The sequence below is a fragment of the Physella acuta genome, unplaced genomic scaffold (assembly GCF_028476545.2).
Source record: "Physella acuta isolate Inbredline_101_S28 unplaced genomic scaffold, ASM2847654v3 ptg001973l, whole genome shotgun sequence".
NCBI classification, from domain to species: domain Eukaryota; kingdom Metazoa; phylum Mollusca; class Gastropoda; family Physidae; genus Physella; species Physella acuta.
Window position 1 is genome coordinate 30,147 of NW_026733478.1, and position 54,854 is coordinate 85,000.

General features: G+C 35.9%; 3 protein-coding genes and 1 long non-coding RNA gene across 4 annotated transcripts in view; all 4 read right to left on the bottom strand.

Annotated features, from left to right (window-relative positions):
- Window positions 1-8,340: 8,340 nt before the first annotated feature.
- Window positions 8,341-10,980, bottom strand: LOC131931454 (uncharacterized). The gene is made up of 3 exons (XR_009384297.1): window positions 10,841-10,980; window positions 8,937-8,998; window positions 8,341-8,498 (listed from the first exon to the last, which is right to left on the bottom strand). It is a non-coding gene; the product is annotated as an uncharacterized LOC131931454 (long non-coding RNA).
- A 1,805-nt stretch (window positions 10,981-12,785) lies between these two features.
- Window positions 12,786-21,246, bottom strand: LOC131931452 (interferon-related developmental regulator 2-like). The gene is made up of 8 exons (XM_059288250.1): window positions 21,230-21,246; window positions 18,499-18,568; window positions 18,180-18,245; window positions 17,420-17,681; window positions 16,608-16,783; window positions 13,771-13,879; window positions 13,539-13,676; window positions 12,786-13,103 (listed from the first exon to the last, which is right to left on the bottom strand). Exons 2-8 carry the CDS (start codon window positions 18,531-18,533, stop codon window positions 12,978-12,980), a joined length of 912 nt encoding a protein of 303 aa, XP_059144233.1. The 5' UTR covers window positions 18,534-18,568; window positions 21,230-21,246; the 3' UTR covers window positions 12,786-12,977.
- A 2,631-nt stretch (window positions 21,247-23,877) lies between these two features.
- Window positions 23,878-35,055, bottom strand: LOC131931450 (interferon-related developmental regulator 2-like). The gene is made up of 8 exons (XM_059288248.1): window positions 34,825-35,055; window positions 30,974-31,049; window positions 30,590-30,655; window positions 29,932-30,196; window positions 28,321-28,586; window positions 25,958-26,066; window positions 25,732-25,869; window positions 23,878-24,389 (listed from the first exon to the last, which is right to left on the bottom strand). Exons 1-8 carry the CDS (start codon window positions 35,036-35,038, stop codon window positions 24,300-24,302), a joined length of 1,224 nt encoding a protein of 407 aa, XP_059144231.1. The 5' UTR covers window positions 35,039-35,055; the 3' UTR covers window positions 23,878-24,299.
- A 9,565-nt stretch (window positions 35,056-44,620) lies between these two features.
- LOC131931449 (interferon-related developmental regulator 2-like) overlaps window positions 44,621-54,854 on the bottom strand; it is a 21,072-nt gene continuing 10,838 nt past the window's right edge. The window contains exons 6-8 of the mRNA XM_059288246.1: window positions 46,420-46,528; window positions 46,195-46,332; window positions 44,621-45,197 (exon numbers count right to left, since the gene is read on the bottom strand). Of these exons, the coding sequence (XP_059144229.1) occupies window positions 45,072-45,197; window positions 46,195-46,332; window positions 46,420-46,528 (373 nt within the window). The 3' untranslated portion in view covers window positions 44,621-45,071. The remainder of the gene's footprint in view (window positions 45,198-46,194; window positions 46,333-46,419; window positions 46,529-54,854) is intronic.

Sequence of the window (54,854 nt, forward strand, 5' to 3'; positions counted from 1 at the left end):
TCTTATACGAGAAAGTAAAAATCGCACCAAAATATGACATGGCCAGAAATAATAGTTTTTAAAAAAACATCTTGATCTCGTTTATACTAGCTTAAAACTGTTAAAAGAGGATCGTGATATCGGCATGCCGATCAAAAGTATTTCAACACGGAGGTTTTGTATGTTTCCGGGGTTTTGTTTTATTATTATGTGTTATTGTTTTGCAATAATAAAAATAATTTCTTAATTCACTCCTTTTTATATCTGTGTTGTACAGTAGTATGTCTTATTTGACTGATGAGTGAAAGGAGTGTAACACATACCAGTGGCGTAGCGAGGTCGGGTGTCACCCGGTGCGGCACTTAATGGTGTCACCCCCCAGAGGCGTAGCGACCCTTCCCGGGGACAAACTTTCAAGTTTTCGATTTGCCCCCCCCCCCCTTCGAGTTTTCGATTTGCACCCCCCCCCCTCCCCTCAAACTTTCGATTTGCTACCCCCCCCCCCCACTCAAGTTTATCTCTATATATTTTGCTATTTTTTGCCTTGGTGTCACCCCCCTAAATGGTGTCACCCGGTGCGGTCTGCACCCCCCGCCCCCCCCCCCTCGCTACGCCCCTGACACATACCATGGTTACCAATCAGGGGGGATAACTTTTAATTTATTTGGATGTGGGACCGCAACAGTTGATGTATTTTTTTATACTCTTCTGTGGGCGATGTTCCCCGTGTTCCCATGTCATGTGACCTCTGGGACTCTGGGCGGTTGTAACTGTGTGTGTCAGCGGCATTCACACCCCAGGCTGCTAATGACCAGGGACGGTGCCGTTGCTTAGGTTAACTTGGTTATGTAGACCTAATGAAGGTAATGCACATTATATTTTAGATTACTTTTTATATTTTATCATACTAGTGCCGCAGGTTGCGGACTAGGTATGTGAAGTATTTTATTTATATTAAACTTGTGTATTATTCCTACTAGTGCTGCATGTTGAGGACTAGTTAGGTGAAGTATTTATAAATGCTAATACTTGTTGGCAGTATTGTATACTGGCTGTGAACCTTCTATTTTATGACACCAGTGTATTCATGTTATAGCCTAAACGTAGTGGTGTATTTTGAAATGTAACCTATTGTTGTTTACATTTGTTTGAGGGCTATATGCCGTTTATGGCTTTGATGTTCAGGAACTAGCCTTATACGGATTTGCAAATAAAGCCAGCATCTAACAATAAAAGCGTCATTTCATCATGTGTTATCTCTCAGGGTCAGCCCTTTTAAACACAGCACCTCAGTGGGTGACATAATCCCTACTGTGGCAGTGTTACAATACAAATTGATTAGTAAAACAGTATTTTTTTAACATGAACTTTCTGTATTCAAAATAAAATATGGCGCCAAATAAAGTATGGTTTACAGTACTCCCGGTGGATTCCGGAACGGCATGATAGACTACGTCGTTATTTTACTGGGGTTTTTTAATAACCGACGCTATACTGGGGGGATTTCCAACACTTTTAAATTTATACCAAACGTTCTTGTTAATCTTTGCACTGATTGTAAATAAAAACGAAGAAATGTCTTAAGATTAACTCCAACCTTTCAACTAACTCTGTTGCGACTTTTTTTTCCCTTTGACACTCAGCGTATTATTAACATGTTAAAAATAAATCTTATCTACTCGATAATTTAAAGGTAAATATTTTGGATGTAACTAAATCTAATTATAACACATATAGAAACGAAATGTAATCAGAAAATAATACTAATAAAGTAATTAGTCAATGCCGAAACAAATAATACGGTAGTGAAAATTACTATACAAAGAACTTATGAATAAAAGTAACGAATAAAGTAATAAAACTATCATTAATGAATGCATTTTATTTTTTCCCACGCTAACCAATATTTCCGATGACTACCTTAATATGACACAACCACGCGCGCACACACACACACACACACGAACACACACACACACGCACACACACACACACACACACAAATGTAATTTGCTTTTTACAATAAAACATCGGTTGTATATACTCTATGTTGGATCAATACAGGAGTGATAATTTATCAAACCAACATAACTAAGAATAGACTAAAATAAATAATTTATTCTATTCTGTTTCAATGTTATATATTTTTTTTCAAAACAAAATTGGCATGCTAGATGTAAAAATATATAAATAAATAAACTGATTAGTGCTCATAACATATAGCATTTAATTATTCTTAACAAATATATATATATATTGTAATAAAGAATGAAGATGATAAAAATGATATCAAATCCCCATAAAAACCATCATATTCAAGCAGGCTACAAACATAGACGGAAGAAACGCACATCAAAAACATTCGGTGAAAGCATAATCATTACTTTTATTTATTTATTTTTTTGATGACGAGAATCAAGATGGAGAATTAAGATGGACATCTCCAAAACTTTACCAGTGGCCAGCTAAATGTTAGGCCAAACGTCTAAATATTTTCACCAGAGACCGGTTCACACGTCTCTACATCAGTTGAGGCAAGTGGGCTGTCAATTTCCTTGGTGGCGCAAGGTTTTTTCATGGCTTTGCCGATAGTAATCTCCATATAGCCTGCCTACAATTTGTGGAAACTTATCGTTAAAAGTCTTACCCGGATCACAGAGTAGTGATATATATTTTAAAGTTAAGAATACTCTTTAAATTGGGCAGGTGAAGTAGATTTCTTGACTCGCCATAATATGATGGGGAAGTTCAACACTTTCCCAAGCGGCTTTACTTTCCCTAACATAAGTTAGGTACCCATTAGAGCTGGGTGGACACGGGAACGTTCTATTGACGTGAACTCGGATTCGAACTTGCTCTACCGCTTAGGCCACGCCGTCCCATTCTAGGGTCAGTAGTTAAAGGATATATATATATATATATATATATATATATATATATATATATATATATATATATATATATATATATATATATATATAGTAACTCACTGAGAATAAAGGAATACATGTATTAGCTTTAGATTCAGTAGTTAAAGGAAAAAGATGTAGTAACTAAGTAAAGTCAATAGTTAAAGGAATAGATGTAGTCACTTACTACAATAGTGCGATGAACATCTCTAAAACTTGTTTTCCAGTGTCCTCTGCCTTTCTTGGCCCGATATTTCACAGAATCTGTTGCTAGCCCATCTAACATTGCTCGAAGACTTTCACCCTTCTCTTTACATTCCTACAACAAAAACAAATAACATAAAGCAATGATTAAAAAAATTACTAAAGCCCTACAACTCTCTAGTTGGCCAGAATAAAAAACTACCTTAACAGAACCTCCAGCCAGCTGATAAAGCATGACGATCGTCTCCCCAGCTGTGATGCGCAGCTCTTCGTCTGAACTCTTCAGTAACTCCTTCAGAGAACCCACGTATTTTAGCGTCATCATCTTTTCCCGTTCGTGCACACAACACAAGGAGTAGATGAAGTAGAGTTTGTCTCTACCATTTTTGCAGATACTTCGGCATATGAAGGGATAGTGTGGTCAGCACTATACCCAGCCGCCTTTGCTTTCCCTAACGGAGCTGTAGTGGACTCAGTGTCAATCTATTGACTTGAACCCTGAGACTTTCCGGATGGCAGTATAGCTCTCTACGGCTTCGCCAGGGCCCGCGCTACCTATAAGGCAAACTAGGCGGTCGCCTAGGGCGCCATTCCTAGGGGGGGGGGGGCGCAAAACGTTTAATCGCTATTATCAAAAAAGTACCTAATAATTAATAACTTTTATAAAGGAGTAGCGATATATTCGTAGAACCCAGGACGAACTATCAATTTTGCATCCCCACCCCAAAATTAGGTCTATATAGGCCTATAGTTATTCCCGATGGTGAAAATGCAACCCTACATCCCTAATTTGGAAAAGTCGGGGCGCTTTTTACCAGTCACTTTGCCTTTTTAATTTGGTGTCGCATAATTGATGTAGAAAACGATTAAATAAGTTCGTTATTTAAATTTCGAACATTTCAAACGGTTATTAAATTTTAATATGGCTTGTAAGTCTCGTTTTCTCTGACTTTGAATTAGAAATCTGTCTTGGTGTACAGAGTTTTGTAATGATGGGGTGTTCAAAGTATTGTACTTGTTTGGTAAGTTTTGATGAATCGTTTAGATTTGGGAGTAACGGCGGAAGGCTGTTGCTGATATGGTTTCGTAGGTATAACGTATCGAAGAGTTAAAGTGTCATAATTTTTATTCGGCTGTTTTATAGTTTAAGATCTAGTGGAATCTGATTGGTAATAGAGAAATGAGAATGCAGGCGATGTAGTATCGTAGTTCTGGGGTTAGGGAGTATTGATTCTTGTGGTATTAAGGTATCGAATTATATTGAGTTTTAAAGTGTAGTAGTAGGTCCAGTGAAATCGTTGTTGATTGGGAGTACCGTTTGTAGAGCTTGGTTAAGTTAAACGAGTTGGTGTCGTAATTCTGGAGCATGGAGTCTAGTTATGTTTAGGTATCGAAGTTTGATATGTGTAGTGAATGTAGTAGAGTATATCGAGTAGTCGAGTTTATCGTACGTAAGATGATTTCAATTCAGTACGGAACACACTACAAAGAAAGGTAGGCGTTCTCTAGTTGAAAAATCTTTAGTTTTATAGGAATCTATATTACCACTCTAAAAGTATTAATATAAAATACGAGCCGACCCGCTGCGTATCATACGCCGCTATTTAGTTGTTTTTTTTTTCTACTTTTCAGTAATTTATAATTTGTGAATTCGACAGTACCAATGCTGCCACTGAAAATATTTGCTTTAAAACACTAAACCCCCCTTCCCCCCCCTCCCCCCACGTGAAAGCAGCCTCCTCTTAGTTACCTCCTCTAAGTTTAAAATCGTTTCAAACTAAATTATCTGCCCCTAATAGCCGTCACCAAACCCGTCTCTGTGATTGTAAAATGTAAACAGAGTGAACACCGCTCGCCAGATCATGTGGGGGTGGGGGTGGTAATGATAGTGATAGAGAGGAAGAGAGGGGACTGCAAAGGCGCGCTTGCAGCTTGTTTTCTAACTGATCCCAGAAGAGAATTATATATATAGATTAAATAGGATGGAAATTTATAACTAGCCGTAAACGTTGTTTTTAGCAAATTCTATTTGTTTTATATTTAATCAATAATTCTAGCAATGTCTAAAACAGTTACCCGTGTTTGCCATTTTGAAAGTCGTCCCTTTATTTAAGGGATCCAAAATTTTAATTGATAGTTGTGTACAGGTCATGCATATTAGAGAATGTCATCAAAATTGAATGGAAGTATGTTGTAATAAAGCTATTGCTTTTAGACTTTCAAATAAAAAGTATAGTTAAGTACTCAAAGAGTAAAATATATTGCTTTTACAAAATTACATAGCTAATATAAAAATAATTTAATATATATATTACGTAATGAAATTTACAGCGTTTTATTGTGCTTTTCAAACATGTCTTTGTTACACTTGTTTAATTTAGCTATTCTAAAGTTATTTCCCTTGATTAAAATTTTGGTATTTGGATTTTCGTATGGGAGATAATTCATTGCTTTACTATACATTCATTTCAAATTCCTGCATCTTAGGTTGACCGCTTACTTATAAATACACCTTTAAGTTATTTTTTGCTATTGTAAAAATTATTTAGAGCTGAAGTTCTAAACAAAATAGTTTGGTAGTTTTTTTTAGCATTATCAAGTTAAAAAATATACATCAGTAGCCATTATAGAATTATAGATTACAATATTTAATATTAGTAGAGATACAGTCGTAGAGTAAATTAAACATCTAATTAATTGTTTTTTATATTTTTTTCACCCTCTCCTAAAGTATTCATATATAACAATTTTAGGCTGGAATCTATATTATTTATAACCTTTTATTTTTCATAAACCAAAAAATCGTAACTTAATCACACAATATAGACATTTAACAATTATAACTAAAGGCAGTCAAGCTTATAACAGGTAAGTTCCGTTTTAAAATTTACCTTGGGAGGACTGCAGTGAGCACAATACTACAAGAACAATTTTTTTCAGTGGTTTTTTTTCCAGACTTTTTTTCTCCCGGGAGGGGGGAGCACTTAAAATGTTCTAAGGGGGGGGGGGGGTTATGTCGTAAAGTACAAAGTAGACGCGTGCACTTGGCAACAATTTCAATAAAATGTGATTACGTTTGCAAACTGGAATCGAAGGAATTAGAACAAACTTTTGAGACGAAGGAGGCAAGTAAAACAAGCTTTCGATGTCTACTTATTGGGCTTGTAAGTTGTCAAAGTAGCTTACCAAGTTCTCGCTCCGGTAGTTGCCAGCTGGCGTTTTTTTGTTTTTTCAAACCAAATGTGAATATTTTTTATTTATTTTTTTTAAGTTATGAAATCTACTTTCGTTTTTGGAATAAAAAAAACTCCGACAATAAATTGTTTTTAGTAAATTAAGTTTAAAATAACACACACACACACAAATATATTATATTTTATATAGATCTAGAATACAACCTGTATAATAATAATACATCTATAATCTATATAAAATATGATATTTATAGGCCTAAAAGATTTCAATCGTAAATCTGAAATCAAGCCTAATTTAATTAATAAATATATATAGCCTAGATCTAGAGTCTAGATCTAGAATTCTATATCTAGATCTATGACTTTAAAAAAAAAGCCGTCTTGAAAATTCCGACTTAGACAGTAACATACGACATACAGGATTTATTTTTAATTTAGAGACACAAGAGTAGTCTAGAGATCTAGATTCTAGATCTAGTTTCTTTTATTTTACACCAGTGTAGTTGAGTGGAATTAATTACTAAATTACTAAAATTAGGCCTAATAAATAGGCTATTTCTTTAAGACAGGTAGACTAGAATATGTTCAATATCAATTTATATAGAGAATCTAGATTATTCTAGATCTAGTAAAGTTTAGTGTAGTCTTGTTGTAGAACTTAAGAACTAAATCTAGAATGTAGGCAACTGTAGTAATTTAGATCTAGAATCTAGTACTGTGTGACGTCATTTTAGGGGGTGGAGGTCTGGCTTTTTGTGACGATGTGTAGGGGGAAGGGAGGGTGTAAAAATCGTCAAAAAAATGCGTGACGTCATTTATGGATGACCCCCATGGAGAAGATCCACACAGAAACAGTTGAAGGAAAGAGGCCTAACATTCAAACAGGTAGAGGTACCAACATGATTTTAGAGATTATATAGATATACATATATATAGGGGGAGGGGTAGAGAGAGAGAGGTTCATCTGTAAATTGCATCACACATTTTATGATGATTTTTACCCCCCCCCCCCCCTCATAAAGGAGGGCAGTAAAAAGAAGAATGCATGATAGCTGGGTAATCCTAATGTAATGTTGTTAATTTATATAATCAGATTATTGTGGTAAATAAAAGCCAACATATTTAGCCTATCAAAATGCCATGAATTTAAAATATATATTATGACTTAGAGAAAGTTTGGTGAAATGGAAATATCTGCACATTTGATTTATTGATGATGTGTAACTTGTTTATATTATTCCTTTGGAGCTGATATTAATAAAAAGTTAATCAAATTATAGTTTTATTAAATTGATGTTTCTAAAGCCTTGCATGAACTTAATTTAAATATATTTAGCTGCCTAGGCAAAGAACCCAATGAATTTTCCAGAATTGGCTTGTCGTTTGACCGATGGTAACAAAGAGAATCACCCAGGATCTTCGCTGATAAGAAAATCTGAAGACGTACCTTATTCTTCTATACCTAAATGTGATTTGTCTAATGAAAATATTTATTCAGTGACAATTGCTAAAGATATTTTACCATTATTTCAAACATCATCTTCTGAAATGTTGTTTTCTATCTCTAAACCTTCCACAATTTCTTCAAGTTTCAAGAGATATTTTAACATCATTGCCTACTTCCCACAGTTCTTATGTTCAAAATTAGCAATTTTCTGAGAAACAAAGTAATAATAAATTTGTACCCAGTGTTTTAGTTTCAGCTACATTAAAATTTAATAAACCAATCAATTTCAAAATTAAATGTTTCTTATCCCATATGAAAGTAGTCTGTTTTATTTAAGAAAAATCACCTTTAAAAAAATTTAATGTTTGGATGTCAATAAATTGTTGACATGGACTGGTTTGCGGGTAAGCTTTTATACTTAGTGTACAATAAAGATTCAGTTTTGATGTCAATATAGTTGCTTCTGAAAGAATTAAACTATAAACAATAGCATTTATATTAATATCTCAATGGCAGTTCAGTATACTTTCATCTTTGTTTTCAAATAACAAAACAGAACTAGTTTTAAAATTGAAAAAAAAAATTAAAAGAATTTCATAAATGGATGGTTTTTTAATTACTTAAAACAGAAGATGCATCAATACAGCATTACAATGTATATGATTAATATTTCTTTTCATGGACAATCATCATTTAAATTCTTCATTAAAAGTTAAATTCAGCTTCCTTGTGTCTAAAAATCCACATCCATGCTGTTCCATTTACCTAGAAATTAAATAAATAATATTTTTAACAACTTTCTGTAATATGAAAAAATTAATCATTGATTAAAACAGACAGCCAATATAGCAGTTGAATTAAAATTCACCTGTTTCTGTGACATTTGCATGTAAAATTAGTGTTCAGAGGTATATACCCAGCCACCTTTAATTTCCCTATCTTGAGCCAGGTACTCATGAGAGCTGGTACTCATGAGACTTAGGACATCATACCAGGACTAAAACCAGGGATCTGAACTCTTATCTTTTAGGATAGAAATGTGAAAGCTACTGTCTGACAGTGCCACTATCAAGCCATACATATTAATACTTACAGTAAATAATCTTAGTAGCAACATATTCTTTAAGAATTAGAAAACTGAATAGGTTTCAAACTTGGGCTTAAGCTGAAAAATGGCTTATTATAAAAAAAAATTCAGCTCACCTTTAGTTCAAGATCAGCACCAATAGCCACAGTAAAGTGTGAGAAAATTGCTTGCCAAGTACCTAGAGAATTTAAATATAATAAAGTATTAAGTTTATCCATATATTATATTAAAATAATTATTTAACTAATATGTGATAATATATATATATATATATATATATATATATATATAGCCTATATATATATGTATATGTATATATATATATATATATATATATATATATATATATATATATATATATATATAAGGTTTAATTTATTGTAAAGGTTCGGTTTTCTATCTAGATTCTACTTAGCTTGTCTTAAAAACTAAAATATCTGGTTTACAGTTAACCATATCTTAACTATTACAAAACTATTAGTTTCATTTTCATTACTTGTAACTAAAAATTGGTGTCAATAGATCTAAAACTTAATTCTATTAACAGCTAACTGTAACCGTACTGACTCTGACCAATTTATTAATTTTTATACCATGTAATTCATTTATAATTAGGCCTATACTAAAAGGCCAAAAGTTATCAATTGTAGATTTTATAGTCCCTGGTCTAGACTAACAAGACTAGCCGACAAGTCTAATAGTACTAATACACATGATCTAGTTTCTAAGTTTACTACTAGGCAACTTGCTAGAAGACTAGTACTTAACCAAACTTTAACTTGCTAAAAATAAAAGGGCCTAATACAATAGTAGATGGCCTAGTAATACTTTTTTTACTGTGCTACTTACACTGCTTTTGGTACTATTACTACGGCTAACTAACTACTAACTAAACTCTATTGTAGCTTGATGGAGATCTATCATCTTGCTTTTCTAGTAGTCTACACTACTGTAACAATTTCAAACTAAATTTAATCTATATATTACTAGATCTACTAATTGCAACACTGTAGTCTGACTGATAAGTCTGTAAGCCCTAAATGTATCTAGATTCTAGTCTAATTTGTTTAAGTCTAGTTATTAGTACCTACCCTCTACAATAGTTTACAGTACTCTACACTACACTCTACTACTACTCTACTCACTATACTGGCTACTGATCTAGTAAATAGTAAAATAGCTAGAGTAGATCTAGTCTAGAAATCTAGATTCTAGATCTAAAAAAATCGATTTAAAATTAAAAACAGGTTAGCCTTACCTAGATCTAGCTCTTACTAAACTTAACGGTAGGTTTTACCTAAACTAGATCTAATCTAGATCTAGAATCTATCTAGATCTACTAGATTCTCTAGATCTACATTTTTAGATCTAGGGCCTACCATACTACCATCTGCATCTAGATCTAGTATCTCTATCTTAGTATCTAGCCATCTATCTACAAGTCAAAGCTACTTCTTATAGGCTTTATAGGCCTACTTCTAAAATATTAAACAGTAATCACTGAGTAATCAGCACTAGTCTAGAGTCTAGTTCAGTAATCTAGCTAGATCTAGAATCTAGATCTAGATCTAGGTCTATTAACATTAACATTGTTGTCAAAGTTCTAGATATCTAGATCTAGTATCTAGATCTCTAGATTCGATTAAGTATTAGATTCTAGATCTAGATCTATCTAGTATTAGTTGTAGTTGTAGGCTGAGTGAGACTGAAAGTGAAAGTCATCCTGTTTACCGTCATCCTTTTCTTAATATTTTTAATATTTTATCTAGATCTAGATCACTAAAATACTAGATCTAGATCTAATATATTCTAATTCATGAACTTATACTCTTAGAACTACATTAAAGCAATGTAGATCTTAGTTGGTAGATTCTAGAATCCAGATCTAGACTAGATTCTAGATCTAGGTCTGGGAATCTTGAGTCTCGTAGCAAAGACTGAGTAGAGTCAGACCAGAGTAATGTCCCCTAGCCATGGACAAACTAACTATCAACAAAAGAAATAAAATCAATATACTTACCGCCACAAAACTTTTATATTCAAAAATGCATACACATGTGTTTGTTCCCATCCATATGAACAAAACAGCGTTGAAAGTTTTTACAATTGTTGCATTTCTGGAACGTTTGATGATTTTGAAATCTAGAAGCGGGACCTACTAACAAATAGCCGCCATGTTTTTTGTTATCAATGGGAATCCCGTTCACAACAATTGATTTAGTTCGAAAACTTTTATCTCTCCCTGGCTAACCAGACATGAATTAACGCGAGAAAGAACGATAAACTTACAAGTTCTATAACGTGTATGCAATTGATAATAAATAAATATGTCACTTTTAATTGATTGATTTCTTAAACATATGTTTTAGTTAATTTGTGCGAAAGGGGGCGTTTTAATAAGTTTTGTCTTGGGCGCCAAATAACCGGGCGCCGGCACTAGGCTGGTTGTCCCGTACCTGGCTTAGAAACACATCCATTAAATAAACTTATCCATCACAGAAATTTATCCATTAAATAAACTTATCCATCACAGAAATTTATCCAATAAATAAACTTATCCATCACAGAAATTTATCCATCAAATAAACTTATCCATCACAGAAACTTATCCATCAAATAAACTTATCCATCAAATAAACCTATCCATCAAATAAACTTATCCATTAAATAAACTTATCCATCACAGAAACTTATCCATCAAATAAACTTATCCATCAAATAAACCTATCCATCAAATAAACTTATCCATTAAATAAACTTATCCATCAAATAAACTTATCCATCAAATAAACTTATCCATCAAATAAACTTATCCATCAAATAAACTTATCCATCAAATAAACTTATCCATTAAATAAACTTATCCATCAAATAAACTTATCCATCAAATAAACTTATCCATTAAATAAACGTATCCATCAAATAAACTTATCCATTAAATAAACGTATCCATCACAGAAACATATCCATCAAATAAACTTAGCCATTAAATAAACTTATCCATCACAGAAATGTATCCATCACATAAACGTATCACATAAAATTATCAAACGTAGAAAGTTATCCCTCACAGAAACTTATCCATCAAATAAACTTATCCATCACAGAAACTTATCCATCACAGAAACTTATCCATCACAGAAACTTATCCATCACAGAAACATCATCCCTACTGAGGCCGTGTTACAATACAAATTGATTAGTAAAACAGTATTTTTTAACATGAACGTTCGGTATTCAAAATAAAAGATGGCGCCAAATAAAGTATGCTTTACAGTACTCCCTGTGGATTCCGGAACGGCGTGATAGACTACGTCGTTATTTTACTGGCATTTTAATAACCGACGCTATACTGGGGGATTACCAACACTTTAAAATGTATACCCAACTTTCTTTTAATCTTTGCACTGATTGTAATTAAAAACAAATCCAATGTCTTAAGATTAACTCCAATCTTACACATATGTTACGATGCCCCCACCCCCCGACACTTAGCGTATTAATAACAGTTACAATAATACTTATTTACTCGATAATTTAATTTAAATCTAATTATAACACATACAGAAACGAAATCAAATCGAAATATAATACTAATAAAGTAATTAGTTAATGCCGAAACAAATAATACGGTAGTGGAAATTACAAAACAAAGAACTTAAGAATAAAAGTAACGAATTATTAATAAAAGAATTTTAATTTTCCCACACAACCAAAGGTTCATATGACTACCTTAATATGACACACATACACACACATATGTAATTAGCTTTAAACGATAAAACATCGGTTGTGTATACTCTATTTTGGATCAATGCAGGAGCGATCTTTGACCAAACCAACATAACTAAAAATAGACAAAAATAAATAATGTATTCTATTCTGTTTCAATGTTATATATTTTTTCTAAACATATATATTGTAATAAAGATTGACGATGATAAAAATAATATCAAATCCCCATAAAAACCATCATATTCAAGCAGGCTACAAACATAGACGGAAGAAACGCACCAAAAAAACATTCGGTGAAAGCATAATCATTACTTTTGTTTATTTTTTTGATGACGAGAATTAAGATGGAGAATCAAGATAGATAATCAAGATGGAGATCTCCAAAACTTTACCAGTGGCCAGATAAATGTTAGGCCAAACGTCTAAATATTTTCCCCAGAGACCGTTTCACACGTCTTTACATCAGTTGAGGCAAGTTGGCGGTCGACTTCCTTAGTGGCGCAAGGTTTTTTCATGGCTTTGCCGACAACAGTCTCCATACAACCTGCCTACAATTTGTGGAAACTTATCGTTAAAAACCCGGATCACAGAGTAGTGATAGATATATTAAAATAAAAAAAATACTCTTTAAATTGGGCAGGTGAAGTAGATTTCTTGACTCGCCATAATATGATGGGAAGTTCAACACTTTCCCAAGCGACTTTACTTTCCCTAACATAGGTTAGGTACCCATCAGATCTGGGTGGACTCAGGGACGTTCTACTGACGTGAACTCGGATTTTGAACTCGCTCTACCGCTTAGGCCACGCCTTTATATACTAGGGCCAGTAGTTGAAGGATATATATACATATATATATATATATGTATGTATGTATATGTATGTATATATATATATATATATATATATATATATATATATATACATGTATGTATGTATGTATAGTAACTCATTTAGAATAAGGGAATACATGTATTCACTTACTACAATACTGCGATGAACATCTCTAAAACTTGCTTTCCAATGTCCTCTGCCTTTCTTGGCCCGATACTTCACAGAATCTGTTGCCAGCCCATCTAACATTTCACGAAGACTTTCTTTATCCCCCATCTCTTTCCATTCCTACAACAACACCAATAAACGTAAAGCAATAGTTTAAAATAAATATGTACACCACAGCCCCTAAACACTCTATTTGGACAGAAAAAAACACTACCTTGTCAGAACCTCCAGCCAGCTCATCAAGCATGACCATGGTCTCCCCGGCTGTGATGCGCAGTTCTTCGTCAGAACTGCTCAGCAACCCCTTCAGAGAACCCATGTGGCTACATAAAAGAAAACAAATGAGAATGGTTACAGCAAGTGTACAAATAGCAAAATTTTACAACATGGCACACGTTTTATAAAACACATCAAGCTAAAACTGATCCGAGACATTTTTAAACCCAACAACATTGCTAGTCCAGAAGCTTATCTGGCCATGAATCTTATTTAGCTTAGATACCAGAAAACTTGTCTGGCCAATAGCCGTTCTTTAGCTTCATCATCTTTTCCCGTTCGTGCCAAAGAAAACATGCGGCAGATGAAGTAGAGTTCATCTGTTGCAGATACGTCGGCATATGAAGGGAGAGTGAGGACGTTCCACTGACTTGATCCTGGATTTGAACTCCAGACTTTTGGGTTAGCAGTCTAGCTCTCTACCACTAGGCCGTTCCGTCCGTTCCCTGGCCATTATATTGGTAATATATATTTTAAATATATTTTTTATGTTATATACATTTTTAATATTGTGGCTTTCACTTTAATATATTTCTTGCCCCGATTCATGTCTAGCTCTTGATTTTTAGCAACCCAGAAAATTGCTCATCATAAAACTTACCCATTACACACACTTATTCATCACAGAAACTTATCCATCACATAAACTTATCCATCACAGAAACTTATCCATCACATAAACTTATCCATCACAGAAACTTATCCATCACAGAAACTTATACATCACAGAAACTTATCCATCACAGAAACTTATCCATCACATAAACTTATCCATCACATAAAATTATCCATCACATAAACTTATCCATCACAGAAACTTATCCATCACAGAAACTTATCCATCACATAAACTTATCCATCACAGAAACTTATCCATCACAGAAACTTATCCATCACATAAACTTATCCATCACAGAAACTTATCCATCACAGAAACTTATCCATCATAGAAACTTATCCATCACAGAAGCTAATTGTTTTTAGCAACCTAGAAAATTGCTCATCACCAAAACTTACCCATTATATACACTTATCCATCACAGGAACTTATCCATTACAGAACCTTATTCATCACAGAAACTTATCCATCACAGAAACTTATCCATCACAGAAACTTATTCATCACAGAAACTTATCCATCACAGGAACTTATCCATTACAGAACCTTACTCATCACAGAAACTTATCCATCACAGAAACTTATCCATCACAGAAACTTATTCATCACAGAAACTTATCCATCACAGAAATTAATTGTTCTTCACAGAAACGTATCCATCACAGAAACTTATCCATCACAGAAGTTAATTGTTCTTCACAGAAACTTATCCATCACAGAAACTTATCCATCAGAGAAGTTAATTGTTCTTCACAGAAACTTATCCATCACAGAAACGTATTAATCACTGAAACTTATCTATCACAAAAACTTATCCATCACAGAAACTTATCCATAGGCCTATATAAGCCTACTTTGTTGATTTTTGAAAGAGAAGTAACATTGTTTCTTCCATTATAAAATAAATTATATGAATTTATAATAAATTATTATTAAAAATTATTAACGTGTTCACTATTTTTGGTATATTTAAAATAAAAATGTTTTGTTTAAAAAAATAATGTGAAGAGATTTCTTATATTAGCCATGTCTTGTTCTTGTGTGTCCATTAATATACGTTGTTGCAACAGATAGGTCTACATCTCTTTTGTGAGCTCAGACTGAAGGAATGTCTGTAGCTTAGTCTCTCAAGTTCCTCAAGTCCCTAGATGAATTGTTCATTTTGTTCTCTTATAGTTTTAAGTATTTAACTTCGAAATATTCTGAGCTGTTTGGACAAGCTTTTGCTGTTGTTTGAACAGAGTATTTTTTTGTTCCTTTAAATTTTCTATGTCAGAATCCCACTGTTGGTATTTCGATTTAATCTGTTTACCAAAGTCTTCTTCTATGTCAGAATCCCACTGTTGGTATTTCGATTTAATCTGTTTACCAAAGTCTTCTTCTATGTCAGAATCCCACTGTTGGTATTTCGATTTAATCTGTTTACCAAAGTCTTCTTCTATGTCAGAATCCCACTGTTGGTATTTCGATTTAATCTGTTTACCAAAGTCTTCTTCTATGTCAGAATCCCACTGTTGGTATTTCGATTTAATCTGTTTACCAAAGTCTTCTTCTATGTCAGAATCCCACTGTTGATATACCTATTTAATCTGTTTACCAAAGTCTTCTTCTATGTCAGAATCCCACTGTTGATATACCTATTTAATCTGTTTACCAAAGTCTTCTTCTATGTCAGAATCCCACTGTTAATATACCGATTTAATCTGTTTACCAAAGTCATCCTGTGATTTTGTTCAGACAGTTTGCTGATTCTTTAAAATTTCGTCTACCTTTTTCAATTTGTATTTTTTTACTGAAGTTTGTGTGAACTGTTCCACCTTCTTCTCCGAATACTTCAAGCATTTTCTGCACTTCATTACTGAAATCTGCTGGGAATAATCCATATCTGCAATTCTCTTTGTTGCATGAACACTGTTTTAATAAGTGTCTCATTATCTTTTCTTTTTCGTATGGCAAGGCTGTTTTTCAGGATTTTCCTCATGGATTAGAAGATAATTATTTGCGTACAATTTATTATGCACACGTGCTTCAAATATTTGAAAAAGCCCGATACATTTTAAATTTCAGCATTGGGTATTTAAGATCATTTGTGGAATTACAAAATGTTCTTCTAACTACAATACAAACTATAGTTTAGAACACCATAGTGAACCTACTTGCTGATGTGGGCCTGGAGTTCCTCTTGTGTACAACTGGTCAGCAGAAGACACCAAGCCTTCAAGACGTGGCACATCACCCAGATCTGTTCTGGTGTTAAAGTGAGGGAGTTGTCTCCCTGCCCATAGCCACGACTGAACATGTCTTCCAATATTTTACTCACTTTTTTCATTTTCTGGTAAAGTGAGAAAAGTTGATCAACATATTAAATATTATATACAAATTCAGTCGTATTTTAAAGCAAACAGCTACAGATCTAAGTTAGTAGCATTTATACTGCAGTAACAGAAATGTAAAAAAATTGACAAAATACACAATCATGTACACCCGTTTTAAATAGTTCTAGAGGGGAACAGCCATCATTTTTGCAAGCTTTTCTTTTTACTCAATGTCTCTGTCGTCAGTCTAGATAGAAACGCCCGAGCGAAATTTCGGGCACTTCTAGCTAACAATTACGGTTCAAAGTTGGCATGTGGGTCAAGACATGAAAACAATGCAATCTGACATTAAATTTGACTTTATTGGTTGCCTAATTAATTTTTTATAAATTGATTAAAATTTTGACCAAATTAGTAGGCAGACTTACACAACTTTTGCATTTTCATGGGGACGGGGGGGGTTAAATATTTTTTATGTGAGTAAATCGTCCATAAGAATATAATAAAACAAAGCCTGAAAATAGATCGAGGAAACATTTGCAGAATTGTCAGGAACATGCGTATTGCGTGGGAACTTTAATTTTTCTAAATAGAACAGTACTTCAGCAAAAAAAGGGTTCAAATACACCTGTGTATAAAGAGGCATGGAATACCTGCAGGTCACTGGAACACAGGTAGCACCAGGTAGCGAGTGTCGTGGCACAGGCCGCGCGAGTCTTGTAGTGGGTGGAGCTGTCTGTCAACATGGTGGTGAGCTTAGGGTAAATCTTTTTAAACAGACTCGAACCCTTGTCTCGTAGCTGGTCGGCCATCAACCTCAGACAACCAGCGGCCAGCTCCGCCTCCTTCCCTTCTCGTTTTTTGAGAGTCTTCATCAGGCAATCAAACAGTTTTTGTTTACTACAGGAGACAAGCCTGAAACGGTAGAGACAAACTAAAATGGTAGAGACAAACATAGCTGTCAGTCTCATTTGCGTACGGCACTAACCTAGAAGAAGAGACAGACATTATAGCCGTCAGTCTAATCACGTGACCATGCAATCTGTTTTATGCAGAGGCCTAGCGACCCTTCGCGGCGCCCGGGGACAAACTTTTCGATTTGCACCCCACCTCAAACTTTTGATTTGCACCCCCCACCCCTCGAGATTGTGATTTGCACCCCCCCCCTCTAACTTTCAATTTGCACCCCCCTCAACCTTTCAATTTATTTTTCCAACCCATTTTGGCGCCCCCTAAGCTCGGCGCCCGGGGACATATGTCCCCCCCCCATCGCTACGCTACTGGTTTTATGTGGGACACAGCATAAGAAATATTTTTATCAGACAGAGTAAATTTTATCTTTCTGCCACAGACAGTCAAACCTTGATGCACATGAGCATGTAAACGACACACGACTTTTTAAAAACTACTAACTTTTCAATATTTGACACTCCCAACTGTGCCTTCCAATTTCGAAGTATGAACTTGCGCTCATCATCACTGTAAATAAGTTGCATGTTGTCTTTAAATACCAAAACAAAATTTATTTCAACAAAGAATAAAGCGTACATTCCTTACATCATCAAAATACAACAGACAAACATCTTAGAGAGCCTTTGTGATGTATTAATAAGATTTTACAACAGATTGTTACAACTTGAATTAATGTACTAAATAAAATATTTACCCGAACTGCGAATATCTAATCTAGCTAGTTTAATTGTAATACACTTTTCAACAAAAGCTTAACTACCTATCTGTATCCAGGTCCTCCTTTTCCAATTCCATCTCACCAGATGAAGAGTCAGATGAATCTTCTCGTACTGTTGATAAGTAATTTAACTACTAGTGTTATTATTATGCATTTATATCAAATCTAATTTAGTTCTGTTATTATAGATGCCTTTAAAGTAAAAATTTAATGGAGTAGGAAAATGATTGTGCAACACAGCCATGTCTTTCAGTACCTAATCAATCCAAATCCTAAAGGGATTGTGCAATGTCTTTCAAAACATAATTAGACCTTATCTTGAATAATGTTTTGGAATATAATAAGTTAAACAAATCACTTGCTGTTCTTAATTAATTAGATATAAGAAATTAAATTGGAAATTTCTTATTTTGTAATGAGTTTTTAAAAGAAATCGTCTAATTCCATTTACTTGTCAGCTATCTTAATTTTTCTAGTATATTTCCGAGGGGAAAAAAGCATTAAAGGAAATTAAAGGTGATAACTCAAAAAGGTTCAGAATTTATAATTAAAATAAAATGCTTTAATAGGCTAAATTGGTGCTAGAATTTTCTTCATTAAACTACATGTTTCTCTTTACTTGAAGATAGTACAACAGAGCAAGATAGATCCCATATATTAAAATAGGAAAATATTAAATAAAGTACAGCACTTAATCCAGTGACGTATTCAGGGGTGGGGGGTTACAACCCCCCATAGACCCCTCTCTGTATATATATATATATATATATATATATATATATATATATATATATATATATATATATATATATATATATATACATACATATATATATATGTATGTAAATATATATATATATATATATATATGTATATAAATATATATATATATATATATATGTATGTATATATATATATATACATACATATATATATATGTAAATATATATATATATATATATATATATATATGTATATAAATATATATATATATATATATATATGTATATATATATATATTTATATATATATATATATATATATATATATATATATATATATATATATATATATATTTATATATATAAATATATATAAATATATATATATATATATATATATACGAGAAAAATGTCCCGTTGAGGAAGGATGCAACGGGCGCTAGGTTGATGGTGCTGTCTAGTTTCTCTAAACTAAAACCAAAACCAAAATCACCACCAAAATTCAATTTAACTGGAAACGAAAAATGACATTGAAAACAAATTTTTATCCAGAATCGGTACTTTAATTTATACTAAATATAGTCATAGGCATATCCCTGAACCTTGCACCTAATCTCATTCATGACAAAAGGTGCATTTAGAGTTTCTTTCATGTAACTCTACTTAGGAGGAGGGGGCTCCCCCCCCCCCCACACACCCCAAAACATGTCTACCGTCTCATTCAACGAAATATAATTATATACTTTTTTCAGTGTCCGCCCCCTCCCAGAAAATTCTACCCTCGCCCCTCGCCGGTGAGGAAAAAGTCTGAAAGAAACACTGGTCGCATTTTTAGATCATACAAACTTAAGGAAGAACCTGGGCGGGGCTTCGCCCCTACCGGAAGAGATGTATGAAAAAAACTGTGCACGCTAAACACTTATTAGATTAGAAAAAAGTTCACCCCCTCCGGGGAGGAAAAAGTCTGAAAGAAACACTGCATGAAAGAATTGCATGAAAGAAACTGCACGCAAACCACTTATATATAATGTTGGAAAGAATTAACCCCCCCCCCCCCCCCATGAGACGATCCTGGCTACTTAGAAATGTTAATTAGGGCTCATTAAAAAGTAATTTTTACCCTCTCGCTAACTAATATAATTTGTGGATAAACAAAAATAAATGCATTTGTTATGATATTGCATGTGGCCGAATGATAGAGATAACGGCTGCTAACCCGAAAGTCTCGAGTTCGAATCCTGGGCTGGAGCCTGTAAGAAGTCCCTGAGTCCACTCAGCTCTAATGGGTACCTGACTCACTGAGCCCACCCAGCTCTAATGGGTACCTGACTCACTGAGCCCACCCAGCTCTAATGGGTACCTGACTTACTGTGTCCACCCAGCTCTGATGGGTACCTGACTCACTGAGCCTACCCAGCTCTGATGGGTACCTGACTCACTGAGCCTACCCAGTTCTAATGGGTACCTGACTGACGTTAGAAAAACAAATGTTGCTTGGCATAGTACTGACCACACTCTCCCCTTGCTTACCGAGTTCATTGAAATAGATGAACTCTACTTTATCTGCCCTTGTGTGTTGTGCACGAACGGTACAAGGTGACAACTACACAATTACCTAACATAATTGCAATTGTATTTTTTAAAAGCTAGGGTTGATTTATACTCCATCAAAATCTAGATCCCAACGTAATCTAGATCTAGATCGAAACGAAATTTATATCTAGATCGAAACGATATCTTGATCTTGATCCCTACGATACCCTAGATCTAGATCTGTCTAGATCAGGATCTCAACGATATCTAGATCTAAATATTAAACAGTTAGTGATTTTAAAACTTGCCGAATTCAATTTTCTCCTCCTCTTTTTCATCATTTTCCTGCCAACTGCCCCCCACAGTCCTAACCGTTGTAATGAGACCTTTGGGCATATTCGTGTTTATGTGGTTAGTTTCTAAACTAAGCGGAACTGAAGATCGATGTAACTCCTGTTGCTTCCACCTAGTAACCTGGGTAGAATTCGGTAAGCGAAAAAAAATGCATAGGGAATTACCGATTTTGCACACCAAGTAGTATCAGTAAGGACGGGGTGAGTGGGTGTCTCCATGTAATGATGGAAACTGTTAGATCTCCCATAGACACTAACAGTTCCTATATACTCGGGCAGATGCGGCTCGTTAGCTGAGGACAGCCACTCTTCTAGTAGAGACAACTCCAAAATCAAACAACTGCTGCCTTGTAGTTTGTTCTTGGTTGGACAAAGGCTGTGGAAGCAAATCCAAAAAGAAAAGTCAGGCTGAAATCGGAGTCAATGGCCTCAATGGCGCATAACCAGTTGAAACGTTTATTTAATTGTATTGGAAAGGGGTCGGCTTGGTCAAGTCGGTAAGGATCATGAACGCTAAACCGAGACTAACAATTAAGAACGAAGAAGAAGTTCATATATATATATATATATATATATATATATATATATATATATATATATATATATATATATATATATATATATATATATATATATATATATATATATATATATACATATATATATATATAAATATATATATATATATATATATATATATATATATATATATATATGTATATATATATGTATATATATATGTATATGTATATGTATATATATGTATATATATATATATGTGTGTGTGTTTGTGTGTGTGTGTGTGTGTGCGTGTGTGCGCGTGTGCGCGTGTGAGCGTGTGTGCGTGTGTGCGTGTGTGCGTGTGTGTGCGTGTGCGCGTGTGCGCGTGTGCGCGTGAGCGCGTGTGCGCGTGTGCGCGTGTGCGCAAGTGCGCGTGTGCGCGTGTGCGCGTGTGCGCGTGTGCGCGTGTGCGCGTGTGCGCATGTGCGCGTGTGCGCGTGTGCGCGTGTGCGCGTGTGCGCGTGTGCGCGTGTGCGCGTGTGCGCGTGTGCGCGTGTGCGCGTGTACTTGTGTGTGTGCGTGTGTGCGTGTGTGCGTGTGTGCGTGTGTGCGTGTGCGCGTGTGCGCGTGTGCGCGTGTGCGAGTGTGCGCGTGTGCGCGTGTGCGCGTGTGCGCGTGTGCGCGTGTACTTGTGTGTGTGCGTGTACTTTTGTGTGTGCGTGTGTGCGTGTGTGCGTGTGTGCGTGTGTGCGTGTGTGCGTGTATGCGTGTGTGCATGTGTGCATGTGTGCGTGTGTGCGTGTGTGCGTGTGTGCGTGTGTGCGTGTGTGCGTGTGTGCATGTGTGCGTGTGTGCGTGTGTGCGTGTGTGCGTGTGTGTGTGTGTGCGTGTGTGCGTGTGTGCGTGTGTGCATGTGTGCGTGTGTGCGTGTGTGCGTATGTGCGTGTGTGCGTGCGCGCGTGCGCGCGTGTGCGCGTGTGTGCGTGTGTGCGTGTGTGTGTGTGTGTGCGTGCGTGTGCGTGTGCGTGTGCGTGTGCGTGTGCGTGTGTGTGTGTGTGTGAAAAAACCCAGCAATGCATACAATCCCTGTCGCTTTCAAACTTTTCCTAGGCATTGCATAAAATGCCTAAACATAAAATTAAATGAACTGCTCAGGCAAAGTGTGAAATGCCCTGGTTGCAAAAGTCTTAATTAACAAGCAGTCAAAAAAATGAAAGAAAAAAATACAAAATGAATGTTCAGGCATTATACATTGCCTAGGTAGTCTATCATCGTTTCCCGTTCGTGCCCAAGAGACCGGGGGTAGATGAAGCAGAGTTCATCTGCTTCAGAGACATCGGCATATGAAGTGATAGGGTAGTCAGCACTATGCCCAGCCGCCTTCGTTTCCCGAACGTAAGTTTGGGTACCCATCAGAGTTGGGTGAACGTTCCACTGATTTGAACCCGGATTCGAACTCGAAATCTATCTGTTGGGAGCGCTTTTACTATAGAGAAAACACAAGGAAAGTAAAAACGTTCACAGTGAAAACGAAAAACGAAACGTGACGTCACATGGAACATATAGTAAGAAATATTCTAAAGCCGAAAAAGTGCACACAATAACATGACCTTATTGATTTTCGAGTAAACATAAAAGCCATTGCCCAAAAAAAATTACACAATAAAAATGACGTCATCGATACTTGGTAATAAAGACACTAACATTACCAACTAATTAATTTGTCTAATCTTAAAAGAGGTCGTATCTCAAAGAAATTTTCCCCTACTGCAAATGACAACCAAATTGTTTTAGTTACATGCTTTTTCAGAGAAAAATATGTTTATAAATGACTATGTTTATTCTTCATATTTTATGAGTCATAACTACAAAAATGTTGACTTAACAGATGCGTGCGTGGAATCTACAGGCACTGAATAAAATTATCTCATTGAATTCGTAAAGACGCAGTTAGTATTACGTTTTACATTTAACTATAATATGAGTGTGTGTGTGTGTGTGTGTGCGTTAACGGACCATTGTTCAGTAATTACTAATATCATCTGGCTATCAGAGGCGTATACAGGTTGGGCGCTAAACAATTGTCAAGAGACACGCAGACCCCAAAGCATGATAAAAATATTTTAAAAGTAAATTTAAAAAAAAAACGAATATCTAATAAAGTAGTAACACAAAAAAGAAACATTGAACTAGAAAAGTATAAATGAACGATGGAACAAAGAATGAGTGCGATTGTAGATAATGACACAATAAGGAACTAGTAAGGCTGTAATATAAATAGAAAACAAAGTACGAAGATTTGTAATGGTAGTTGTGTTTATTGACCAGAGAACATTCCGCAGGCTAAATTATAGAATTCATTACGATATTTTTCCATTAACTTTTAATTTCTAATAAATGCAGTACAACGATGTAATGATTGTATGCAGTGATGGTACTGAGAATAATCAACTAATTACAGCATATCTTACAATCCGAAAATAAATGTTAAATTCGTATCTAATTGAAAGCATGACATAGAGAAAAATGATACATTTAAGTAAAAAGAAAATTCAGTCATTTGCTGAGCTAAATCGTTAATTTGGTGTGACGTTATGGTTTTATTGTTGATACTTGTGAAGACGACAAAATAGATGAAAGGTTCAAACAATGTAGGCCAATCGATGACACGCTACGGATGGAATACGACGATATTAATTATAGCATCCAGAGACCTATCTCAAGCATCGGCTTCCTACTTGCTGAGATGATGCTGGCACTCTCTGCCCGTGATGGCACACACGTTAGTCTTGGCTCTGAGGGCAGCAACCTCCAACTTAAATGCCTAAAAATGGGGGAAAATCGTAAAAAAACTAACGAAAGTAAATACAAGGGTAGTTGCAGGAATGGATGTACTACATTTTAAGGTGCACACCTCTACAACGTGACTTACTACAATACAGCAGTTATCTACTGCCTATTGTAAGTTATTATAAGTATCTTAGCTGCTGTCGTTTAGTAAATTCTTACATCAATTCCCTTAAGCCGATTCTCTTTTGGATATTAAATAATTTGAAAATATCAATTTTTTTATCATTTTTACTTTCTCGTATATACGAAGTATAGAGAAAGTCTTGTAATCGTGCAAAAAAAAAAAATCGAGATTTTTGCAAATCTCGACGTTTTGCATCTCACTGATACGGAAAAACATAATTTTGCAATCTTGTCCGTATGTCTGTGTGTCTGTGTGTGTGTGTGTGTGTGTGTGTGTGTGTGTGTGTGTGTGTCCGTGTGTAAACACGATAACTTGAGTACCGTTACAGCTAGGTTGATGAAATTTCATATATAAGTATTTAATCAAAATCGTAGATCCGTATCAACTTTTGAGCGATTTCCGATAACCGGAAGTGGTACTTTTCCTACTTTGAATTTTTCAAAAGCCTATAACTTGAGTACTATTTCAGATAGATAAATGAAATTTCATACGTAAGTAAAAGATCTAATTCTCTACCTTCTATTAAATTTTGAGTCATTTCCGTTGACTGGAAGTAGTACTTTACGCTACTTCCGATTTCTCAAAAAACTAATGTAAATTTTAAAAGTAATAATAATATTGCGCACTATTATGCGCTTTTTTATTTCGCGTTCAATTGGTGTGCAATTAATTTGTCTGCGAGATTTTATTCTATTTTTAAAACTTTAAGTATTTAAAATGGATTAAAAATCATGTCTATAGCCCGAGTTCCCATCCCCTGTTATTTTATATAAGAATATTCGAGAAAGTTTAGGGGAGATCACTCCCGGTTTATTGAAATAAACAATTCAAAATCTTAGAAACACTTTTATTAAAAGGAAACTTATTGTGGCTTATGTTATTTTAAGATATGCTTAAAATTAATTTTAAAATCGTAACCATGGCTCAGTTTTTGCCAGAAAGCTAATTATTAGTTTAATTTGACCCCAATATTTGTATTACGTATTTTATCTACCCATATACCCTTATACATCTATGGAAAGCTTTAAAATTGCTGCTTTTTTGTATCATGACCTATTTTCGTCTAAAAATAGCAAAATTATACAACCGAATTCCATAAATAGACCAAATATTTGAGATATAGCCTACACAAGTTTATCGGTTGTTGTAAAAAAATAAAAATAACTTGTGTGGCTGAAGAGTCAAAACTCACAACGACATTTCTGTAAACGTCCCTAAAGCTTGCCTTCTGGCGTCGTCTGCTGGTCTTGGCCCGATGTCTGACAGACTCACTAGCAAGCTGCTTCAACTGTTTACAAAGCTTTGCTTCATTCTCCTCCTCGCTAAATTCCTACAGTAAAAACAGACGCATGAAGCGATGTTTTCAACAAAAGACTCAAGTCCTTTAACTCTCAGTTACTGGCCAGATAAAAATTTACCTCTTTAGCACCTTTGGACATCTCATAAAGCAGGACAATCGTCTCACCAGCTGTGATGCGCAGCTCTTCGTCAGAACTCTTCAAAAACTCCTTCAGAGAACCCATGTGCCTACAGAAGGACAAACAAAATAGAAATTCCACAACATTGCATTTATTTAAATAAACCGGGAGTGATCTACCCTAAACTTTCTCGAATATTCTTATATAAAATAACAGGGGATGGGAACTCGGGCTATAGACATGATTTTTAATCCATTTTAAATACTTAAACTTTTAAAAATAGAATAAAATCTCGTAGACAAATTAATTGCACACCAAGTGAACGCCAAATAAAAAAGCGCATAATAGTGCGCAATATTATTAGTATTTTAAAAATTTACATTAGTTTTTTGAGAAATCGGAAGTAGCGTAAATTACTACTTCCGATCAACGGAAATTACTCAAAATTTAACAGAAGGTAGAGAATTAGATCTTTTACTTACATGTGAAATTTCATTTATCTATCTGAAATAGTACTCAAGTTATAGGCTTTTGAAAAATTCAAAGTAGAAAAAGTACCACTTCCGGTTCTCGGAAATCGCTCAAAAGTTGATACGGATCTACGATTTTGATAAAATACTTATATATGAAATTTCATCAACCTAGCTGTAACGGTACTCAAGTTATCGTGTTTACACACGGACACACAGACACACAGACACACAGACACACACACAGACATACGGACAAGATTGCAAAATTATGTTTTTCCGTATCAGTGAGGTGTAAAACGTCGAGATTTGTAAAAATCTCGATTTTTTTTTTTTTTTTGCACGATTACAATACTTTCTCTATACTACGTATATACGAGAAAGTAAAAATGCAATTAAAACAGAACAACTGAGAGATTATTCAAACAAAAAATCCTTAAAGTTCTTTTTTCGAACGTTACGACCCATGGGGCAAGTGAAGTAGAGTTGACCTGTGTCTGTGACCTGGCCATACGAAGGAATAGTGTGGTCAGCAATATGCCCAGACGCCTTTTACTTTCCTTAACGTGAGTCTGGTACCGAGTAGAGCTATACAGTTAATAGCTAGCTGAAACATTTTTTACTCAGAAACTAATCCAGTCCCAAACGTGAGTTGGTTCTACTGTTTCTACCGCCTGAAACATCATGCATTGCCCAGGAGTTTATCTAGCTCGAACCCTATCAGCTCAAAAACACCCGCTCTCAAACATTTAACATATCTCCAGTGTACCATTTTAATTGGCCAATAAATTACTTGATTTTTAAAAAATGTAATATTTAATTAATATTCCTGATTTTTTGTTTCGCAATTTTTACATTTTGTAATTTTTAAAATGACCCGTGACTATGTACGCATATCTATTTTCAGAAGCGTAGCAACCCTTCCCGGCGCCCGGGACAAACTTTCGATTTGCACCCCCTCAAACTTTTGATTTGCACCCCCCCCCCCCTCAACCTTTCGAGTTGCACCCCCTCAAACTTTTGATTTGCACCCCTCCCCCTCAACCTTTCGATGTGCACCACCCTCAACCTTTCGATTTGAACCCCTCTCCTCTCCCCGTCAACCTTTCAATTTGTTTTTCCAACCCATTTTGGCGCCCCCTAATGTCGGCGCCCGGGGACATATGACCCCCTCGCTACGCCTATGTCTATTTTAAGTCGGTAAAGGGCCGCTTTTAATTATCTCCCAATGTGATTGTACATAGCCAGTCCGACAGGCGTCTAACTCTTTTGTAGCCCGAAATCATTTGGCTAGATGGCACTAACACTGCCTTGCTTGCTAGGACTGCGGGTGCGGACTGCTCTTACTGAAATACAACTTGTAAAATATTTTTTTAATTTTCACCATTGCCCGAATTAACATTAACATCTTTTAATACGGCCTACATCTGTTAACTTTAAAATACTTAACTGAAAAGCGTCAGTTTGCCTTGCCATGTTCGCTTTAGTTCAAAGAATATATTTTCCATATAGATTATGTTTCGTTCCGAGGGGTGGGGGTAGATGAAGAGCAGAGTTTCTTCCAGTCATCTCTTCGGAAGAGCTGACTGCCCCCCCCCCCCCCCCCCCCAAAGAAAGTCTACCACCCCCCCCCCCCGAACGAAATGGAATTTATATCGAAAATATATACATTTAACATAGAATGCTCCAACCCCCCACCCCCCCACCCCCCCCCACCCCCCCCCACCCCCCACCCGAAGAAAGTCTACCGCTCCCCCGAAAATTTCAAGTGCCCCCCGGGAAAAAAGTCTGGAAGAAACACTGATGAAGAGATTGCAAGAAACACTGCCCAAAAGATTATGTAACTACATTATAAAAATATCACCTAGACTACCAACACCATAGTGAACCTACTTGTTGATGTGGGCCTGGATGTCATCTTGTGTGCAACTGGTCAACAGAAGACACCAAGCCTTCAAGACGTGACACATCAGCCAATTCTGTTGGAATATTACGTTCTGAGAGTTGTCTCCCTGCCCGCTACTGACTGGAGAGTTGTTTCCTTGTGCACTAGTGACTAGAGAGTTATCTCCTTGTGCCCTCTTGACTAGAGAGTTATCTCCCTGCCCACAGACAGGAACGAACATATCTTCGAGCTTTGTTCTCAGCTCTTGGAATTTCTTGAAATGAAAAAAAAAAGTGTATGTAAAACTTTGCACAAAAATTGACTTATATTTTAAGGGAAAAAGCACAGAACTAACGTAATAGCTATTGGTCTTAAAATCAGATCCCAAACTCAGAAATACGCCTTTGTATATTTACATAATATTTGATTAGTAATAAAACAGATAGTGTTAGTTACATTGTTGTGTGTTGACGAAGACCTTGGGTCGAAACGTCCATAGTCAATGTAACTGTCTTTAACTTGTGAGGAAACTAACACTATCTGATTTATTATTAAACTCACTGCAGCTACCGTTTGTATTTACATAATATTTAGGATGATTAAGACACTAGTCCTATAATAGACTCTTCCGAAAATAGGTGTGTTAGGTTGTTAGTTGTATTGTTATCTCGACTAGTATTATGGTTAGAAATTAGGGTTAGGCCTATTGTAGACTAGGGTAGGAGTTAGGGGTAGGGTTATCTTTGAAATTAGCAAACCGTTAGTGTATTTAGTTAACTATCAGCAACCCTAACCCTAAGCCTAACCCCTGTTTTTTTAAAAAAAAGATTCTATTATCGGACACTGGTATAGGAAATCCACCCATATTTGAATTGCACTACAGAGAAAACAATGTTGTAACATTTCTAAAGCTTCAACTTGGAGTACCTTGTCTGTCAAATGATCAGCATGTTAAAAAAACCCAGAGATGCGACTAAAAATCAAAACTAATTTTTTAATCATGCAACTCAGTTCGAAGGTAACATATTTACACTAATAACAAGAAGTTATTTACTGGAAATTTCAAGTAGAAATCAGATATTTCAAAGAAAACATTTTGTTATAATGGTCCAGCTAACCGGAATGGAACTAACAGATTGAAAAGTAGTGAATAGATAATTTGTCAATGAAACAACAGTCCGTGAGAAATATAGAGAATACGTCTGCAAATGAGTTTCAGAGAATTTTCGACAATTGTTAGGACAAAAGCTTGGCATTTAAAAACAATTTGTGTTTTTCATTGCGGAAAGTATTTTCTTCAAATAGAACTGTACTTAAGCAAGGAGCATGACATTTCCCCCCCCCCCCTCAAATATATTACACCCCCCCCCCCACCGGTCAATGAGGTTTGGGGCTATTGTTCTGGTCAGGGTTTGTGGTTTGAGTTAAGGTCAGAGTTCTTCAGAATCGGATGGGGGGGGGGGGGGTACTTACTCGGGCGTTGATTGTCAGGGGGTAATGTCTCGGGGGGGGGGGGGGGTAATGTCGAGAGGGAGGGGAACGAGGGGGGTAGTAATGTCCTAAACCTATTTAAACAAAAAAGGGCTAAAACACTCGCGTGTAAAAAATGCATGGAATACCTGCAGGTCACTGGAACACAGGTAGCACCAGGTGGCGAGTGTCATGGCACAGGCCGCGCGAGTCTTGTAGTGGGTGGTGCCGTCTGTCAACAGGGGGGTCAGCTCAGGGTAAATCTTGTCCCGAAATATGCTGGAACCCTCGGCACGTAGCTCCACGGCCAGCAGCCTCAGGCAATCAGCGGCCAGGTCCCGCTCTTTTCCCATTTGTTCCTTCAGACACTTCAGCAGGCCGTCACCGAGCCCTTCCTTCGTGCAAGCTTCTAACCTGAAGGGTACAGATATGAGTTGATGACTTTTGTGTCCTACACAGCAACAGATATATAATTTGATGAATCGGAAACAATTTTCCTGTGATCCTTTGTCCGTGAGATTTTTTTTATGTCCTGGTTATTTTGCCTGAGATCATTTGTCCTGTGCCCAATTATTAAGTCACAATTAATGTCACGTTGCTCTATTATTGGTCCTGAACCACGCGCCAAGCTTTATAGAAATTGGTCGTCTAGGAGTGGTCACAATTTCGTTCGCCAGTTTCGACCAATGACAAAGCAAGGCAGATGAAGCAAATGAAGCACATGTAATGTATCTGTCTCAAACTATCAGAGCCAGATAGACCAAGCGTGCACATCACACACAAGACAAACGAGATTTGAACCCTAACCTTTCAAATCCTTGCACCTGAAGCCTTCTTTTGATCACTCGCAGCAGATTGATGCGAAATAAATCACTGTAAAACACGTTATGTATATTGTTAAATATATACATATATACAAATACGATAAGAAATTAATCTCTACGAAGTCTTATCAACTGTCACTTCAATTTTTAAACCATTACAACATGTAATAAATGATGGCTAAAAATATATCGCAAAATGAATTTATAAGCATTAGTTTACGAAACAACCTAACACGCTAAACACACATATTTGTTAATTGTACCATAAATTTCACAAGTTAAACTACTTTTTACGAGTGCCATAATTCGCAAGACATTGTTAACTACCTTTTAATTTGAACACACATTTAACACCACGGTGAATTACCTTTTGACGCTCAGGTACTCGACTCGAATGGGTTTTTCTTTCTCCTCTAGAGACGAGTCCGATGGATAATCCTTTACTGTAGATGGATGTACACAAATTGATGGATGTACACAAATATATGGATGTACACAAATAGATGGATGTACACAAATAGATGGGTGTACACAAATAGATGGATGTACACAAATACATGGATGTACACAAATATATGGATGTACAAAAATAGATGGATGTACACAAATAGATGGATGTACACAAATATATAGATGTACACAAATAAATGGATGTACACAAATAGATGGATGTACACAAAATATATGGATGTACACAAATAGATGGATGTACACAAATAGATGGATGTACACAAATAGATGGATGTACACAAATAGATGGATGTACACAAAATATATGGATGTACACAAATAGATGGATGTACACAAATAGATGGATGTACACAAAATATATGGATGTACACAAATAGATGGATGTACACAAATAGATGGATATACAAAAAATATATGGATGTACACAAATAAATGGATGTACACAAATAGATGGATGTACACAAAATATATGGATGTACACAAATAGATGGATGTACACAAATAGATGAATGTACACAAATAGATGGATGTACACAAATAGATGGATGTACTCAAAATATATGGATGTACACAAATAGATGGATGTACACAAATAGATGGATGTACACAAAATATATGGATGTACACAAATAGATGGATGTACACAAATAGATGGATATACAAAAAATATATGGATGTACACAAATAAATGGATGTACACAAATAGATGAATGTACACAAATAGATGGATGTACACAAATAAATGGATGTACACAGATAGATGGATGTACACAAATAGATGGATGTACACAAATATATAGATGTACAGAAATAAATGGATGTACACAAATAGATGAATGTACAAAAATATATGGATGTACACAAATAAATGGATGTACACAGATAGATGGATGTACACAAATAGATGGATGTACACAAATAGATGAATGTACACAAATAGATGGATATACCCAAATACATGGATGTACATAAATAGATGGATGTACACAAATTGATGTAAGTACACAAATTGATAAATGTACACAGATTGATGGATGGACACACATTCATGGAAGTATACGCATTGATGAATGTACTTAAATAGATGCATGTATACACATTGATGAATGTACAAAAATTAATGAGTTTACACAAATTGATGAATGTACACAGATTGATGAATGTACACAAATAGATGAATGTACACAAATTGATGAATGTACACAAATTGATCAATGTACACAAATAGATGTATATACACAAATTGATGAATGTACACAAATAGATGTATGTACAAAAATTGATGTATGTACAACATTGATGAATGTACACAAGTTGATGAATGTACTCAAATTGATGAATGTACACAAATTGATGAATGTGACAGAAATGGATGAACGTACAAAAATTTATGAATGTGACAGAAATGGATGAATGTACAAAAATTTATGAATGTACACAAATTTATGAATGTACACAAATAGATGCATGTACACAAATAGATGAATGTACGCAAATAGATGAATGTACACAAATATATGAATGTACACAAATAGATGAATATACCCAAATAGATGAATGTACACAAATAGATGGATGTAAAGACATTGGCTGACGTAAACAAATAGATGGATGTACACACATTTCAACGATTAGCATCATTTGGTTAAGTTTAATTCTAGTTACTCCAAACCAAATTGTTTACTATACAATAGTCGAAGCCAGGGTCAAACTAACGGAGCGGAACAGCGACATAGCAAAAGATAGTACAATCACGTCGTTTAAAATTATATTCGGTATATTAAAAATAAAATTAATACACGTTAAATGGTCTAAGAACTACCAAAGTTTGTTTCAGGCATATCTTCATTGGGCGATGGGGGGGGGCACTATCCCTGGATCCCCCCCCCCCCCCCCAAAAAAAAAATTAAAATATATATACATAATTTATTTAGAAAATAAATTTTAACCAGTGTCCGCCGACCCAATTTAAGTGCCCCGCCCCGTTGGGTAAGTAAAGGTGCTGGGCATAGTCCTGACCTCACCATCCCTTAATAAGTCGAGGTCAGAGAAACATATGAGCTCTTCTTCATCTTTTCTATGTATGATTAGACCTCCATGGCTAACTCCCCCCACCCCTCGAAAGTTTTAAGTCAAAGCTAATTCTCCCTAGCTGATAAAACTACGGTCAAAGAAAACGAGTACTTTAAATACAGTTTCAAACAAACATATCACAAGTGAATTCTACTTCCATTGCCCCATAGACCGTGAGGTTTGAAAGGGAAACTTTAATTTGATAAAACTACGGTCAAAGAAAACGAGTACTTTAAATACAGTTTCAAACAAACATATCACAAGTGAATTCTACTTTCCTTGCCCCATAGACCGTCAGGTTTGAAAGGGAAACTTTAATTTGATAAAACTACGGTCAAAGAAAACGAATACTTGAGATACAGTTTCAAACAAACATTTCACCGTCAACCGTTGCTCTCACGGAATGACTGATCACAAGGTTCAACCTGAGTGAAGCAAGTCAAGTTGTCGCCCCTGTCTCACTGCACTTTTAATACAAAGGGTTAGTGGAGATATTTCTGCACCCAACTGCCTTCACTCCAGGTACTTATTAAAGCTGAATAAACTCAAACCTGAGATGTGAACCCAAGACTTTTGGATCTGATCACATCATTAACACACGTGAAACCCACCAGCCTCATCCCACATTACTTACAAGTGAATATTGTCTGATTCTAGGATAGGTTTTAAATGTTATAGAACTTGCATTATATAAGTCTCGTGGATCTTGATGCTGTACCACCTAGATGTTGATGGCGCTGAGGCATTGGCTACCCAAACCAGAATGTAGTAAGTGTTGATACAGACCACCATTAGAGTCCATAATGCTACCCACTAGCAAGAATGTAGCTGTAGCGTGGCTTTACACACCCATCACCATATACAGTGACTCACTATCCAGAAAGTAGCCTCAACACTTACAACCACAAGGAAATTTAATTAAAAACAAATCTACAACGATACAAAATATATACCATAAATGGTTTTCTTATTAAGATGGAGATGTGTTAAGTTATTACTTTGGTAAAATTTAGCGAAATGTCATCGGTCTAATTCTAGAGTCGATAATATAATTATAACTAATAATAAATAACGACTGTGGAAACCGAAACAGTACTGGAACTAGGTCTAGATCAACTTGTTCTAGATATAGAACTAATGGACAGCAATGAGTTAGAGTTAGGCGAAAGGTTTTCCGTCATACACGTCAATGCGGACCAGAGGCGTAGCGACCCTTCCCGGCGCCCGGGGACAAACTTTTAATTTGCACAACCGCCCTCAAACTTTCAATTTGTTTTTCAAACCCATTTTGGCGAAACCCTAAGTTCGGCGCCCGGAGACATACGCCCCCCCCCCCCGCCTCCCCCCCACCCCTGCCGCCCCATCGCTACGCCTCTGATACGGACATGGACACAAATCGTGTTCCTGTCCTTTTCGCCTTAATAGCGGCAGTAAAAAAAAAAAACAAAAAAAACTTCAGACTATTAATTCAGAAATATAATATTTTAAGAATCAATACTAAAAACACCAAGTACATTATACATCAAATATGTCAGACAAAAATGTCACTATTAAATTTTTATAACCACCTTAATTTTTATAACGCCGCATATGATTTTAAAAATATATGTAATATGCCTCACGGGACTCTTCTCGTTCTTGTCCATTGTTATCGCAATTTTAATCAGCACTTACTGCACAGCAGGGTATCGTTATCAATATCATAGCTGACGTCGTTCTCATCTATATCTTCGTCAGAATCTGCACCAAGCTCGTGAACCAGGTCGTTTCTTATTCTTCTGATCCTGGATAGAATCCACCATCTAATCCGATGATATCCATTTACCAGACGCCACAGATGAGTGCGGTTTAGAAATCTTTCTATCTGATTATTACGTGAACCTTCCATTGTGGTCACGGAGCGGAAGTGATGGTATCTCTGGTCCAATTGCTTTCATTTAGAAACAAGAATTAATTGGGAATTACCGATTTTGCACACCGAGTAGTGTAAGAAGAGAGGGGGTGAATCCGGATTAGCAGGGGAGCTGCGGGGCCAGGGGTGGAACTACAGTGACGCCAGACCCCGCAATGCCAGGTGGGGGGGGGGGGGGGTTGGCGCCGTTTAGGGCCCACAGCCGACCATAATAAAAAAAAGTGTAGTTGAAAAAAAAATAATTTTCTTGCGTTCTTGCGTATTCTACAAATAATCATAAGGAATATAAAATTAATAATTTTGGTTTTGTGTACGTTTACTAATTTTTATTTTACAAAATAAAATAGTAATAGTGTATAATTTGAATTCTCTCCCTTGAATGTTTTACAATAAGGATTTAGGAAAAGTAATTGAGACCATCCCAACTCCGGTACTGATGGATAGAAGCACATCGGCGTTTTGTTGTCCCTTTTAAAATCCTTTTTCAGATCCCCCCCCCCCCCCCCGCTCTTTGCTTTACACTTAGAGAATATATAAATTAATCATCATAAGCTGTCAAACCTAGCGGGGAAAAATCCATGATGCGTGACCAAATTAATTAGGCGGACCATCATGCTGATGATGGCCCGTGGGTGGGATCAATATTAAGTTGGACCTTGTCCGGTGTTTGACAAAAACAAAGGATCGCTGGTGAATCGATAAGTAACAGGTGTTGATAACGATTAGCCGCGGATAAATGGATGATATACAAAGAATGATCTAGTACATTCTAGCACACCCCTACCCTCAAACCCCGTCATTACTCCCCTCTCCTCCCCGACCATCCCTCTCAACCACCACCACCCCCTCTCCGTTTACTATTAAACATACATACAATCAAATAAACAAACCAACAAATAAACAAATAAACAAATTAAAATTAAAAATTAAAAATTAATAATTTAAAAAATTTAAAAATTTAAAAAATTAAAAAAATTAAAATCCAATCACGTAACTACTCAATAAAAAATTTACACAATATAAACAAAGTAATTAAATTAAACAACAAGTAAACAAACAAATTAAACAATTAAAAAAGTAAACAAATAATCAAATTACGTAACTCGTTAATAAAAGTTAATAAAAATTTTAAAAATTCATTAAAACTAATTAAAAAACTCATTAAAATTACGTAACTAGGTCAATGATTACGTCACAAGGTCACCAATTACGTGACAAGGTCACTGATTACGTCACAAGGTCACCGGTGGTGACCTACTGACCTACTCCCCCACCACCTCCGCATCCCCCAGGTGGGGGAGTATTTTACTATATCTCATTGTCCCAGGCTCACCCTTCACCCTCACCCTTCACCCTTCACCCTGCGCCAGTTGGGGGAGATTTTTACTATATAACATGTCTAACCCTCACCCTTCACCCTTAACCCTGCTCCCCCAGGTGGGGGAGTATTTTACTATATGTCATTGTTCCTGCGGGTCCCCCAGGCGGGGAGTATTTTCCTATATAGCCTTTGTTCACCCTCACCCTCACCCTGTGCCTGCGCCTGCGGATACTAACCAAAAGGGACCTAATATACTACTCATATGTGAAAACAATAATTGTAATACTTGTTGGCAGTATTGGCAGTATTGTATATTGGCCGTAACCTTCTATTTCAGGGGTCGGCAAAGTGCAGCTCGTGAGCCATATGTGGCTCTTTTGATGTCAAGGTGTTATCTCTCAGGGTCATCCCTTAAAAACACCTCAGTGTGTGCAGGGTAGCCCCTACCTATAAGGCGAACTAAGCGGTCGCCTAGGGCGCTGTCCGTAGGGGGCGTCAAAATGGGTTGGAAAAATAAATTGAAAGTTTGAGGGGGGATGCAAATCGAAAGTTTGAGGGGGGGGGGTGCAAATCGAAAGTTTGTCCCCAGGCACCGGGAAGGGTAGCTACGCCTCTGATAATACGGGGGTACAAAAAATTGCGGGGTGGGGGGCGCTTTTAATAAGTTTTGCATAGGGCGCTAAATAACCTGGCGCCGGCATTGAGTGTGTGACATCATCCCTACTGAGACCGTGTTACAATACACATTGATTAGTAAAACAGTATTATTCTTAACATGAACGTTCTGTATTCAAATTAATAGATGGCGCTAAATAAAGTATGGTTTACAGTACTCCGGGTGGATTCCGGAACGGCGTGATAGAGTACGTCGTTATTTTACTGTTTTTTTTTAAATAACCGACGCTATACTGGGGGATTACCAACACTTTAAAATGTATACCCAACGTTCTTGTTTATCTTTGCACTGATTGTAATTAAAAACAAACCCAATGTCTTAAGATTAACTCCAACCTTACAAATTTGTTAAGATCCCCCCCCCCCCGACACTTAGCGTATTAATAACAATTAAAACAATACGTATCTACTCGATAATTTAATTTAAATCTAATTATAACACATAAAGAAACGAAATCTAATTCGAAATATAATACTAATAAAGTAATTAGTTAATGCCGAAACAAATAATACGGTAGTGAAAATTACAAAACAAAGAACTTATGAATAAACTAACGAATAAAGTAATAAAACTATTATTAATAAAAGAATTTTAATTTTCCCACAAAACCAAAGGTTCATATGACTACCTTAATATGACACACATATACACACACATATGTAATTAGCTTTATACAATAAAACATCGGTTGTGCATACTCTATTTTGTATCAATCCAGGAGAGATAATTGACCAAACCAACATAACTAAGAATAGACAAAAATAAATAATATATTTTATTCTGTTTCAATGTTATATATTTTCTCTAAACATTTATATTGTAATAAAGATTGATCATAATAAAAATATCAAATCCCCATAAAAACCATCGTTTTCAAGCAGGCTACAGACATAGACGGAAGAAACGCACCACAAAAACATTCGGTGAAAACATAATCATTACTTTTATTTATTTTTTGATGACGAGAATTATGACGGAGAATCAAGATAGATAATCAAGATGGAGATCTCCAAAACTTTACCAGTGGCCAGCTAAATGTTAGGCCAAACATCTAAATATTTTCACCAGAGACCGTTTCACACGTCTTTACATCAGTTGAGGCAAGTGGGCTGTCGACTTCCTTAGTGGCGCAAGGTTTTTTCATAGCTTTGCCGACAACAATCTGCCTACAATTTGTGGAAACTTATCGTTAAAAACGGTCTTACCCGGATAACAGAGTAGTTCAAGGAATAGATGTAGTAGCATTAGAGTCAGTAATGTAAGTAAAGAATCCTCTTTACATCTAGTGATTCATTGGGCAGGTGAAGTAGAGTTCTTGACCTTGCCATATGAAGGGAAGGTCAGCACTTTGCCCAGCGGCTTTACTTTCCCTAACATAAGTTAGGTACCCATTAGAGCTGGGTGGACACAGGGACGTTCTATTGACGTGAACTCGGATTTGAACTCACTCTACCTCTTAGGCTACGCCGTCCCATTCTAGGGTCAGTAGTTTTATATATATATATATATATATATATATATATATATATATATATATATATATATATATATATATATATATATATATATATATATATATATATATATATATATATATATATATATATATATATATATATATATAGTAAGTCACTTGGAATAAAGGAATAGATGTAGTCACTTACTACAATAGTGCGATGAACATCTCTAAAGCTTGTTTTCCTGTGTCCTCTGCCTTTCTTAGCCCGATATTTCACAGAATCTGTTGCTAGCCCATCTAACATTTTACAAAGACTTTAATTATCCCCCTTCTCTTTACATTCCTACAACAAAAACAATTATGTAAAGCAGGGGTCTCCAAACTTTTCAGTCCGAGGGCCGCATTAACTATCAAATTTCAGTTCGGGGGCCAGTCTCTTCCAGGCATGTCTTTGATTTTTCTGGGCAAAGTTCCTCAGCAATCACAAACAAACGTTTTTTCCGTGGACAAAAAGATCTCCGCGGGCCGAATAAAAGGACCTCGCGGGCCGCATGCGGCCCGCAGTTTGGAGACCCCTGATGTAAAGCAATGATTTAAAAAATTACTAAAGCCCTTGAACTCTCTAGTTGGCCAGAAAAAAACTACCTTATCAGAACCTCCAGCCAGCTCATAAAGCATGACGATCGTCTCCCCAGCTGTGATGCGCAGTTCTTCGTCTGAACTCTTCAGTAACTCATTCAGAGAACCCACGTATTTTAGCGTCATCATCTTTTCCCGTTCGTGCACACAACACAAGGAGTAGATGAAGTAGAGTTTGTCTCTACCATTTTTGCAGATTCTTCGGCATATGAAGGGATAGTGTGGTCAGCACTATGCCCAGCCACCTTTGCTTTCCCTAACGGAGCTGTAGTGGACTCAGTGTCATTCTACTGACTTGAACCCTGAGACTTTCCGGATGGCAGTATAGCTCTCTACGGCTTCGCCAGGGCCGGCGCTACCTATAAGGCAAACTAGGCGGTCGCCTAGGGCGCCATTCCTAGGGGGGGGGGGGCGCAAAACGTTTAATCGCTATTATCAAAAAGTACCTAATAATTAATAACTTTTATAAAGGAGTAGCGATATATTCGTAGAACCCAGGACGAACTATCAATTTTGCATCCCCACCCCAAAATTAGGTCTATATAGGCCTATAGTTATTCGCGATGGTGAAAATGCAACCCTACATCCCTAATTTGGAAAAGTCGGGGCGCTTTTTACCAGTCACTTTGCCTTTTTAATTTCGTGTCACATAATTGATGTAGAAAACGATTAAATACGTTCGTTATTTAAATTTAGAACATTTCAAAGGGTTATTTAATTTTAATAGGGCTTGTAAGTCTCGTTTTCTCTGACTTTCAATTAGAAATCTGTCCTGGTGTACATAGTTTTGTAGTGATGGGATTTTCAAAGTATTGTACTTGTTTGGTAAGTTTTGATGAATCGTTTAGATTTGGGAGTAACGGCGGAAGGCTGTTGCTGATATGGTTTCATAGGTAGAAATAAAGTATCGAAGTGCTAAAGTCTCATAATTTTTATTTGCGGTTTTGGAGTAGAAGGTCTAGATAAATCTGATTGGTAATAGAGAAATGAGAATGCTGGTGATGAAGTATCGTAGTTCTGGGGTTAGGGAGTATTGATTATTGTGGTATTAAGGTATCGCATTATATTGACTGTTATAGTGTAGTAGTAGGTCCAGTGAAATCGTTGTTGATTGGGAGTACCGTTTGTAGAACTTGGTGAAGTTAACGAGTTGGTGTCGTAGTTCTGGAGCATCGAGTCTAGTGATGTTTAGGTATCGAAGTTTGATATGTGTTGTGAATGTAGTAGAGTATATCGAGTAGTCGAGTTTATCGTAAGTTAGATTATTTCAATTCAGTACGTAACACACTACAAAGAAAGGTAGGCGTTCTCTAGTTGAAAAATCTTTAGTTTTATAGGAATCTGTATTACCACTCTAAAAGTATTAATATATAATATAAAATAGGATGGAATTTATTACTAAACGTAAACGTTGTTTTTAGCAAATTATATTTGTTTTATATTTAATCAATAATTCTTGCAATGTCTAAAACAGTAACCCGTGTTTGCTATTTTGAAAGCCGTCCCTTTATTTAAGGGATCCAAAATTTTAAATTAATGATTTTACAGTTCAAGCTAACAAGAGAATGTCTGTCATCAAAATTGAATGGAAGTATGTTGTAATAAAGCTGTTGTTTTTAGACTTTCAAACAAAAACTATAGTTAAGTACTCAATGGGTAAAATATATTGTTTTTACAAAGTTACATAGATAATATAAAACAATTTAATATAATTATTACGTAATGAAATTTACAGCGTTTTATTGTGCTTTTCAAACATGTCTTTGTTACACTTGGTTAATTTAGCTATTCCTATTAAAGTTATTTCCCTTGATTAAAATTTTGGTATTTGGATTTTCATATGGGAGATAATTCATTGCTCAACTTTGCATTCATTTCAAATTCCTGCAACTTAGGTTGACCGCTTACTTATAAATACACCTTTAAGTTATTATTTGCTATCGTAAAAATTAATTAGAGCTAAAGTTCTAAACAAAATAGTTTGGTCGTTTTTTTTAGCATTATCAAGTTTAAAAAATACATCAGTAGCCATTATAGATTACAATATTTAAAATGTTAGTAGAGATACAGTCGTATCGTAAATTAAACATCTCATTAATTGTATTTTCATATTTTTCACCCTCTCCTAAAGTATTCATATATAACAATTCTAGACTGGAATCTATATTATTTATAACCTTTTATTTTTCATAAACAAAAAAATCGTAACTTAATCACACAATATAGACATTTAACAATTTTAACCAAAGACAGTCAAGCTTATAACAGGTAAGTTCCGTTTTAAAATTTACCTTGGGAGGACTGCAGTGAGCCCAATACTACAAGAACAATTTTTTTCAGTGGTTTTTTTCCAGACTTTTTTCTCCCGGGAGGGGGGAGCACTTAAAATGTTCTAAGGGGGGGGGGGGGGTTATGTCGTAAAGTACAAAGTAGACGCGTGCACTTAGCAACAATTTCAATAAAATGTGATTACGTTTGCAAACTGGAATTTAAGGAATTTGAACAAACTTTTGAGACGAAGCAGGCAAGTAAAAGAAGCTTTCGATGTCTACTTATAACGTGTATGCAATTGATAATAAATAAATATGTCACTTTTAATTGATTGATTTCTTATACATATGTTTTAATTAATGTGTGCGAAAGGGGGCGTTTTAATAAGTTTTGTCCTGGGCGCCAAATAACCGGGCGCCGGCACTAGGCTGGTTGTCCCGTACCTGGCTTAGAAACACATCCATTAAATAAACTTATCCATCACAGAAATTTATCCATTAAATACACTTATCCATCACAGAAATTTATCCATCAAATAAACTTATCCATCACAGAAATTTATCCATCAAATAAACTTATCCATCACAGAAACTTATCCATCAAATAAACGTAGGCCCTATCCATTAAATAAACTTATCCATTAAATAAACTTATCCATCAAATAAACTTATCCATCAAATAAACGTATCCATCAAATAAACTTATCCATCAAATAAACTTATCCATTAAATAAACTTATCCATCAAATAAACTTATCCATTAAATAAACTTATCCATTAAATAAACGTATCCATCAAATAAACTTATCCATTAAATAAACGTATCCATCACAGAAACATGTCCATCAAATAAACTTAGCCATTAAATAAACTTATCCATCACAGAAATGTATCCATCACATAAACGTATCACATAAAATTATCAAACGTAGAAACTTATCCATCACAGAAACTTATCCATCAAATAAACTTATCCATCACAGAAACTTATCCATCCCAGAAACTTATCCATCAAATAAACTTATCCATCAAATAAACTTATCCATCAAATAAACTTATCCATCAAATAAAGTTATCCATCAAATAAACTTATCCATCAAATAAACTTATCCATCAAATAAACTTATCCATTAAATAAACGTATCCATCACAGAAACATGTCAATCAAATAAACTTAGCCATTAAATAAACTTATCCATCACAGAAATGTATCCATCACATAAACGTATCACATAAAATTATCAAACGTAGAAACTTATCCATCACAGAAACTTATCCATCAAATAAACTTATCCATCACAGAAATTTATCCATTAAATAAACTTATCCATCACAGAAATTTATCCATCAAATAAACTTATCCATCACAGAAACTTATCCATCAAATAAACTTATCCATCAAATAAACGTATCCATCAAATAAACTTATCCATCAAATAAACTTATCCATTAAATAAACTTATCCATCAAATAAACTTATCCATTAAATAAACTTATCCATTAAATAAACGTATCCATCAAATAAACTTATCCATTAAATAAACGTATCCATCACAGAAACATGTCCATCAAATAAACTTAGCCATTAAATAAACTTATCCATCACAGAAATGTATCCATCACATAAACGTATCACATAAAATTATCAAACGTAGAAACTTATCCATCACAGAAACTTATCCATCAAAAAAACTTATCCATCACAGAAACTTATCCATCCCAGAAACTTATCCATCAAATAAACTTATCCATCAAATAAACTTATCCATCAAATAAACTTATCCATCAAATAAAGTTATCCATCAAATAAACTTATCCATCAAATAAACTTATCCATCAAATAAACTTATCCATTAAATAAACGTATCCATCACAGAAACATGTCAATCAAATAAACTTAGCCATTAAATAAACTTATCCATCACAGAAATGTATCCATCACATAAACGTATCACATAAAATTATCAAACGTAGAAACTTATCCATCACAGAAACTTATCCATCAAATAAACTTATCCATCACAGAAATTTATCCATTAAATAAACTTATCCATCACAGAAATTTATCCATCAAATAAACTTATCCATTAAATAAACTTATCCATTAAATAAACTTATCCATTAAATAAACTTATCCATTAAATAAACTTATCCATTAAATAAACTTATCCATTAAATAAACTTATCCATTAAATAAACTTATCCATCACAGAAACTTATCCATCAAATAAACCTATCCATCAAATAAACTTATCCATCAAATAAACTTATCCATCAAATAAACTTATCCATTAAATAAACTTATCCATCAAATAAACTTATCCATCAAATAAACTTATCCATTAAATAAACTTATCCATCAAATAAACTTATCCTTCAAATAAACTTATCCATTAAATAAATGTATCCATCAAATAAACTTATCCATTAAATAAACGTATCCATCACAGAAACATATCCATCAAATAAACTTAGCCATTAAATAAACTTATCCATCACAGAAATGTATCCATCACATAAACGTATCACATAAAATTATCAAACGTAGAAACTTATCCATCAAATAAACTTATCCATCACAGAAACTTATCCATCACAGAAACTTATCCATCACAGAAACTTATCCATCACAGAAACATCATCCCTACTGAGGCCGTGTTACAATACACATTGATTAGTAAAACAGTATTTTTTAACATGAACGTTCTGTATTTAAAATAAAAGATGGCGCCAAATAAAGTATGCTTTATGTGGATTCCGGAACGGCGTGATAGACTACGTCGTTATTTTACTGGGTTTTTTTAATAACCGACGCTATACTGGGGGGATTTCCAACACTTTAAAATGTATACCCAACGTTCTTGTTTATCTTTGCACTGATTGTAATTAAAAACTAACCCAATGTCTTAAGATTAACTCCAACCTTACAAATTTGTTAAGATCCCCCCCCCCCCGACACTTAGCGTATTAATAACAATTAAAACAATACGTATCTACTCGATAATTTAATTTAAATCTAATTATAACACATAAAGAAACGAAATCTAATTCGAAATATAATACTAATAAAGTAATTAGTTAATGCCGAAACAAATAATACGGTAGTGAAAATTACAAAACAAAGAACTTATGAATAAACTAACGAATAAAGTAATAAAACTATTATTAATAAAAGAATTTTAATTTTCCCACAAAACCAAAGGTTCATATGACTACCTTAATATGACACACATACACACACATATGTAATTAGCTTTATACGATAGAACATCGTTTGTGTATACTCTATTTTGTATCAATCCAGGAGCGATAATTGACCAAACCAACATAACTAAGAATAGACTAAAATAAATAATTTATTCTATTCTGTTTCAATATTATATATTTTCTCTAAACATATATATTGCAATAAAGAAGGATCATGATGAAAATGATATCAAATCCCCATAAAAACTATCATATTCAAGCAGGCTACAAACATAGACGGAAGAAACGCACCACAAAAACATTCGGTGAAAGAATAAACATTACTTTCATTTATTTATTTTTTGATGACGAGAATTAAGATAGATAATCAAGATAGATAATCAAGATGGAGATCTCCAAAACTTTACCAGTGGCCAGCTAAATGTTAGGCCAAATGTCTAAATATTTTCACCAGAGACCGTTTCACACGTCTCTACATCAGTTGAGGCAAGTTGGCTGTCGATTTCCTTAGTGGCGCAAGGTTTTTTCATAGCTTTGCCGACAACAATCTCCATATAGCCTGCCTACAATTTGTGGAAACTTATCGTTAAAAACGGTCTTACCAGGTTAACAGAGTAGTTCAAGGAATAGATGTAGTAGCATTAGAGTCAGTAATGTAAGTAAAGAATCCTCTTTAAATCTAGTCATCCATTGGGCAGGTGAAGTAGAGTTCTCGACCTTGCCATATAAAGGGAAGTTCAGCACTTTGCCCAGCGGCTTTACTTTCCCTAACATAAGTTAGGTACCCATTAGAGCTGGGTGGACACAGGGACGTTCTACTGACGTGAACTCGGATTCGAACTCACTCTACCGCTTAGGCCACGCCGTCCCATTCTAGGGTCAGTAGTTAAAGGATATATATATATATATATATATATATATATATATATATATATATATATATATATATATATAGTAAAAGTAAAGTTTCCCTTTCAAACCTGACGGTCTATGGGGCAAGTGAAGTAGAGTTCACTTGTTTCTGTGACCTCGGCATATGAAGAGGTAGTGTGGTCAGCACTATGCCCAGACGCCTTTACTCTCCCTAACGTGAGTTAGGTACCCATCAGAGTTGGGTGGACTCAGAGACGGTCACATATGACTCAGTAGCGTAGCGAGGGGGGGGGGGGCGGGGGGGCATATGTCCCCGGGCGCCGACCTTAGGGGGGGGCGCCAAATTGAAAGTTTGAGGGGGGTGCAAATGAAAAGTTCGAGGGGGGGTGCAAATCGAAAGTTTGAGGGGGTGTGCAAATGAAAAGTTCGAGGGGGGGGGGTGCAAATCGAAAGTTTGAGAGGGGGGGTGCAAATGAAAAGTTCGAGGGGGGGGGGGTGCAACTCGATAGTTTGCTCCCAAGGGGGCGCCAAATTGAAAGTATGTCCCCGGGCGCCGGGAAGGGTCGCTACGCCTCTGATATGACTTGAACCCGGATTCGAATTCGAGACTTACGGGTTAGCAGTCCAGCTCTCTACCGTTATATATATTAAGTCACTTGGAATAAAGGAATAGATGTAGTCACTTACTATAATAGTGCGATGAACATCTCTAAAGCTTGTTTTCCAGTGTCCTCTGCCTTTCTTGGCCCGATATTTCACAGAATCTGTTGCTAGCCCATCTAACATTTCACGAAGACTTTCATTATCACCCTTCTCTTTACATTCCTACAACAAAAACAAATAACGTAAAGCAATGATTTAAAAAAAATTACTAAAGCCCTACAACTCTCTATTTGGCCAGAAAAAAACTACCTTATCAGAACCTCCAGCCAGCTGATAAAGCATGACGATCGTCTCCCCAGCTGTGATGCGCAGCTCTTCGTCAGAACTCTTCAACAACTCCTTCAGAGAACCCACGTGACTAGATAAAGAAACCAATGGCAATGGTTATAGCAAGTGTTCAAGTAGCGAAATTCAACAACATAGAACACGTTTCAAACACACATGAAGTTAAAGCTGAGCCAAGTAATTTTTTAACCCAGCAACCTTGCTAGTCGAGAAACTTTCTTAGCTTAGATACCAGAACATGTCTTGCCAATGACAGTATTTTAGCGTGATCATCATATTTTCGCGTTCGTGCCCAAGACACACGCGACAGATGAAGTAGAGTTCAATTGTTGCAGAGACATTGGCACATGAAATAATAGTGAGGATGTTCGACTGGTTTGAACCTGGATTCGAACTCCAGACATTTGGGCTAGCAGTCTAGCTCTCTTCCACTAGGCCATTGTTGATATACCGATTTAATCTGTTTACCAGTCTCTCTGAGATTTGGCTCAGGCAGTTTGCTGATTCTTTCAAATTTCTTCTAACTTTTTTAATTTGTATTTTTTACTGAACTCTTCCACCTTCTTCTTCTGTGTCTTAAAAATATCAGCTTCGAATCCTTCCAGCATTTTCTGCACTTCATTACTGAAATCTGCTGGGAATAATCCATTTCTACAATTCTCGTTGTTGCATGAACACTGTTTTAATTAGTGTCTCATTATCTTTTCTTTTAGGTATGGTAAGGCTGTTTTTGAAGATTTTCCTCATCGCTTGCAAAATTATTTTTTTTGCCTCAGACATTTAATTTACAGCGTCCGTTGTGTGTGTGTTCGCTTTAGTATTACAGTTTTCATCACCTACTTATGACGACTGATACAGATTTACAATAGTAATATTTCTTTCTTAATTGTAGCCTAATTTCATTCATTTAAGATGGTTTACTTATACATAGATCTAATACAAAACGTCTAAAGACAAAAAAAAATATTTAAAAAAAAAAAAAAAACCAACCTAAAAATGCAAATGTGTAATTAAATGGTAATTCAAGGGATTTTTTTCCCCTCGGCGTGGTGGGTGAGGGGGGGGGGGGGCGGGGTGGAATTTGGGTTTTTAAGTAGAGCTGAAATAAATATGGGATTACAGAGAACTAAAATGATACAAATTTTAAGCAATCGGAAAAGTTATGTTATTACAATGAGACACATCAAATCAAACATTCTTCCCTTTCAAGCATCTATTTTCATACAGTCCTCGGTTGTTGTTTTTTTGTAATTTGAAAAAATAATTATTTGCGTACAATTTTTTATTCACACGTACTTTAAATCTATAAAAATGTCCCTGTAAATTTTAAATTTCAGCCATGGGTATTTTAGATCATTGTGTTATTACAAAATGTTTATTAAACTACAATACAAACGAATAGTTTAAACTACGAACATTATTTAGGACCTACTTGCAGATGTGGGCCTGGAGTTCGTCTTGTGTACAACTGGTCAACAGAAGACACCAAGCCTTCAAGACGTGGCACATCACCCAGATCTGTTCTGGTGTTAAAGTGGGGGAGTTGTCTCCCTGCCCATAGCCACGACTGAACATGTCTTCCAATATTTTACTCACTCTTTTCAATTTCTGGTGGTGCGAGAAAATGTGATCAACACATGAAAGATTATATACCAATTCAGTCGTAGTTTAAAGCAAACAGCTACAGATGTAAGTAAGTACCATTCAGGGGCGTAGCGGGGGGGGGGGGGGGGGTGGGGACCGCACCGGGTGACACCATTTAGGGTGGTGACACCAAGGCAAAAAATAGCTAAATATATAGAGAAAAACTTGAGGGGGGGGGGGGTTGCAAATCGAAAACTTGAGGGGGGGGGGTTGCAAATCGAAAGTTTGAGGAGAGAGGGGGGTGCACATCGAAAATTCGAAAGTTTGTCCCCCCGGAAAAGGTCGCTACGCCTCTTGGGGGGGGGGGGGGGGGGTGACACCATTAAGTGCCGCACCGGGTGACACCTGTAAAAAAGGCAAATTACACAATAATGTACACCAGTTTTAAATTGTTCTAGAGGGGGAAAATTCATCATATTTTCCCATTCATGACCAACATACATGGGGCAGATAAAGTAGAGTGTATCTGTTTTAATGACCTCGGCATACGAAGGGATAGTGTGGTCAGGTTATCGCCAGAGCCAGGGGCGTACTTCACTTGCGAGTCCAAATTCGAGATCCTCAGGATAGCAACCGAAATAATAGGCGGGAAATGCAAGGCGATAGACATTTCCTTATGTTTCTACTCTAAGAGTGTTTTTTTTCACATGTCAGGTGTTTAGCTGGTAAATAAAAACATAGGTGTGGCTAAAGCAGTGGCGTAGCGAGGGGGTGGGGTGGGGGATGCGGACCGCACCGGGTGACACCATTTAGGGGGGTGACACCAAGGCAAAAAATAGCAAAATATAGAGAAAAATGATAATTTTTATTAAATAAGTGTTAAAAAGTCTTTTAAGAATAAATTTGACAAACCCCCGACAAGGTGAAGGGGGGGGGGGGGTGCAAATCGAAAGTTTGAGGGGGGAGTGCAAATCGAAAGTTGAAAGTTTGTCCCCGGGCGCCGGGAAAGGTCGCTACGCCTCTAGGGGGGTGACACCATTAAGTGCCGCACCGGGTGACACCCGACCTCGCAACGCCACTGGGCTGAAGAAAAAAAACAACTTGTAAAACTTTTATATTCCGTAATCACAACTCCTGTACAACTGTTCCCCAACAACTAAATTTATTCCAGGAAACTTCCAGAAGAAACTAGATTTTTGTATTTATTGAAGAAAATATTTTCTTTTATATTAGAGTCCTGCAATGTGTATTGAAACTAAAAATTATTTCTTTTTTTTTCATGAGTGGTAAAATAATTTTTATGTGAGTAAATCAGCAGAATTGTCAGGAACATGTGTATTAAAAAATCTTTGCGTTGTTTCAGTGGGAACTTAATTTTTCAAAATAGAACAGTATTCATGCAAAACACAGGGTTAAAGTACACGTGAGTAAAAAGAAGAATGGCATACCTGCAGGTCAGTGGAACACAGGTAGCACCAGGTGGCAAGTGTTGTGGCACAGGCCGCGCGAGTCTTGTAGTGGGTGGAGCTGCCTGTCAACATGGTGGAGAGGTCGGGGTAAATCTGTTTAAATAGACTCGAACCCTTGTCTCTCAGCTGGTCAGCCATCAACCTCAGACAACCAGCAGCCAGTTCCGCCTCCTTCCCTTCTCGTTGTTTGAGAGTCTTCATCAGGCAATCATACAGGCTTTGTTTAGTGCATGAGACAAGCCTGAAACGGTAGAGGCAAACATAGCCGTCAGTCTCATTTGCGTACGGCACTAACCTAGAAGATTATGAGACAGACATTATAGCCGTCAGTCTTATTTGCGTACGGCACTAACCTAGAAGATTATGAGATAGACATTATAGCCGTCAGTCTTATTAGCGTACGGCACTAACCTAGAAGATTATGAGACAGACATTATAGCCGTCAGTCTTATTTGCGTACGGCACTAACCTAGAAGATTATGAGATAGACATTATAGCCGTCAGTCTTATTTGCGTACGGCACTAACCTAGAAGATTATGAGACAGACATTATAACCGTCAGTCTTATTTGCGTACGGCACTAACCTAGAAGATTATGAGATAGACATTATAGCCGTCAGTCTTATTTGCGTACGGCACTAACCTAGAAGATTATGAGACAGACATTATAACCGTCAGTCTTATTTGCGTACGGCACTAACCTAGAAGATTATGAGATAGACATTATAGCCGTCAGTCTTATTTGCGTACGGCACTAACCTAGAAGATTATGAGACAGACATTATAACCGTCAGTCTTATTTGCGTACGGCACTAACCTAGAAGATTATGAGATAGACATTATAGCCGTCAGTCTTATTTGCGTACGGCACTAACCTAGAAGATTATGAGACAGACATTATAACCGTCAGTCTTATTTGCGTACGGCACTAACCTAGAAGATTATGAGACAGACATTATAGCCGTCAGTCTTATTTGCGTACGGCACTAACCTAGAAGATTATGAGATAGACATTATAGCCGTCAGTCTTATTTGCGTACGGCACTAACCTAGAAGATTATGAGACAGACATTATAGCCGTCAGTCTTATTTGCGTACGGCACTAACCTAGAAGATTATGAGACAGACATTATAGCCGTCAGTCTTATTTGCGTACGGCACTAACCTAGAAGATTATGAGACAGACATTATAGCCGTCAGTCTTATTTGCGTACGGCCCTAACCTAGAAGATTATGAGATAGACATTATAGCCGTCAGTCTTATTTGCGTACGGCCCTAACCTAGAAGATTATGAGACAGACATTATAGCCGTCAGTCTTATTTGCGTACGGCACTAACCTAGAAGATTATGAGACAGACATTATAGCCGTCAGTCTTATTTGCGTACGGCCCTAACCTAGAAGATTATGAGACAGACATTATAGCCGTCAGTCTTATTTGCGTACGGCACTAACCTAGAAGATTATGAGACAGACATTATAGCCGTCAGTCTTATTTGCGTACGGCCCTAACCTAGAAGATTATGAGATAGACATTATAGCCGTCAGTCTTATTTGCGTACGGCCCTAACCTAGAAGATTATGAGACAGACATTATAGCCGTCAGTCTTATTTGCGTACGGCACTAACCTAGAAGATTATGAGACAGACATTATAGCCGTCAGTCTTATTTGCGTACGGCCCTAACCTAGAAGATTATGAGATAGACATTATAGCCGTCAGTCTTATTTGCGTACGGCCCTAACCTAGAAGATTATGAGATAGACATTATAGCCGTCAGTCTTATTTGCGTACGGCACTAACCTAGAAGATTATGAGACAGACATTATAACCGTCAGTCTTATTTGCGTACGGCACTAACCTAGAAGATTATGAGACAGACATTATAGCCATCAGTCTCAGGCATGTGACCATGCGATCTGTTTGATGTGGGACACAACATACATTTTTTTAAATCAGACTAGAGTAACATTTATCTTCCCCCCCCCCCCCCCCCCCCCCGCAGACAGTCAAAGCTTGATGCACCCGAGCAAGTAAATGACACTTGACTCAGGCATCTATTTTTTTTTTAATTCATTTTAAAAAAGTAGAAAATAAATATTACACTACTATTTAAATTACTGTAAAGAAAAGCGTGGGTCACTTTATTTTCTATTGGTTACCTTTACTAATATTTGTGCAATATTACTTACAAGCTTTTTATTAAAACGTGTTTTATGAATTGTTTTCAGTACTTTAATTTTTTTTTCTTTCTCGTATAAGAAATATAGAGAAAGTATTGTAGTCGTGCAAAAAAGAAAAATCGAGATTTTTGTAAATGTCGACGTTTTTCACCTCCCTGAGTCGGCAAAAAAACATAATTTTACAATCTTATCCGTATGTCTGTGTGTGTGTGTGCGTGTTTGAGAGAGAGAGAGAGAGAGAGAGAGAGAGAGAGTCTGTAAACACAATAACTTGAGTACCGTTACAGCTAGGTTGCTAAAATTTCATATATAAGTATTATATAAAAAATGAAGATATGTATCAACTTTTCGGCGATTTTCGATAAACGGAAGTGGAACGTTTTCTACTTTCAATTTTTGAAAAGCCTATAACTTAAGTACTATTTCAGATAGATAAATGAAATTTTACATGTAAGTAAAAGATCTCATTCTCTGCCTACTTCCAAATTTTAAGTAATTTCCGTTGACCGGAAGTAGTAATTTACTATATTACCGATTTCTCAACAAAAACAAAACGCATGTGAATTTATAAAGTACTAATAATTTTCCGCCCTACCTTACACATTTTGTTTTGCATTCACTTGGTGCGCAATTCATTTTTATACGAGATTTTTTTATTTTTTAAAAACGTAAAGTAATTAAAATGGATTTAAAATCATGTCTAGATCCCTAGTTGCTATCCCCCGTAGTTTTACATAAGAATATTTGAGAACGTTTAGGGAGATCACTCCCGGTTTATTTAAATTTACAATAGATTTGCATGACTAAAAACCATTGCGCACCCAATGAACGTGATGACGCGTATATAATAGTGCGGAATAGTTTGATAAGACAGCCTACTAATATGGTCAAAATTTTAATTAGTTCTTAAAAATTAATTTGGCAACCAATTAAGTCAAATTTAATGTCATGTTGCATTGTCCAGGTCTTGACTCACGTACCAATTATAAACCGTAGCTGTAAGTTAGAAAAATCTGAAATTTCGCTCGGGCGTTTCGATCTAGACAGACTGACGACGGACCGACAGAGACAGTGAGTTAAATAAAAGCTTGTAAAAAAATTCATAAAAAACGTTTTATGATTTTTTTTCAGTACTTGATATGTTTTATTTACAATAGAATTGCATGACTAAAAACCATTGCGCGTCTATTGAACGTGATGGCGCAGCTATTGAACGTGATGACGCGTGTGGTGTGGTTGGATAGACATGCATACTAATTCGGTTCAAATTTTAATTAATTCATAAAAAATTAATTAGGCATCCAATTAAGTAAAATTTAATTTCAGATTTCATTGTCTTCATGTCTTGACCCACGTGCCAAATGTGAACCGTATCTGGGTAGAAGTAGAAGTGTCCGAATTTTCGCTCCGGCGTTTCGATCTAGACAGTCAGACGACAGACAGACTGTCGAGGAAGTGAGTTAAATAAAAGCTAGTAAAAATACTAACGTTTCAATGTTTGACACTCCCAACTGTGCCTTCCAATTGCGAAGCGTGAACTTGCGGTAATCTTCACTGTAAATAAGTTGCATGTTGTCTTTAAAACAAAAACAAAATTTCAACAAAGGATAGAGCGCACATTCCTTACACCATCAAAATACAACAGACAAACATCTTAGAGAGCCTTCGTGATGCTTTAATAGGATTTTACAACAGATATTTACAACTTGAATAAAAAATACTCAATAAAATTGTACCCGAACTACGAATATCTAATCTAGCTTGTTTAATTGCAAAACACTTTTCAACTACCTATCAATTTGCAGCTCTTTTTCTATAATTACCATCTCATCATATGCAGAGTCGGATGAATCCTCTCGCACTGTTGATAAGTGATTTAAAAACGAGTGTTATCATTGTACAATAACATTTATTATATCAAATCTAAATTAGTTCTGATATGATAGATGTATTAAAAGTAAAAATTTAATGAAGTCGAAATATGAATTTTATTCATTAAACTACATGTTACTCTTTACTTTCAGATAGAATAACATAGTCATAGAGCATACGGAGCATGATAAATCACATTTATTGAAATAGGAAAATATTAAATAAAACACCTGATCAACCTAGAAATATTAATTAGGTCTCATTTAAAAGTAATTATTACCCTCTTGCTAACTTATATAATTTGTGGATAAACAAAAATAAATAAATACAATTGTTATGGTATTGCATATGGTCGAAAAGTAGCGACAACGGCTGCTAACCCGAAAGTCGAGAGTTCGGATCCCGGGTTTGAGCCTGTAATACGTCCCTGAGCCTACCCAGTTCTGATGGGTACGTGACTCACTGAGCCTACCCAGTCTAATGGGTACCTGACTTACTGATCCTACCCAGTTCTGATGGGTACCTGACTCACTGAGCCCCACCCAGCTCTAATGGGTACCTGACTCACTGAGCCCACCCAGCTCTAATGGGTACCTGGCTCACTGAGCATACCCAGTTCTGATAGGTATCTGACTTCCTGAGCATACCCAGCTCTAATGGGTACCTGACTCACGTTAGAAAAAACAAAGGCTGCTTGGCATAATACTGACCACACTCTCCCCTTGCTTACCGAGGTCATTGAAACAGATGAACTCTACTTTATCTGCATTTGTGTCTTAGGCACGAACGGGAAAACGTGACGACTACATTATTACCTAACTATATTGCAATAGTAATTTTCTAAATCTAGACACCATCAAAATCTAGATCCCAACGATATTTATATCAGGATCCCAACAATATCTAAATTAGATCCCAATGATATCTAGACCTAGATCTAAATCTCAACGATATCTAGATTTTTCTAGATCTAAATCTCAACGATATCTAGATCTAGATCTCAACGATATCTAGATTTTTCTAGATCTAGATCCCAAAGATATCTACATCTAGATCTCAACGATATCTAGATCTAGATCTAAATCTCAACGATATCTAGATCTAGATCTAGATCTAGATCCCAACGATATATAGAACTATATATTAAACAATTAGTGATTTTAAAACTGCCAAATTCAATTTTTTCCTCCGGTTTTTCATCATTTTCCTTCCAAGTGCTCTCCAAAGTCCTATAATATGCAAACATACCTAGGGCATTTTCGTGTGTATTTTATCAGCCCCCACATAAACT

Bases quoted from the DNA above. Each gene is read 5' to 3' on its own strand.
- LOC131931452 (XM_059288250.1), bottom strand. From the start codon at position 18,533: ATGGAATTGGAAAAGGAGGACCTGGATACAGATAG. The intron at 18,246-18,498 runs GTAGTTAAGCTT...ACTTATTTACAG, and splicing joins GAGGACCTGGATACAGATAG to TGATGATGAGCGCAAGTTCA. The intron at 13,104-13,538 runs GTAAGTGAATAC...CACAAATTGTAG, and splicing joins ATGTTCATCGCAGTATTGTA to GCAGGTTGTATGGAGACTGT.
- LOC131931450 (XM_059288248.1), bottom strand. From the start codon at position 35,038: ATGGAAGGTTCACGTAATAATCAGATAGAAAGATTTCTAAACCGCACT. The intron at 28,587-29,931 runs GTATTCCATGCA...TTTCATTTCAAG, and splicing joins TGTGTTCCAGTGACCTGCAG to AAATTCCAAGAGCTGAGAAC. The intron at 26,067-28,320 runs GTAGGTTCACTA...GTCCTTCTGTAG, and splicing joins ATCCAGGCCCACATCAACAA to GCACATGGGTTCTCTGAAGG.